Source organism: Caloenas nicobarica, chromosome 4 (assembly GCF_036013445.1).
Source record: "Caloenas nicobarica isolate bCalNic1 chromosome 4, bCalNic1.hap1, whole genome shotgun sequence".
Taxonomy (NCBI): Eukaryota; Metazoa; Chordata; class Aves; order Columbiformes; family Columbidae; genus Caloenas; species Caloenas nicobarica.
This window is the reverse complement of record NC_088248.1, coordinates 77,397,719-77,459,254: the sequence shown is the minus strand read 5'-3', so window position 1 is coordinate 77,459,254 and position 61,536 is coordinate 77,397,719. Positions and strand designations below refer to the sequence as shown.

Genomic DNA, 61,536 nt, shown 5'->3' with positions numbered 1-61,536 from the left:
GGAGAATGAGGTTTTGCTAAATGACATGAACCCACCTGAAAAATGCCGTATCTGAGGCTTAATGGTGGGACTTGAAGGGGAAGACTCGCTGCGTCCAGATGTTTGCAGCTGCCGGTCTCATCCCAGGGCCCTGGTAACAGGACCTGCCCATGCGTTTGGGTGCCAGGAGGGCTTGAGATTTGTCCTTTTGTGCTGGGAAACCCCAGAAAAGTCCCTTGTCCCCTCCTCTCACAGAATGTCACCTGGGGCGGGTGTCCCAGAGGTCCCCAGAGCCCTTCAGGTAGGGGTGTCTTGCAGCTGCCCCCATCTTTAAAATAATTCACAAAGCTTTAATTACTACTGTTAATCAATATTATTATTAGGACTTCAATAAATAGTGATGACCCAGGGAAAGGACCCAAAAGGGCTGAAGCAATGAAGGCGGGATGGGGGGGTGAGTGTGTGCGGGACGGAAAGTGAGCGGCACCTCATCCCACGCCCGCCGAGCTGGTTCCTTGGGGAAAAAAATCTTAATAATAATAAATAATAAAAAATTAAATAAGGATAAATAATAATCATAGAATCATTTTGGTTGGAAAAGACCCTCAAGATCATCGAGTCCAACTGTTCCCCCAGCCCTGGCACTGCCCCATGTCCCTGAGAACCTCATCTCCGTCTGCCCAACCCCTCCAGGGATGGTGACTCCAGCACTGCTAATAATAAATAATAATAATAATAATAAATAATAATAAAAATTGTGGAGTGTGGTGAGGGTTGCAGAAGCGTCTCTGTTCCATCTTGGCCTGGTTGGGGTGGGTGGGCTTATTTTTATTAATTTGATTAATTTGATTGGTTTGATTTTATTTTGTCTTAATTGTTCTTATTAACTATATTTATTTTATTAATGTTATTTTAATTAATTTTAATTTAATTGCTTTTATTAACATTATTGTTTTTATTGTGTTTATTGATTTTATTGATTGTATAAGTTCGATTATCTTTACTGTACTTATTTTCTATTTTATTTGTTTTATTAGTTTATTAACTTTCGCAATTTATTAATGTTATTAATGTATTAGGCGACATTACTTTATTAATATTTAATATTAAATAGTAATAATAATTATTATTTATTAAGAAAATTAATTAATGTATTGATTTTAAATTTTAATTTTATTCGTTTTAATCATTTTAATAATTTTATTAATTTTAGTTTTATTCATTGTATTAATTTTTAAAAAAATATTAATTGCCTTTCCTCCCCTTCGTGCTCGCAGCCTCTCGTTCCCTCCCCGCCCCGTCTTCTCGTCCCAGGGGAAGGGGCTGAAGCTGCGGTTCGGGGGGACCCCGGTTCGGGGGGACCCCGGTTCGGGGGGTGCGGCTGCCGGCCCGGCTGCAGCGGCTGGTCCCGGCGGGGGGAGCCTGGGAGCCGCCTTCTCCTCCGGTCTGGTTTTCATTAGAGCGAGCCGGCTGGGCCAAGAAACACAGCAATAAATAAAGGCGAACAATAACCCCCACCCTCCAGCCTCCCCCCGCCCGGCCCCGCATCCAGCCCGGGCGCCTGGGAACGAGGGGGATCGGGGGCGACCGGGACCGACCCCGGGGCGAGTGAATGGGGCTGGTGGGGGGAAGCCGGGCGGAGGGGAGGGGACCCGAGAGGATAAGAGGGGACGGCAGAGCCGGGACCGGCGAGCAGAGGCGGTGACAGCCCCGGGGAGCGGCCGGCATGGCCGGGGGGGCGCCCCGCAAACCCTGCGGCCCCCGGCGCTCGGCGGGTTTTGGGGGGACTCGCATCTTCGTCCTGGGGATGTTGTTGCTGCTGCCCGGGCGGGGAGATGCTTCTGGAGCACGAGGTAAGAGAAAAAGGGGGGGGAGGCGAACCCCAAGTTCACCCCGCGGGGAAGAGGGTGCGGGTACCCCGGGGTTTGCAAGAGCGGGGATGGATTTGGGTCCGGGGGGTGTCCCAGGGCTCGGGGCGGGAGGGCAGCGCTCCCTCCCGTCGGCCCCATCGCACCGCTGGGGATGGGCACCCCCCAAATCCCCCTGCTGCGTGAGCCCTCCCCACAAACCCCGTCCCAGCGCTGCCCGGGGTGGGGGGGGCTGGACTCTGCACTATGACTCTATATGGTCTGCTTGGGATGGGAGGGCTGGGACCGGTCCCCCCCGCCTTGAGAGGGGATGGATTCGGCTCCTCGCCCCCCCTGCACCCCCCAACCGCCACAGACCCCCCCTTGTCTCCCACCTCACACCTCCCCTGGGTCCCCACAACCCTCCCAGCTCCGGCCGGGGGCACCTCGGAAGGGAGACGGCGCTGCTGCTGCTGCTGCATGTTTTGGGGTGAAACTTGGCTTTTTCTGTTGCTGAGAAAACACATTATTTTCCTTAGAGGTTCCTATTGCTTTTCAAATAGGAGAAAGAGGGGTCGCCCAGTTGGGTTCAGCCTCCTCTGGTTTCTCTTCTTCATCCCTAATTCCTTCCGCAACCCCCCCGAGAAGTTTGGGGCTGCTGCTTCTCCGCGCAAAGCACCATTTTTGTTATTATGCTTTTACTTTCGAGCTTTGCTGGCTTCCCTGCGGCTGCCGAAAAGAACTTTTCCGACGACTCGGAGAGAGACGCGCAGATGGGAGAGGAACGGGGAGGGTGGTGGGAGCCAGAAAGCTCTGTTTGGATTAAATGGGAGAGGAAAAGCAGAGGGGGAAGCCGGAGGCTTCGTGTGGAATCTGGGTGCTGGGGGGCTCAGTTTTGGGGTTGAGCATCCCCGAAACACAGGGCTGCAATGGTGCCAACATCCCAAACGCCGAAACAACGCTGTTCCCGACCCAGCGTTCCCAGAAAGGGCTGGGAATGTGTGTTTTCCAGGAAAAAAAATTTAAAAAAAAAAAAAAGAGAAGGAGGGGGTGGGAAACCTCCTCTGCGCTGCATTTGGGTTTATTTGACTTAGATTTTTAAGGCTCTGTCTCATGGTCTGAGTCTCTCCCATTCCCAGCAAAAGCTAAAGTCAAAACAGCGAGAAGCTTTAATATAATAACCAAGGGGTTTTTACGACGTGGCCCGGAGCCCAAACCAGTAATCCCAGCAGAGCGGCCGCCCCCCGCGTCCCATCCCGCCCCCTCCCCAGGCAGCGTGGGAGAAAGACGGGCTCTGAGCACGGAGCGTCTCCCTGTCCTCCTTCTGCAGCAGCCAGCGGAGAAAAAAACGGGATTTTTTTCCTCCTTTTCTCTGTAATGGGAAGGCAGAACCAACCCCCCGCCCGGAGCTGCCTGCCCTTCGTGGGTCGATACAAGTCACGCAGCGGCCGTGCCTCAGTTTCCCCACCAGACAAGAGGGCTCATATACGGCTGGGGGGCTGGAGGGCCTGGCTGAGGCTTTGGGAGGAGGTGAGGAGAAGGAAATTGGGATGGTGCCACCACCTTATCTGCAGTTATTCCTGGAATCTGATTACACGCTATATATAATGAAAACTGATTAAATGCCACTGTGCGATAGTGCCGACCGGGGCCTGGTGGGACAGACGTGGCTGGGCTCGGTAACTTAATCTGCAACTCCCAAACCATAACTCTTTATTTTTTTTTAATTTTCTTTTTTATTTCCAATAACTTCGTCATTCCCCAAGCCAAATCCCCCCAGATCATGGCACGAGGAACCAAAACAAACATATAAAATTATAAAGCCCTGTTATTCCACTCCCTTAGTAAACAACTTTATCATTAGCTGGGTGAGGTTACTGGATCTGAGCTTTCTCTGACAACATTTGGCTTGGCAAAGTGGTCCAGCCCTCGACATTTTTGCTCATCCCCTCTCCGCAGCATCTTCAGATTGTATTTTTTTTTGTTAATCCGTTGTTGTCCAGGCTTAAATCATCACTGGCTGCTCGCGCTGCCACAATCAAATACAGCCGCATTGTTTAGGAAAAAAAAAATCTTAGAAAGTCTGCCTGTGTCTAATCGAGCCAAGGAATTGGTTGTGCTGCTCTGCCCGGGGGAGCTGGGGGTGCTCAGAGAAACCCGTAACGCGCTGTGGTTATTTGAGCTCCTCTGCTCCGGCTTGAGCCAAGTTCTGGCTGGAAAGATGATGGTTTGATTTCTGGGAGATCAAACTGCATCATTCACCCCATCCTGTAAATGATGACGATCGATGGTGTAAAAGTATAAAGCCAAAAAAAAAGGGAAAAAAGAAACCCTGGGGATGCTCGGTGGGGCTTTCCTTGGCTGGTTGGTGGCAGGGGTGGCCCTGGATGTTGGGCAGAGCCCCCAGCTCTGTCTCTTCCCCCACGTTCTCCCTTGATGTGGCTGCAGAGAAGCTGCTTCTCTCAGGGACTTGCATAGTCCATTTTTGTGCTCATCAGTTCTTCTCTTTTCCAGGTCCACTGTCCCATGGAGAACGTGTCACCCCTCACTGGCTCCTCGGGGGACGAACCAGACGAGCCGTCAGCCTGGATGAAAAGGTAAAGGCAGAGACAGTCCCCTTCTCCTGCACCGCGTGGCTGGGTCCTTCACCTGGAGGGCTTCGTGGTGGGACTCGGGTGGAGACGTTGAGTTTGCAGGTCCCATGAGGAGGACATTGAGTTTGCAGGTCCCATCATCTTCTTTAGCTGATGATCAGGGAAAGGAGAAGGTTCAACAGCGAGTTAATTTATGGCCTCAGGTTGTGCCAGGGATGGTTTAGATTGGATGTTGGGAAACTGTTCTTCCTGGTTGTCAGGTATTGGAATAGTCTGTCCAGGCAAGTGGTGGAGTCACCATCCCTGGAGAGGTTTAACAGATGCACAGATGGGGTTCTTAGAGACGTGTTTTAGTGACGGTGTTGGGTTTATGACTCGATGATCTTGGGGGTCTCTTCCAGCCAAAATGGTTCTATTTTTCTATGAATTAGGTGTGGTCCTATGTGTTGGGCAGTAGGTAGGATGGCCAGGAGCCACAGGATGAGCAGAAAGGAGCTGGGCAGTTTGGAGAGAGGAGATGCAGGTAATTCATCAGACTGATGGTTTTGCCGGAACAGACAGAACAACAGTATCTGTTAACGGGAAAACGCTGCAGAATTTAGGAGCGATGTCCTGGGGAAGACTGCAGAGCAGCTGGGATACGTGGCAGAGAGGACATCTCTTCCCAGGGCTGCTCTGCTGGCCTCTCGCACCCTCCTCGCCGCCCCCACTGTCTCCAAATCCACTTCAGGAGGTGCTTGTGGTGACCCTCCCCTGGCTTTGGCCCCTTGCCCAGCTCTGGGGTCAACTGGCTCCACAGCTGCCCATCAGCCGCAGCAGCTGGTCCTCGTACCCAACAGCTGGGAGGGTCTCCAGGGCTGTGGTCTCCTTCAGGGTGGATCAAATCGCTTCCCAGCGAACCAAGCACTGATATGGATGGTTGCAGGAAACCATCGCGCTTTGGGGCTGAGAAGAACTAAGTGCTGGGAAGTTGTCTTCTCTGGTGGCATCTCCTTGGAGCACGGGCTGAGGATGGAGCTCAGAAGAGGGGAGATTCAGGCTGGACATGAGGAAGGAATTGTTGGCCCTGAGGGTGGTGAGAGCCTGGCCCAGGTTGGCCAGAGAGGTGGTGGCTGAACCATCCCTGGAGACATCCCAGGCCAGGCTGGACGGGGCTCTGAGCAACCTGAGCTGGTGCAGATGTCCCTGCTCATGGCAGGGGGGCACTGGGGGAGCTGGGGAGGGCCCTCCAACCCAAACCATTCTGTGATTCTACAATTCAGTGAAGCTGCCTGAGATGCCTCCAAGTGAGGTGTCCTTGTTCCAGGCAAGAGATACCGAGCAGGGAATCAGCCCCGATTCCCAGCAGTGAAGCAGAGAGGAGCTTTGTGATTCCGTGTCTTCTCCGAGGGTCTGGATGATGCTTTTTCCTGGGGAAATCGGGAGCGCTGCTCCCATCCTCCAGCTGCTGGGAATCACGCACCTCCAGTAGCTGAAATAGCCCATGGTGCTGGGGACGCTGTGGTCACCCTGCAGAAAGGTCCCTTCCCTTCCTAGCAGCCCTGGGTTGGTCTAAATTTAGGCTGGAGGGCACTGGAGACGGGGAACACGTGGCAGCGGGAGGTTTATTTATACTCCTGCTTACATCCCCCTGCTCAGAATTCTTCTGGGTGAGCGCAGGGGGTTTGGGGAGTCACCGGGGACCCTGGGGCTGGGGTGGCCACCAGCGGGGACGGGGTGGCTGGGCTGGTCCTCGCCTGTTTCCTGGCATTTGCTTTGCCTCCTCCGGCTCCAGGCAGCCCGAAACAAGGAGGCTCCTGTTCCTGGGAGCGGGGGAAGGTGGGGAGAGGAAGGGGGGTCACGGTCGGGAGCGGGGAAGGTTTTGGGGAAGGACGGTGGCGACCAAAGGATGGAGTGGGGGCGAGTCGGCTCCCCTTTGCAGACAGAGCCCCAAACTGTCCCTGTTTGCCCTGGTATTGCTGAATGCGGGGTTTTTTTGGATAAATTTATCCCGTCCTGTCTCCTCATGCCCTCCAGCAAAGATCCTGGAAATAAATCTGCTCTGGTTGTCTGGGCACGGTTGGCTTTTGGGGAGGGAGGCTGCAAGGAGACAACATCCCAGTGGGTGAAATGATGATGGGTTCAAGCGTGGTGACCACCCGAGGCTCCTTCATCCCTTCCCCATGGGTAGGATGCTGTGGGGTGGCCCACACCACGGTCCCGGGGGACATCACCCTGTCTCCTGTCCCTCATCCCAGAGGAGCGAGGTCAGGCCGGTGGGAAGAGGAGGAGGTCGGTGGTGGCCCTGCGGTCCCATCGTGTGCGGGCTGGCATGGCGCTGGGGGGAGCTGGACCTTTCCTCCCCCCTCTACACCCTCCTCTCTCCTATTGTTTGAGGCTGAACTCCCCGCGGGCACAACGGCTCCCGGCACACATGGAAGCGATTTTGGAGGGGCCGGGGAGGAGGTCGTGGGGACCCGGCTTGCAAACAGCTCCCTGGTCGCTGCTGCCTTGGGGTGGGATCCTGCTGCTGCTGCCACCATCCTCCTCCTCCTCCCGCTCCGTCCCCCCGGCTCCGAGGCTGCCAGAGCTGACCATGGGCTTTTCCAGCCCTTTGGAACTGGAAATGGAGGTTGTCCCCAGCATCACGGCCCAGGTGTCCCACCAATGTCCAGCCCCAAGGCACAGAAGTCGCCTGTCCCCACCCTGGGGACCCAGCCAGCCTGTGGTGTTCCTGGCCTAATTTCTTTCCCTGCTTAATTGCTTTTTCCCGAGTGTGGTTTCTCACTGCAATGGTTTTTAACTACAAGAGGAGAGATTTAGATGAGATATAAGGAAGGAATTGTTGGCCCTGAGAGTGGTGAGAGCCTGGCCCAGGTTGGCCAGAGAGGTGGTGGCTGAACCATCCCTGGAGACATCCCAGGCCAGGCTGGACGGGGCTCTGAGCAACCTGAGCTGGTGCAGATGTCCCTGCTCATGGCAGGGGGGCACTGGGGGAGCTGGGGAGGGCCCTTCAACCCAAATTATCCTGTGAATCTCTGACCCTTCCTTGGGGAGCATCACACACATGTGGGGTCACAGCCTTGCTCTTGAGGAGGAAGGGAGGAGAAGAACCGCCCGTGGTCTGGGATGGGCTGCAGGTGCCGAGGACACGCGTTCCCGCAATCTGTTTCCTGCAAGGAAACCCTTGGCAACGTGTGGCAGGACAGAGCAAACCCTGACGTGATCCCTGAGCCAAGTTTGCTTCAAAACAACCAAAATCCTGGTCTGGATCGCCCTGGTTTCCCCCGATTCCTCTGGAGTTGCCTGCCCCCAGGATGCTTTTCCAGCAGGAGGCTTGTGCTTGAGGTCTCGGATCCCGATTCCGGTGTGCATTGTGAATCATACAATCACAGAATCATTTTGGTTGGAAGAGACCCTCAAGATCATTGAGTCCAACCACTTAGGATGAGGCGATGCATTCCCCAAGCTGTGCTCTTCAAATCCTGGCTCTGCTGCTGGGATCCAGCTGCCTGGGGAGGACCTGGCTCAACCACGATGCTCCAGCTGCAAAACCCATCACCGAATCCTCTACGGAGCATCTCCCGGTGACTCCGAGCCCCGTCTTCCTTGTCACATCCAGGCTCGCATGCATTTACTTAGGAAATCAGGGCTTGTGGGACCTGGCCAAGCAGGTGGCCGGGCTGTGTTTTGAACATGGCTTTTGGATTTTGGCTTAACTAGTGATTTCCCAAGGAGCTCGGTGCTCTCTGAGCCCACTCCTGGGCAAGATGATCTGGAGCTTTCCAGCAAGGATGGAGGAGGGACCCTGGGTGAGAAGGATGGTCGGGAGCTGTGGGGAAACAAAGATCATCTTTCCTCTAGAAGAGCGGCACAAGCCTCTTGGCCTCAGCTTCTCCGCAAACATCGCTGTGTTTTTTCTGATCAGCGGATTGAAAAAGGAAGATGGAGTTGAGCTTGGCCCAGTGGGTCTTCTGGGCTGCTCGTGGGCTGGGTCCCGGCCAGGGCAGATTCATCCCAGCTGCTCTTTGCCTCTCCCAGCTCAGCCTCTGGTGGGACTGACTTTGCTGGGATGTCCTGGAGAGAGGCCACCAGCTCCACATCCAGCCAGGCCTGAGGGAAGGTGGTTCCTGCAGCCTGTGGTGGAGACCGGAGCATCCTTTTGGTGTCTGCGGGAGAAAGGAGCGGGCGGTGTTTGGGTGGAGGAGGAAGAGGCTGGAGCCTGGGAAGATGCTGGAGCCCAAGAAGGTCCTGTAGCCCAGGAGGATGCTGGAGCCTTGGAAGATGCTGGAGTTTGGGATGCTGCTGGAGCCCAAGATGATGCTGGAGTTTGGGATGATGCTGGAGCCCAAGATGCTGCTGGAGCCTTGGGATGCTGCTGGAGCCTTGGGATGCTGCTGGAGTCCAAGAAGATGCTGGAGTTTGGGATGATACCAGAGCCCAGAATGATGCTGGAGTCCAAGCAGATGCTGGAGCTCAGGATGATGCTGGAGTTTGGGCTGCTGCTGAAGCCCAAGAAGATGCTGATCCCTGCTCTTTCCTACTGCACAACATCTTGGCTGGCATCTCCTGGGGAGCCAACTGCCTGCCACTTAGGCTCAAGGCAAAATAATCAGCGTTTAATTAACACAATAACTTTTCCTGGCCTTAGAGTTGGGTCATCTGGCTCCTGCCAGGCACGAGTGATGCTCGCACCCTTCTCTCTCTTTTTCACTGCTATTTATTTCTCCAGAGGCTGAGCTGGTTTCAGCCCATCCCAGCTGAAACTGGGATCAATCCCCTGCTCCCCGCCCCTTTGCCATGTGCTCTAAGGGGAAACTGAGGCACGGGGAAGGGGACAGCTTGCGTTGCATCACCTTGCAGGGGTCAGACACGGATCCCATTAGCAGCGGTTTGTTTTCCAGCCTGGGAGATGCAATGGTTTGTGCACGGGGAGCAGCAAATGCCGGGATTAGTCTGTGCACACACGTGTCCCTTTAAGACGGCAGCTGGGAAAGAGCATTTTGCCAGTAAAGGCCCCTAAGTCAAGGCGAGGAGTAATTGCTGGGGAATTCAAAACCGGGAAGGAGTCGCAGGGACTTGGAGGGGAGGAGGAGGAGGAGGAAGAGATGGGCTGTGGGGAGAGGGCATCAGGGAGATCAGAGACGGGGAGAAACAAGCTTGAAAAAAGGGGATGGTGGGGGGGGAAAAGAAGGGAAATGGCAAGAAAAACCTACAGCCCATGTTTGGCCAGGGAGTGATGTTTGTATAAGATCATGTTCTAAAAATACAGCCCGTTCCCACCAGCGCCGGAGGGGAGGCATCCCCCTCCCCGCATCGGCCCCTCGCCGGGACCGTGACCGTGACCAAGGGGCTCTCTGGGAAGCGGCAGAGCCCTGGGCTCAGCTTGCTTTGCTGTTATTTCATTTTATTTATTTTTTATTTTATTTTTTTTTAAACACTGTGTCTGCTCTCCTTTTTTGGAGCTGGGAAGATGGTGCTGGAGGAGGGAGCGGTGGGGGAGGGGGCGGCTCCGCCAGCCCGACTCCGTCACCACGTCCCCACGCTGCCACCCGCGGGAAACGGGACCAGGAGGGCTCGGACGCGCGGGTCTCCTCGGGGTCAGAAACATCCCTGCCACGGCCACTTCGAGCAGCTTGAGCGGGTGCCTCCATCCCTGGGGCTCAGTTTTGGGGTGGACCTGCAGGAACACCCGTCCTGGGAGCACAAACCCATCTCTTGGGTGCAGCAGCTGTCCTCCACCCCAAAATGCTTTGTCCCCTGATGCTGTCCCTTAGAAATATGATGGTCCCCAGGAGGATGGCCCTGGGGCTGTGAGGCTGGAGGTCCCCCAGTGTCCCCAGTGCCCAGGACATTGGGGTGGGACCGAGGAGCAAAGCCTCGCTGGCCATCTCTGTAAGGATGAGAGGGGACAGCAGGATTTAGGCTCTATTTTGGATATTAGGAACAATTTATTCCTGGAAAGGGCTGTGGGGCATTGGAACAGGCTGCCCAGGGCAGTGCTGGAGTCACCGTCCCTGGAGGGGTTGGACAGACGGAGATGAGGTTCTCAGGGACATGGGGCAGTGCCAGGGGTGGGTTTTGGTTGGACTCGATGATCTTGAGGGTCTTTTCCAATCAAAATGATTCTATGATTGTGTTTTAGCCCAAGCTGTGACTCACCCAACATCACCCCACTCCCCGCTGCATTCCTGGTGACCGGCTGCAAAACCCCGTGATGCTCAGAGCATCCAGAGCCTTGCGGGGATGGCTCCTTCCTCTCCCCTTTCCCTCCAGAGCTGGAAAAAACCCCACCAGGTCATGGCTAAGGTGGTGATCCCGCGGGCTGCCAACCTGCTGGGCTCCCGGCATCCGTCGGGGATGAGGAGGGACCAAGAGAGGGAGACGGAGCCAACCCCGCCGGCTGGGCCATAAACAGAGACAGGGTGATGCTTTTAGCATCCCCGGAGCTGCAGAAGGGATGTGGGGACATCGGAGGAGGGCAGGATTTTGGGCTCCAGCCCATCCTGTCACGTGCGGACGGGCTGTGCTGGTGTGGATCCTGCGGAGGGTTCCCATTGAACGCCCTCCAAAGTGAGGGAGTGAGTAAAACCACTGGCATCCTGGGGAAGCTGAGTCAATCGCTTCCTCTTGCTGTCTCATGGTATTTTTGATGGTGCAGTTATCCGGTGCCCGGGTGGTTGGTGTTTATTTCCGTACCCCGTGGGGGTGCACACAGGTGCTGACCCACCCCGGGACCAGCCTGTGCAGGATCCGGCTCAGGATCGGCCATGGGATGGAATCACAGAATCATTTTGGTTGGAAAAGACCCTCAAGATCATCAAGTCCAACTGTTTCTACACCCCTGGCACTGCCCCATGTCCCGAGAACCTCATGTCTGTCTGTCCAACCCCTCCAGGGATGGTGACTCCAGCACTGCCCTGGGCAGCCTGTTCCAATGCCCCACAGCCCTTTGGGGAAGAAATTGTTGCCCAGATCCAACCTCAACCTCCCCTGGCGCAACTTGAGGCCGTTTCCTCTGGTCCTGGCGCTTGTTCCTGGGGAGCAGAGCCCGACCCCCCCTGGCTCCAAGCTCCTTTCAGGCAGTTGCAGAGAGCGAGAGGAGATGGTGTCTGGTGGGGACAGCACGGGGTGCCCCGTGATCCTTTACCAGCTCGAATCAAGGGACTGAGTTTCTGGGAGGTGAGAGATGGTGTGGGTCGGTGTGGGGTGTCCCCTGCAGAGTGGCTGGGGGTGCTCAGGGACCTCCTGGCCCCTTGTCCACATTCAATCCTGTCCCTGTCCTGGAGCACATGTGCTGTCTCTGTTCCTGTGGCATTTTTGCAGTTGGAAAAGCAGCTCCCGCTTTCCCAAACAGGGATGATGAGGGTGGTGAGAGCCTGGCCCAGGTTGGCCAGAGAGGTGGTGGCTGAACCATCCCTGGAGACATCCCAGGCCAGGCTGGACGGGGCTCTGAGCAACCTGAGCTGGTGCAGATGTCCCTGCTCGTGGCAGGGGGGGCACTGGGGGACCTGGGGAGGGCCCTCCAACCCAAACTATTCTGTGATGCTCAAAATCCATTGCACCTGCTGCCCTTTGTGTTGCCAACAGAGCAGTAGGTCCTGCAATAACACAAGCAGGCAGCAGGATGGACAGACACCTCTCTGGGCATGTCATGTCTAACCCCATCCCTCCTTTGCTTCCTCCGCAGGTGCCGGCACCAGCCCGGGCAAAGGTGGCTGTGATGGCTGAGGGCAGAGAGCTCGTCCTGGTGCTGGAGAGGAATCAGTAAGTGTCGGGTTGGGGCAGTGGGTGTCCCTGGCGTGGTCCCACCTGGAGCAGGAGCATCCTGGCCACCCTGCCCTGGCTCTCCTGCCCGCAAGGGAAGGGACAGCCCACTGTGGCTTCCTGCTGGCAGTTTGGGCTAAAATGTTCCTTTTTCCACTGTCCACACCCTTGTTGTGCAAGATCCAGCCTTGGCTTGATTCCACAGTGCAGGACCCAGCATGGGGGAAGGTGGTGTGGGGTGTTACGGGGATGGAGATGTGCCAGGTCAGCGGGACCGGGGGCTCTTGGGCTGCCACCACACTGTAGGGCTCATCTTGCAAGGTCTTTATGGTGTCTTCTGGTGGGCAACGCTGGCTGCTGGCAGGGATTTGGAAACCTCAGCTGTTCTTCTGCTGGACTGGTCTTGGGGAGGTTTAGGTTGGATATTAGGAAGAGGCTCTTCACCCAGAGGGTGCTGGACACTGAACAGGCTCCCTAGGGAGGTGTCCCGGCCCCAACCTGACAGTGTTCAAGCAGAGACTGGACAACGTCCTCAGACACATGGTGTGACCTGTGGGGTGTCCTGTGCAGGGACAGCAGTTGGACTCCATGATCCTGGTGGGTCCTTCCAGCTCAGGACATTCTATGATTCTATGGGCACCTTTCCTGGGTGACCTTGCCGTGTAGCCTCGCTTGACCCTTTCTGGGCTTCTCCTTTGGTTTGGCTGGGATGTAGGTGCCAGCAGCATCTGACCCTAGTGACACTCACCCCGCCTGGCATCCTGTGGTGCTGGGGCTGGAGCAGGAACAAGAACCATCTCCATCTCCTGCCCTGCTCTCCGAGTCCCTCTCCCCAAGACCTTGTGGCATTTGTCCCTTTTTGGCTTCAGGTCCCTCCCGGTGCCCATGGCGGAGCAGGGCAGGGAGCTGATCTCTGCAGGACGGGCTTCTCCTACCACTTCTGCTTCTTACCAGCAGCTCTTTGGAGGCTTCTGCCAGGCAGAACCTTCTTCTTGCTGCTGTTGGGGTGCAAAAGCAGCCACCATGGTGTCCCTTGAACAGGCAGCAGGTCCCAGTGACCCGCAGAGCTGCTTTTGGTGTGTGGGAAGGAGAGCTGGGGGTTCTGTGCACGTTGTGTTTTATGACTGTGGGCAGTGGGGGTTGAAAGCTCAGGTGCAAAGCTTAGTCTTGTTTCTAACTGGTGCGCTAGGCCTGCTGGTGTTTACATGTCTTGTCACAGAATCATTTTGGTTGGAAAAGCTCCTCAAGATCATGGAGTCCAACCGTTCCCCCAGCCCTGGCACTGCCCCATGTCCTGAGAACCTCATGTCCGTCTGTCCAACCCCTCCAGGGATGGTGACTCCAGCACTGCCCTGGGCAGCCTGTTCCAATGCCCCACAGCCCTTTGGGGAAAAAATTGTTCCCCAGATCCAACCTCAACCTCCCCTGGCGCAACCTGTTTTCCAGCAAGGTCTTCTCTTGTGGAGGAAGAGAAGCCACATCTCCCTGTGTTCCCTTCCCTGGGGCTCCTGGTCCTTGGCCTGCCCTGGAGAGGACATCCTGGGGGTCTGAGCCATGCTGGGACCTGCTGTGCCCCCGGTTGGGAGACGGACTCAATCTTCCTTCTTGGGTGGTGAGAGCCTGGCCCAGGTTGGCCAGAGAGGTGGTGGCTGAACCATCCCTGGAGACATCCCAGGCCAGGCTGGACGGGGCTCTGAGCAACCTGAGCTGGTGCAGATGTCCCTGCCCATGGCAGGGGGAGCACTGGGGGAGCTGGGAACGTCCCTCCAACCCAAACTGTTCTGTGATTGTATCATTCTTAGTTCCCTCATTCCCAGCCATGGCATGGAGGCTTTTGCTTCTTTGCTGTTCTCAGCTGACCCATTCCTGTCCCCATCCTGTCACCCATCTGTCCCCACACTCGCCAGGTGCTCATCTCACCAGGCTGCCCATGGGTCCCTTTTCCAGGACCCAGACTGAGCTCCTGTCTCCTTTCTCCACTGCTACTGGAGTTACTGGTGCCAGGCACCCACTCACAAGCGGGCTGGGAAGCCGGGAATGTGCCCACAGCGACATTTTTGAGGCTGAACTGGTTGCAAAATAGAAACCAAGAGGCGGGAGGACTATTCTGGGACCTACTGCTTGGTTTATTTTCTGCTGCAAAATAAAACCCCTGGGCCCAGGCCAAACCCCACAAATCGAGGACCAAACTGTCTGCAGTGGTAAACCCAGCCCTGCTTTGTCCTTTTTTGGGTGACCGAGACCCCTGCGTGCGCACTGCCCGTTGGGGGACCTGCTGTCCCCACGTGTCTGGGAGCTCGTGGTGGGGCGCCCATTACCCTGGCATCTGGGCAGGATCATACGGCCTTTGGCAGCATGGAAAACCCCCATCCCCTTCTTTTTTCTCCTACCACCCATGGGGTTGTTTCAGTCTAAATCCCCCACGTCTGCTCCCCGGGACCCACAGCCCCAGGCATTTGATGGGGCTGCATCACAAGTGGCTCCAGAACTGGCCTTGGGGGGAGATAGTTGGCAGCTGGGGGGAAACTGAGGCACATTGGGTGAAGTCAGGGTGGGGGGAGAGGGGAGGTGCAGGCTTCGCTAAAAGCAGCCTGAGCTTTCCTATGATCAGCTCTGTTTTTTGGGGACCCCCTGCCCTGATGCTGGGTTCTTGGATTGGGAGCATCACGCTCGCTGTGACGTGGGTGAGGCAAAGTGACATGCCCAGGGCCAGACAGGGTGGCTGTGTCGGAGACTGCAAATTTCCCATGTTCCCAACTGGACCCCGAGCATGGGGTTGACCCCTTCTTGTCCCAGCAAGATGTTTCTCCCGAGGGACTTTGGTAGCCCCATGGCAGGGTTTGGTCCCTAGGGAGATGATGTCACCCTGCCTGGCTCCTTGTCCTCAGTGCTGACAAGAGCAGGGTCTGGGTGCTGCCCCTGTGCAGCTGCCCTGTCCCAGACCAGGAGGACCTTAGAATCACAGAATCGTTTTGGTTGGAAAAGCTCCTCAAGATCCTCAAGTCCAACCGTTCCCCCAGCCCTGGCACTGCCCCATGTCCTGAGAACCTCATGTCCGTCTGTCCAACCCCTCCAGGGATGGTGACTCCAGCACTGCCCTGGGCAGCCTGTTCCAATGCCCCACAGCCCTTTGGGGAAGAAATTGGTCCCCAGATCCAACCTCAACCTCCCCTGGCGCAACTTGAGGCCGTTTCCTCTGGTCCTGGTGCTTGTTCCTGGGGAGCAGAGCCCGACCCCCCCTGGCTCCAAGCTCCTTTCAGGCAGGTCAGAGATCAGAAGGTCTCCCCTCAGCTCCTGTTCTCCAGCTGAACCCCCAGCTCCCTCAGCCGCTCCCATCACCCTTGTGCTCCAGCCCCTCACCAGCTCCGTTCCCTTCTCTCAACTCGCTCCAGCACGTCAAGGCCTTTCTTGGCATGAGGGGCCCAAAACTGTCCCCAGGCTTTGAGGTTTGGCCTCCCCAGCGCTGTCCCTGTGCTGCGACACCCAGAACAGCTCAAGTGTCCTCACCCCTCTCCCCTCTTCTCTCCGCAGGCTTCTGGCCCCAGGTTACAGCGAGACGCACTACGCTGCGGATGGGCAGCCTGTGACGATGACCCCCAACCACACGGTGGGTGCTGGGGGTTTGCCGTAGCTTGTCTCCGTTTTTCGGGGCGCCCTGGTATTTGGGCTGAAGCCACATCCCCGGCGGGACGAGGCGCGGTGCTTTGGCTGGCGGCATCCCCGGCGCCTGTCGTGGCAGGAATGCAGCAGCACGTGGCTCCTGTATCTCTTGGCCGCGATACAGCACCTCGGGAGACAAACACAGGCAGCGCCGGGCTCCAGCAGCTCTCGCTCTCCCCGACGTCCCTCCACCGGTGATTTGTCACCCTTCCAAAGCACCGAGCTCGGCGTGGGGCTGTCTGTGTCCTGGGCTGAACCGCCGGAGCCGGCAGCCTCTCTGCTCCACCCCTCCTGTTCCTTGCTGCAGAGTAACGGCTGAGAAATGCAAAATGGGTTTTTTTGGGATGAGCATGTGGGGTTTGTTGCTGCCCAGCCCTCTGAGGTGGTTTCTAATGGAGATCTCCATCGCCTCTCTCCCAGGACCACTGTTACTACCATGGGCACGTCCAGGGCTACGGTGGCTCCTGGGTTGTCCTCAGCACCTGCTCAGGAATACGGTACGGAGAGATGTGGGGTGAGGGGGCTTGTGGGGTGGTGAAGGGGAGGTGGATCCGGCTGCCCCCTTCTTCTCTGCAGGGACCCCCCAGAGCAGCCGCGATGGTCCTGCAAGCCCAGCTCTGGGTGCTGCGTGGGGCTGATTTTCCATTGCTCCCCAATGGGGACGGACTTTTGAGCAGGGCCTGTTGCGATGGGACAAGGGGCAATGGTTTTAAACTAAAGGAGGGAGATTCAGGCTGGACATGAGGAAGGAATTGTTGGCCCTGAGGGTGGTGAGAGCCTGGCCCAGGTTGGCCAGAGAGGTGGTGGCTGAACCATCCCTGGAGACATCCCAGGCCAGGCTGGACGGGGCTCTGAGCAACCTGAGCTGGTGCAGATGTCCCTGCTCATGGCAGGGGGGGCACTGGGGGAGCTGGGAACGTCCCTTCAACCCAAACTGTTCTGTGACTCTATGATTCTCCCAGCCTTCCCCTGACCCTGAGGGTAGGCAGGGTGGGGAGAGGACATTTTCCTGGCAGCACAAGCTGCCTTCAAGGAAATTCGTCTCTGGGGAAAACAAGACCCTGCACCCCACAGCGGGTATCCCAGAAATGTGCTTTGTCCTGTCGCAACCACCAGCTGCTGTCCCACATTTGCAGCACAGAGGTTTTCATGCCAAGGATGTACTGACAGAGACACCCACCCCTTGTCTGTCCCGTCCCACCCCGAGTGTGGACCAAGCTGAGGTGCAGTGAGTTTGTGGGGCCTCAGCAGGGGCTGGGGGTGTGAAGTGAAAACGCCACAGGAGCCATCGGGGGCTGTTCTTCATTTCCAGGGGTCTGATAGTCCTGAGCAACAACTCCAGCTACTACCTGAAACCCCTGGGGACCCCTGAGCCGGGCCACCACCATGTCATCCACCGAGCAGAGCACTTGCCCATCCAAGGTGGGACCTGCGGCCACGGCGATGGTTTGGGCAGCACCATCGCCGACATTGCTCAGCTCTTCCAGCAGGTGCATCACCGGGTAAGTCCAGCCTGGGGTTCCTTCACTCACAGAGGGGCAGAGGGATTGTCTGTGTCCCTAATACATCCCTGCAGCGTGTGGTGGGGTGTGCATCATCCTGACGGGAGGCTGAGGTTGGATGTGGGGAACAATTTCTTCCCCAAAGGGCTGTGGGGCATTGGAACAGGCTGCCCAGGGCAGTGCTGGAGTCACCATCCCTGGAGGGGCTGGACAGACGGAGATGAGGTTCTCAGGGACAGGGGGCAGTGCCAGGGGTGGGGGAACAGTTTTATGATTCTGGTCAGGGTTGCACAAGCAGATGGGTTGTGAGGTGTCTGTGTGGGCAGCTGATCTGGTTTGAGTCTGGGCAGAAGACTTCGAAGGGAATATGTGCAGGTCGGGTACTGGTGCTGCATCACATGGTGTGGGACATGATGTGAGGTGACGTTGGGAATCACACTGTAGCCAGTCAAATTTTAATCAAAGCCAGGCTGGACGGGGCTCTGAGCAACCTGAGCTGGTGAAGATGTCCCTGCTCACGGCAGGGGGGCACTGGATGAGCTTTAAACGTCTCTTCCAACCCAAACTATTCTATGAGTCTATGAAACTTCCCTTGTTGCCCCATGCCTCAGTTTCCCCTCTCAGCTGTCCTTCCTGAGCAGCTCCGTGGTGTCTGGGAAGCCTCAGATTCCCAGAGCCATGGACTGCTTAATCCTTCGCTCCTCCAAACCTTGCTGTCTGTCTGTCTTGCAGGCGAAGAGAGATGCCTGGAGGACCATGAAGTACATGGAGCTCTTCATTGTTGCTGATCACACACTGGTGAGCGCTGGGGGTGGCAGAAATCTGGTCCTTTGCTGAAAAGCCAGGACTCCTCTGTGTCTCCCTCCCTGCTTTTCCTCCGGTGACTCTTCCCCATCCCCATCTCTCTGCAGTACAGGAACCAGAACCTCAACCTGGGCCACACCAAGCAGCGCATCGTGGAGATTGCAAACTACGTGGACAAGGTATTGGCTGGTGAGAGGGACCTGCAGGTCCCTTGTGACCATCTCCATGGTTCCCAGCGCCTGTGAAAGCACCTGAGCTCTGGGCCAGCCTGGTGGTGGCCCTCAAGGACTGTCCCCGTGTCACCAGGGCTAGGAGTTAGATGGTGGTGGGGATCATGCCGGCATCCTTTAAACAAAGAGGGACATGTTTAGGTGTTGTCAGCTGATGGATGGCATCGTGCCACCCTGACTGGCTCCTGTGCCCACACCTGTGCCTGTAGAGCTCATACTTGCCAATGGATTTGGGACAAGTGTGTCCCCGAGTCACCCAGCTGGAAGGAAAGCATGGAGACCCACCAGCTGCAATGCGGTGCCAGGGATGGAGGATGTACAGCGAATGCCACTCCTGTCCCCTCCATCCCTGTCCCCTCCCTGCAGTTTTACAGGTCGCTGAATATCAAGGTGGCCCTGATCGGCCTGGAGGTGTGGACGGAGCGGGACCAGTGTGCCGTCACCAGCGATGCCAACGCCACGCTCTGGTCCTTCCTGCAGTGGAAGAAGGCTCTGAGGTCACGCAAGAAGCACGACAACGCCCAGCTGCTGACGTGAGCCCCTCTATGCACATGGGGACATTGGGGTGGGGGGTCCCAGCTTGGACTGGGGTCTCCAAACCACCCCGAGGTGCTAATTGTCCCCTTGTTCTCCTTTCCGGGCAGAGGGAAGACGTTCAGGGGGACAACCATCGGCATGGCCCCGCTGGAAGGGATGTGCAGTGCGGATAACTCCGGAGGTGTCAGTGTGGTAAGAGGGACACAGCGGGGTCCCAGATGCTCCTCCCAGGCTGGGGCAACCCAACACCATCCTGTCTTGCTGGGGTTCTTCATGGGCTGGGAGGACCAGCCTGCTGGGGTTGATCCTGGGATGCAGACTGAATGGTGATGCTGGTAGCCCCTTACTCCTTTCAGATCATAGAATCATAGAACAGTTTGGGTTGAAGGGACGTTCCCAGCTCCTCCAGTGCCCCCCTGCCACGAGCAGGGACATCTGCACCAGCTCAGGTTGCTCAGAGCCCCGTCCAGCCTGGCCTGGGATGTCTCCAGGGATGGTTCAGCCACCACCTCTCTGGACAACCTGGGCCAGTGTTTTACCACCCTCATTGATGTTGACCAAGTACCAAGGAGAGTGAGAGTGAGAAAAGGCTGGTTTAAAAGTCTCCCACCCTGTGTACACCCCCAGCTTGCAGCAGCATTGGGATCTCCTACATTGCTTCTGCCTCTCATATTGAACAGCCCCTGCTTGTTCCCTGCTTGCACTCTCTGGAGTTGTAGGGTCACCTCCACATCAGATAACTCTTATTCTCCTCCTGATGGGGAAATGGTGGCCCTGGTAACCTGTGGTCCCTGGGCAGGATGGTGGTATGGGGTACAGAGGTTTCTGGTTTTTGGGATGCACCTTCCAAGGGTCCAGGTTTTCAGCAGTTGGCTCCAGCAAAAGAGCTTCCCAGCAGTCCCACATTGGACTTTTAGGAGACCAAACCCCACTTCTACCATGAATCCTCCTCCATCCCTTCCTCTGTCCCTCCCATGGGATCCAGTTGCAGTCCCAGTGGTGTTGTGGTCCCTCCATCACCCCAGCCCCATTCCCAGCTGCGGGATCACCCCTCTCCATCACTCCCAGCTGCTGTGCTGATGCATCCCCCATCCCTACGTAGGACCACTCGGAGCAGCCCATTGGAGCAGCTGCCACCATGGCCCACGAAATCGGCCACAATTTTGGCATGAGCCACGACAGCACTGGCTGCTGTGTGGAGGCCACCCCAGAACAAGGTGGTTGTGTCATGGCAGCGGCCACTGGGTAAGTGGTGATGGGGATGGGGTGGGATGGGATGGGATGTGGTGGGCTGGGTAGCAGAGAAGGGGTTCTGTCCTTCAGGTCTCCCGTGGGTGCAGTGTCCCATTGCAAAGGAGGACCTGACTGGTTGCCCTCCTGCCCTCTCGTCCTGCACATCCCAATTCCCTGGAGTGAGGAGATCCCAGGACCAGGCAGGGCTGGTGGTCTTCGAGAGGCAGCAAAGGGGTAAAGCTCCATCCCAAAAGAGCCAGGGATGGAAGTGAAAGGATCATAGAATCAGAGAATCATTTTGGTTGGAAAAGACCCTCAAGATCATCGAGTCCAACCATAAGCCACCCCTGGCACTACCCCATGTTCCTGAGAACCTCATCTCAGAGCCTGATCCCCCCTGGCTCCAACCTCCTTTCAGGCAGGTGCAGAGAGTGAGAAGGTCTCCCCTCAGCCTCCTTATCATGTTATCTGCTAGACACGTTGCAGGAATTCAAAATATTTTCCTGTGCTAACCCACACCTCAGTACAATGGAATTGTTCCTTATTGTAAGACCAGAGGGGCCAAGGGGTGCCCAGTCCCCAGCCGTGCTGGTGGGGACTCACAGCACTGGGGGGCTGCGGCGGGGTGAGCTCACCTCCCTCACCCCAACCCCACTAAATCTGGGTGCAGGATGCTCTAGAGAGGCAGTTATTGGCTTTCATGCCCTCTAACATCCCTCCGGGGTTTTTTTCCCTTTAATTCACCCCAGAGCCATATGAAATTCAGCTGGTTGGTGCCACTTTTCAAAGTTCCTTCTCCTGTGGGGTTTTCTAGCTCCTGAAAACACAGTCATCCCAAATTTCACTGCGCTGCAGAAAAGCGGCTGTTTATTCCCCTTATTTGAACCCACCAGCTCTTCCAATTAATAAATAACAGCCAAACCCCACGCTGTGGTTTTGGGGTGTCCCCAGGCTGTTCTTCCATGACCCCACAGGGTTTAGTCTCTGCCTAGCTGTATTGTGCTGGGGAAAAACATGAATTTTCCAGGACGAGACAGTTGTGCCCTTGTTTGTTTAGTTCTCCTACTAATTAATTATCCTGCCCTCCTACTAATTAATTATCCTGCCCCCACCCACCAGTGCAAAGCAATAGCAGATGCTGTAGCTCAGCTCTGCCCCTGCTCACCCCCACCCAGGCAGAGCTGACATCTCCCTGTGACATTTCTTCCTTCTTTTACTGAATTATTTTTTCCCCACGTGGGCAGAAAACACATTTTTGACGGTCTTCAGCCTGTCCCTCTTTGCACCTTCACGTACCAGCTTATATTTATTTGCTCACCCTGCCATAACTTACGTGGACTTAGAGCTTTCCCTGTAGCTCAAGATATTTCCCCCAAACTTCAAAATTACTTTTAAAAAAAGCCCTCTGTGTCATCTCGGAAATTGAGATGTCCTCATATGCAATGAAAATATATTTTTTCAGCAATAGGAGGAAATGAAACCAGCTCTGAAGCGGAGAGCACTGCACAGCTCGTATTCTCCACTTCCTCCTTCTTAATGCATTGCACACAAGAAAACCCACGAACTTGTGCAAAATTACAGAAGAGCCATGCTCAGAGCTCCTCTAGAAAATCACCGTTTCTCTCTGGCTCCTTAGGGGAAAGGCCAGTCAGGCTGTTAGAAAAATGAGATAAATGAGATAAAATGTATAAGGGTCTTTTTAATTATTTTTCTGCTACTCAGGCTTTGTGAATGATTTAATACAGGTTTTTTGTGTTTTTTCCCATTTTTATTTTTTAGAGGATTTTTCTCCATCTCTGTCTCAGAGTTATTTAAATAGCCCCAAACGGGTATTTCCCGTCAGCAGCTCAGTGAGAGCAGGCACATCTTGAGCACACATCCTGAGCAGATAGTCACTGCAGATGTGCAGACCTGCCCTGCGGTTAGGACAGGGGGGTCTGCGGTGTCCCAGGTGCAGGGGATGGAGGCACAGAGGTGACACCTACACCAGCCTCGAGCTGGCAGAGCCTGCAGACGTGGGTGGACTTTGAGGTTCATAGAATCGTTTTGGTTGGAAGAGACCCTCAAGTTCATAGACTCCAACCGTTAACCCAGCCCTGGCACTGCCCCCTGTCCTGAGAACCTCATGTCCGTCTGTCCAACCCCTCCAGGGATGGTGACTCCAGCACTGCCCTGGGCAGCCTGTTCCAATGCCCCACAGCCCTTTGGGGAAGAAATTGTTCCCCGGATCCAACCTCAACCTCCCCTGGCGCAACTTGAGGCTGTCTTATGTTAATGGTCTTAATGCATGATGGTGTCTTCTGCTCTTGGAAGGCTTTGTGCCTGTTTTCCCGTGTCCTTATTTTCTAGCTCTGACTGTGGTTTTCCACCTTCTCCTCGTCCTGATCACCTCGGTTCTCACCTCTCCCCATGTCTCCCCTGCGCAGACACCCCTTCCCTCGCGTGTTCAGCTCCTGCAGCAAGAGGCAGCTGGAGAACTACTTCCAGAAGGGAGGTGGCATGTGTCTCTTCAACCTGCCCGACACCAAGGACCTGGTGGTGGGACGGAAATGTGGCAACGGCTTTCTGGAGGAAGGAGAAGACTGTGACTGCGGGGAGGTGGAGGTACAGTGCTGGGTGCTGCATCACTTTCCTGCAGAGGCTTTTGCAGCTCAGCTCAGCTGATGGGTGGCAGGATGTAGACCACGTAGAGAGGGGTGTTTCCAAGGGAAAGGTGTTTGCTGGTCACCACAAGGTCTCCATCCCAAAGGCTTTTCCTGGTCACATCATCTTAAATCTATTTAACCTGGTCATAGAATCACAGAATGGTTTGGGTTCGAAGGGCCCTTCCCAGCTCCCGCAGTGCCCCCCCTGCCATGAGCAGGGACATCTGCACCAGCTCAGGTTGCTCAGAGCCCCGTCCAGCCTGGCCTGGGATGTCTCCAGGGATGGAGCATCTACCACCCCTGGAAAGCATCCTGGCTTTCTTCTTGACATTGCCCCAGAGTGCTCAGGTTATCCTCATCCCCCTCCTGCCTCAGCTTCCCCACCAGCAAAATGAGAAAAGCCATGCTGCGATGGGTGGAAAAGGGGCTGGGGGCAGCAAAGGGGAAGGGATGGACTCACTGATCATGATGGTGTCGTCTTCTTCTTCTCCCCACCCAGGAATGCACCAACCCATGCTGCAACGCGCACAACTGCACGCTGAAGGCAGGAGCCCAGTGTGCCCATGGCGATTGCTGCCAGAACTGCAAGGTAAGACCCCACCGTGCCCCCGTCATGCCCATAGGCTGAGCAGGGACATACATATGCCCAGCATTCCCTCAGGACTCGTGTGCTTCGTATTCATGTGGCCAAAGCCCCCGGTGCCAAATGGTTACTCATAAACTTGTGTCTGCAGGGGAGTCTCTACTGGCTGCTTTGTCGCTGAAGCCCAGCTTTATATATCTATATATCTACATATCTATCTATGTGGATTTATACGTTGGCAGCCCCATGTAGTCCCACAGGGGACATTATAGATGGTTTATGGCCCCAAGCTGTGCTGGGAGGCAGCGTCACTCCCGTCTTAGCCCCTTCGCTGCCCCTCGGTCCTGATGCTTCTCTCTCCTCCTGCGGCAGCTCAAGGTGGCTGGGACGATCTGCAGGGAAGCGGCGGGATCCTGCGACCTCCCCGAATACTGCACGGGTGCCTCACCCTACTGCCCGGCCAACGTCTACCTGCTGGATGGCTCCTCCTGCGCCTATGGCGAGGCTTATTGCAACAACGGCATGTGCATGACCCACCACCAGCAATGTGTCCAGCTCTGGGGACCTGGTGAGTCCCACCAGCCCCAGCCCTGCCTCCTTGTCACCTCTTTCCAGAGCAGGAGCCATGTTGGGTCTTTGCATCCCTGTGGTCCTTGCTGGCCCCATCCAGGGTTGGGGTTTGCATCCATGGGGCTGGTGTGGAGGCCTGGGGGTGCTTTGCACACACATCCATAGGTGCCTGGTCCTCTGCTCTGCACAGCCCATCTACCCTCTGCCTATGGACCCCACGCTGCATACAGCCCATCCATGCATTACATACAGGCCATACATTACATGATTCTGCTCTGCTCTGGTAAGACCCACCTGCAGTGCTGGTCCAGCTCTGGGTCCTCAGCACAGGACACACATGGTCCTGCTGGAGACGGGCCAGAGGAGCCCCAGAAATGATCCAAGGGCTGGAACATGATGAGAACAATCAGCCATTGGAATAATCTCCCCAGGGAAGTGGTGGATTCCCCAAGATTGGACATGTTTTAGATTCAGTTGGATGGGGTGCTGGGCCAGCTTATCTAGACCAGGCTTTTGCCAAGAAAGGTTGGACCAGATGATCCTCATTGTTCCTTCCAACTTGGTATTCTGTGATTCTATGATTTTGTGACTTCCCATCCCACACAGGACCTTTCCTCCCTCCCTGCAGGTGCCTGGCCAGCCCCAGATGCCTGTTTCCAGGATGTGAACATGGCTGGCAACACCTACGGCAACTGCGGCAAAGACAGCCAAGGGCGCTACGTGAAATGTGACAAGAGGTGGGTGTAGCGCTGGAACCCATGGGTGCCTCATTTCTTCCTCCTGCACCCACAGCCCTCTGCTGCCCCCCTTCCTGGCATCACCGCTTGGGACAGCTCCGTTTTGGACCTGAGGAAGCCACCAGGTCCTTCCTGGGCTAAGCCCTCATCAGTGCTGGGAGGTTGTCCCACCACGCACCACCTCCCAGCCCAGCCTGGAGGGAAAGTCAGAGATAGCATCAGCAGGAGATGCTATGTAGGGAGAGTGTGCTCTCCAGTGTTCCCAGTTAAACTAGGGATGTTGGAGAGACCACCCCGCCTGTTCCCTCCAGCATTTCTTTGTGCTGTCCATGATTTATCTAAGGCCCTTTCTGACCAGGGCATGAGAGGAAATGGCCTCAAGTTGCACCAGGGGAGGTTCAGATTGGATATTAGGAAAAAATTCTTCTTGGAAAGGGCTGTCGGGCATTAGAACAGGCTGCCCAGGGCAGTGGTGGAGTCACCATCCCTGGAGGGGTTGAACAGATGCAGAGATGAGGTTCTCAGGGACACGGGGTAGTGCTAGGGTTAGGTTATGTTTGGACACGATGATCCTGAGGGTCTCTTCCAACCGAAATGATTCTATGACCCTGCTGGGCCTCTCCAATCACAACCTCCTGCGGCCATAAATTCAGAGGGAGGTGAGCTAGCAGGCAGCGGGCAGGGGGTGAAGGGGCAGGGAGGGTGAAGTGTCCCGTACCCACATCTCCTGCCCTCACCTCGCCTGCGTCCCGCTCCCAGGGATGCGATGTGTGGGAAGATCCAGTGCCAGAGCTCAGCTAAGAAGCCCCAGGGGACCAACACCGTCTCCATCGACACCACCATCCGTTTCAACGGGCGGGAGGTGAAGTGCCGGGGCACCTACATGTACACAGCGAAGGATGATGAAGAAGACCTGTCTGACCCTGGGCTGGTGATGACTGGGACGAAATGTGGAGATGGGATGGTGAGTATATCTTCCTAGAGCTTCCTATCTTCAGGAGCATTGGAACAGGCTGCCCAGGGCAGTGGTGGAGTCACCATCCCTGGAGGGGTTGGACAGACGGAGATGAGGTTCTCAGGGACATGGGTTAGTGTCAGGGTTGGGTTAACGGTTGGACTCGATGATCTTGAGGGTCTTTTCCAACCAAAATGATTCTATGTTTCTTTGATTCTATGATTCTTATCCCAGCACCAACGTGATCATCGACTCTTCTCTGCGTCACAGCTGGGCCGTGGGATGTGGTTTCCCCCACGCTTGTAGACATTGCCCTGGTGACATCTTAGCTGAGGCATTTCTAGACATCACCAGACACTTGTGTATAGGCCACCAAATTCTTCTCTCTGGCCTCCACACTTTACTGATTGAACACATATTGGAGAAACCCCAACAAGAATTTCATGCCCCTGTACTTGATGGATGAGGCTTCCTCCTACAAGTAAACTTTCCCAGGGGAAAGCCGTGGTAGGAATCAAGATGACAAATCCAAACTGAAGATGCTAACTAAGCATTAGTCTCTTTTACATCCCCTGCATCTCCAAGTACTTTACAGAGGGTCAGTTTAGCTGAGAAAAGGCAGAAGCCTGGTAGACAACACGGTAGCAGGGATGCACGCCAGACAGAGCTTGCGGTGGAGATATAGCCTTTGCTGGTTTAATTGTGAAATTTTCATCCCAGTTTGGGATGGAAGGCCAAAATGTTGACATTTTAATGAGAAAGGATGGCTTGTTTTGCAATACCGTATCTTTTTTTTTTGGCTGGTGACTGCATTTTTGGGCCAGATGGGAAATGCCTTCTCCAGGAGCTGCCAGGTGGCTTGTCAGGGGAGGAGGGCGGCTGGTTTCCGCTGAGCCATCCTGGATGGGGGGATGGCAGAAGTTTCCTGGGCTGTGCCGAAAATTGGAGTGAAATGCATTGACCTGCAACAATACGATTTAACCAACCTGCGTTTTCCAAAGGACAATGTCCTTCCAGAGGACTCCCATCTGTGAGGCCAGAAGATTGCCGTCCCACCTCTCTTGGGTCTTTCTCTGACCTCAGCTTCTTGGCTCTCTCCCAGGTTTGCAAAGATCGCCGGTGCCAGAATGCCTCCCTTTTTGAGCTGGAAAAGTGTGTTTCCCGGTGCAATGGCCATGGGGTGAGTTACTGCCCGAGACCTACGGCAAACTCCTGGGATGAGAGCAGATTTTTAAGCGTCTCCCACAGGGATGAGCCTTGTAGTGTGGTGGGCATTTGGTTTTCATAACTCTCACATGCATCAGCTATGGGTGAGACTGAGCTGAGGTCTTTCCTTACCCATGTCCAAGTTAGAGGAAGAAGATTGTTCGTGATGTAAGAACCACCTGCAAAATTTGGATTAGGGTCCAGTTTGAAATGGAGAAGTGTTTAGAGCTCAAGGCAGGTGGCTGTTCCTTCTGAGAGCAAAGCAAGAGTCAGAAACACAGCTGGGATTGCAAAAAGGCAGGGAAATGGTCCAACAAATAGGAGCTGCTATTGTCCAAAGCTTAAAGGCTACGAAGATTTGACCTCTGCAGAATGCAGGACTTAGATAAAGCAACAACAAAATCACTGCTGGATTATGTAGAGAAATGTGATATGTAGAACACCCAAATTTACCCTTCCATTACACTCAGTGTCATTAAGGCTCTTGGTTTGGGTTCTCCACCTCGGAAACGCTGTGGTTTAATGGGAAAGACCCTGAGAGGAAGATGTTTAACAAACTTCTGGCCTAATGCAGAGTATTAAGGGCATCAAGCTTCTCTAGTTGAGCGGTGTGAAAACTGGGAATATTAGATAGCTGTTCAAGGTTTCTGCAAAAAGCAGGGAAATGGAAGTGTCATTAAGAAAACACCTGTGTTGCAATCACGCATTCGAGGGCCACACAGTCACAATCTGAGTGATGTTCAAGGGGTGAATATTGGGAGGGATTAAGCTCCTTCAACCCAGACTCCTATCATTGGCCACCTGCTCTCATCCCCACCGTATGGACCATCGTTTCCGTATGTCCCTTGTGGTCTCCAACCCTCCTTCTCATCCTGCAGGTCTGCAACAGCAACAAGAACTGTCACTGTGATGCCGGCTGGGCTCCCCCCTACTGCGAGAAGCCAGGCTTGGGTGGCAGCGTGGACAGTGGCCCCGTGCAGCGCGACAGTGAGTCGTGACTCCTGGTCCAGTGCCTTGTGACACTGGTGGGGCTGGAGCGATGCCACCAGAGGGGCATATGGGGCCATAAAGCTGCTGACAGCTCTGCTCCCAAATGTGATGGGTTGGGTGCATTCAGGTTGACTCACAGCCTGTGCCCAGCTCTTGTTTCTTGGTGGCAACCTGGAGAAGAGAAACTGAGAGGGGACCTTATTTATGCTGATCAATATCTGCAGGGTGGGTGTCAAGAGGATGGACCAGACTCTGTTCAGTGGTGCCCAACGACAGGGTGAGGGGCAACAGGCACAGACTGAAACACAGGAGGGTCCGTCTGAATACGAGGAGGAACTTCTTTATTTTGAGGTGCCAGAGCCTGGACCAGGCTGCCCAGAGAGGTTGTGGAGTCTCCTTCTCTGAGACATTCAAACCCATCTGGACATGACCCTGTGTGATCTGCTCTGGTGACCCTGCGTTAGCAGGGGGGTTGGACTGGATGATCTCCAGAGGTCCCTTCCAACCCCAGCCAGTCTGTGACTCTGTGATTCTGTGGCCACCCATTTTAATCAGAGGCCACCAGATGGTACCGCTCCGTTTTTGGAGGTGTGATAAGCAATGATATTTCCAGCCTGGGTGGCTGGGAGTGGGCATACAGGACTGATGTTTGCACTGAGTGAAGCTGGAGGCTGCTGGGTCTCCCAGCCCCACGCTCACCTTTGTGCTTTCCCCGCCAGATCACGAAGCCATCTTCATAACCCTTCTGCTCATCTTCCTGCTCTTCCTCCCGGCCCTGATGATCATCACCTACTTCTGGTACCGGCGGGAGAACTCGCTCCTGAACAAATGGATAAAGGAGATGAGGAGGAGGAGCCAAGAGACATATAGGTGGGTGATGTGTCCTAACCCCCTTCTATCTTGAAGACCCAGTGTGACCCTGAAACTTTTTCTTGCCACCGGCAGCATCCAGCCTGGTAGGAATGGTTTGTGGGGGAGCTGATGGTGCACAGGGCCCGTTCCAAACTGGTAGGAGATCTGGTTGAGATATGAAGAAGTCTCTCCTGGGACAATCTGAGGAGGACAGGAATGGTCTCTTGGACAGGACAACCCCCGAGAGTGATGATGAAGGTGGCCTGGTACTGAGGAGATTTCTCACCATGTGCTCCTTGCAGGCTGCAAGAGTCAGAAGGGCTCTGAAGTAGAACTGAATTTAGATATTACTTCCCCTCCCAGTACAAGACGCACACACACAAACATCAAAGCCCCTGCAATAATTTGAGAAAAAACCACCAGAACCAAACAACCTACTTCATTATCCTCATTATCTCAAGACAGACTCGTCATCCCTGCTCACCCAGCACTGCAAGACTGTCTGTTAACGATCTGTCAATGGTGACAGGATCTCGCTGATGTGCAGCATTTCGGGAAGCAGCTGTTGCAAAAGTTGTTGCTTTATTTTGCCAACCGTGATTTATGTTTTTGATCCCGGGCAGGAACAAAACCATCAGTCGGAAGTCAACCGGTGGCCATCCCAAAGCTGCTTTTACCTTGCGGAACATTTCCACCTCCAGCCACACTAATAAGGTAAGTAATAACTCACCTTCCACATTTGCTTTCCCTCTCTGAGACTTGATACTCATGGATGATCACATCTCCCTCTACCAAATGGACAAGCAACTGGTACTACGTGCTGGTTTTGCATCGTTTCTACACCTTGAGCCCTTTGTCCCTCCTAAAAGTGACTGTGCTGAGCTCTGCCTGCTCAAAAAGCCCCCAGAGATCTCGAGGAAATAGTCCATCTACATGTCAAAGCTTTAGCAAGGACTCTGCCATCCCCCTGATGACTTTGTGCTGGGTTTCCAGGGAGGCAGCTGCTTCTGCTGCTGGTTGTGTGAGCTCTGCTGACCTTGGGATGGTTAAACCCGGAGCTGAATTTAGGAAGAACTTTGTTTTTTTTCTTGAGCATGGCCACAATGGCTGAGAGCAAGTCAGAATGGATGATGCCTCTTGTCTGGTGGAGATCTAGTATAGATTCACCAGAGCTGACCCTGCTCCAGATCTCCTGAGCCCAGCACCTTTCTCATCCCTGTGTGCTCTCATATGGTTAGCAAGGAGCAAAAAAATTCAGCTTTTGGGCAGAATGGTGAAAGTGGTGGTCCCAGAAAATGGAATAAATACCCAGTAGTCCTCCTGCAACTCCCTAGCACCCAGACCTTGAGGTGACATCTGCGTTTCAGCACCCAGGAAACCACACCTAAGGATTTTCTCCATAATTCTCCTTTTCTCATCCCTGCAGGCACCACGGGCCACGTTCCCCCCCAAACCCAGCGCTCACCAGCCCAGCTCCCAGCCTGTCAACATTGTCCATCCTCTTCGCCCGGCTCCCCACTCCATCCCTCCACGCCCGCGAGACCCCAAGCCTGCCAGGCCACCTCCACCAGCCAGCAGATCACCCATGGTCCCCACCAAAACAGTTGTCTCCCAGGTCAAGTTGCCACCTCCAAAGAAACCTCTTCCCTGCAGCCCCGTGCGGACCCCACTGGTGAGCTTTGCTGGTTGGCTGTGCTTTCCTTCCAGAGAAATCCCCTGGTTTTTGGCTGCCTGTGGCTCTTTTGGGTCGCCAGCAGTGTGCCCAGGTGGCCAAGAGGCCACCAGCATCCTGGCTGGTACCAGCACTGGTGTGGCCAGCAGGCCCGGGGCAGTGACCGTCCTGTGCTGGGCACTGGGGAGGCCCAACCTCCAATCCTGGGGCAGTTCTGGGGCCCTCATGTCAGGAAAGGCCTTGAGGTGCTGGAGCGAGTTGAGAGAAGGGAACGGAGCTGGTGAGGGGCTGGAGCACAAGGGTGATGGGAGCGGCTGAGGGAGCTGGGGGTTCAGCTGGAGAACAGGAGCTGAGGGGAGACCTTCTGATCTCTGACCTGCCTGAAAGGAGCTTGGAGCCAGGGGGGTCGGGCTCTGCTCCCCAGGAACAAGCGCCAGGAGCAGAGGAAACGGCCTCAAGTTGCGCCAGGGGAGGTTGAGGTTGGATCTGGGGAACAATTTCTTCCCCAAAAGGCTGTGGGGCATTGGAACAGGCTGCCCAGGGCAGTGCTGGAGTCACCATCCCTGGAGGGGTTGGACAGACGGACATGAGGTTCTCAGGGACACGGGTTAGTGGTGGACTTGGCAGTACTGGATAGATGGCTGGACTCGATGATCTTGAGGGTGTTTTAGAGCCAAAATAATTCTATGGGTTGGGTACTATTAAGGAGCTGTCATTCCACCCTAAGAGGTGAATCTGTTGCAATGGTGAGGAAAGCTCATTAGGTAATGAGAATATATTAAGGTAGTTTGGGTGGTGTTCCTACGTGCTTTGAAGCACCCTAGTTCTGCAGCAGGGGGTAGGTGTTTGTAACAGGTCACTGGATATTTTCTAAGGATGTTTTCTCTCCCCATACACTTTGTGATCCCAGGTCGTCCCAAAGCACCAGCCTCCCCGTCGGCCTCTGCCTGGAAGTCCTCTTCTGGCCAAAGAGCTGCCTCCTGCACACGGACAGACCCTGCTGGTCATGGTCCCTCCTACCAACTTCAAGGCGTCGGGTATAAGTGCCATGAGCCAACCCACGAGGCCATTAAAGTAAGTGGAGAGAGGAGCAGAGCTACCTCCCACCACTGCTGGGGTCCTGCAGGTGGATGCAGTGAGGGGTCTTGTGGGTCATATCTGGGTGGGATGTCCCAAATGTCACTGTGGTGTGCTCTGATCTGGCCCTCATGGTGTCTTTAGGATGACTGGGGTTTCTCCTGCTCCTCCCCGATATGGTTGGTGTGTACAGGTCAGGCTGCTGAGGAGCGGGAGAAATGCTCTGGGTTGTGCAGGTCTGTACCTGCTGGTGTAGCTACAGAGGCATTTGAAGCCCACCAGCTTTGAGGCAACTGGCCTGTAGGCTGTTTGGGATCTTGTATGGAGCATCTCGGGGCAGCAGCAACAGATAAAAAGGAAATCAGATGTCCCAGTGTACCCTATGTACACAAACAACCCCATGCTCATGCCTCCTGACCACCAGCACAAGGTAGCTGTGGGTGTCTGGGGTCTGCAGCCGTGCCTCTACCTGATAGGAGTCTACAGGTTTTGGCCAAAGTTGGCCAGTGGTGACCCAGTTTGGAACGTCGGGTCTTATAGGGTCCTGATAGGTTAAGGGACATGAACGAATGCATATGGCCCTCAGTCTCGGAGCACGGAGAGGGCTGCTGGTGAGCTGCTGGGAGAGAGTGGAGTGAAGGGGTGGACACTGATGCTCTGTTTCATCTTTCCTTCCTACAGACCGATGCCACCTCAAAGGTGAGTCACAGACACCATGCAGGACCATGGGGGGATGGTCTTTGCTGCTTGTGGGGGGTGGCCTTTGGTTAAGCACTGGGCTGGGACCCAAGAGACTGCAGATTAATGTCCCTCTTCCCAGGGGCTCTTAGATGAGCAGGACATTGCCTCTCTTAGTATTCAATAGCAGGGCTTGGGCAGCTGTGTCCAAGAGAATGGAGGACATGGACTTCCCAGTTTGGAACTGGGAGATTCAGTCCAAGTCCTTTACAATATCACTAATGCTTTCAACTCTTGCTGTATTGCTAAATCCTCTGGAAACGGGTCAGTGGAACCTCATGGGACTGCACTTCCATATCCTCCTGTAGACCAGGGAGAGAAGGCACCACTCTGGACTGAAGTTGACCCTCATCTCCAGACAGTCTGCTTTGCTAATTACTGCTTTGACCATCTTGGACCATTTTAGATTCTAATGCCTTTGTAGTTATCACCACAAGGAGGCTGAATATGCCCCGAAATTTCTCAGTGTAACTCAATCACTATAGCTCGTCTCTTCTAGTAGATACGACAGGCCTTTCTGTGGTCCCAAAAGGGAAAGATCTGGCACATCCCAGCAGCCAAACTTGGCTCCCTCCCCAGACAGTGTGGTTTTGTCCTTGCTCCAGGAGCAGTCCCTGGCCATCTTCTCTTGAAACGGTGCCCAGGTCAGAAAGGGTTGAGTGGCAGGCCCAGACTTGTGCCAGGGAGCAGGACATGCCTGTGGTCTTGGTCTGGATTCATGACTTGACACTATCAATGTGCTAGGAGAGGGCCAGGGAACTGCTGTCTTTCCTGGATGGATGAGGTGAAAGATTTCATGGATTCCCAGATGGACTATAGGGTCCATATCGGGTTGTCTGATTTGGTGATGTCTCTTGGTAGTGCATGAACCACTTTGGCTGTTCTTGGGAAGCCACGAGCAGTAATCCTTTGGGGACCATCACTCCCGTGGCTGGTGAGCTCCCAGTTGGTTACTGCTGGTTACTGCCTGGTGCCACCACATGCTTTGGTGGACTCTGCATCCTATCAGGGTTTTGGAAAGGAACACACCTCAAAGAGATACAATTTGGTGCTTTATTTTTGAGAGAGGACATAGGTGAGCATGACTGTCCCAGGTCCCCTCAGGTCTCAGGGACAGCAGCTGGTCTGTCTTCCCTGAGCTGTGGAAAGATGGTTGTAGTGGAAGTGGAGGATGCTTGGTCTTTGCACTGAAATAAGTTGTTTCCTTTCTTCTTGCTCTAGGCCAGTCCCAGCCATCAAAGTCCAATCAACCTCCTTCCCCTTGAAGAAGTGACAGACCAAGGACACCTTAAGCCCATCCTTCCTGAGCTGGCTCTCCTGATTTGCACTGATGCTGGCGACAGGGGTCTTTTATTCCTCTCTTATTTGTCTTTTGATACCAGAGGACTATTTTTATATGACAATATGTATTCAGCACAAAAACTGTAGTGGTGGGGGAGGAGAGGGGAAATCGGTACCATGACATAACTAAGGGTTCGGGTGGGCTGGTGGTGGGGATACCACGATGGAGACTCCACCACAGCTCCTGGCATCGCTTCCTGGCCAATCTGCCCCCCAGCTTTAATTTCTTATTGACATTGCACATGGGCTGGGATGGGGTGACTTGGGGTCACGGGAACATCCAACACTGATGAAAGATGCTGATGACAGTGGCAGCGAAAGCCATGTAATATCCTTCTAGCTACCTCCACCTTCTCCTCCATGCCTGGTGAGACCCCCCACCCCCCACCCATTGCCACCAGAGCTCAATGCTGGGCATTGTCTCCGGGGAGACATTTGTCATGAGAAAAACGTGGTTCCCAGTTTGGACTGTGCCATACAGTGCTTGGACGTTTCCATCAAGGATCCAAGTTCTAAGGCTCTTCCTGGCTGATTGCACAAGAAAAAACAGTGACAATCCTGGGGTTCTACCTGGAAGGAGAAGCTGTCTGGGAAGTGGTTTAATGTCTGGAGTACTGGTGGCAACTGGTTACCAGGGTGCTTTCAAGGGGCTCAGGAGCCCCCCATCAACATTGCATGTTCCCCGCTCGTGGGACAAGCCCAGCAGTGGCTCTGTGAGCTGCTAACACTCTGCTGTCCAAAGGGGGAAGGAGCCACAAGCCGGGAACACGAGCAGGAAGACCTCCTGCCTGAGTCATTGGCTTGCGCGAAGGTTTTGGCCAAGCCATTGCATTTTGCTGTGCCTCAGTTCCCCCCCGTCTGTAAAATGGGGGGGTAATACCTACCTCACAGGGGTGTTGTGAGGTTTAACAAACTGATATCTTGAAAGGGCTTTACAATCCTCAGATGAAAGGTGCTGTTGACCTGCACAGTACTATATGGTGCCACTTTCCTATGACTTGACATGCGGCTCTGTCAGGGTCTGAAATGCGAACAAAGGCTTTGTACAGTCCCTTGGCTCCTCTGGCTCTTTCATCACTCAGAAGTTGCTTTAGGCACCAAGAGTTCTGTGTCTCCCACCACACCAGTGCAAACAGATATCCCTGGAGCCCCTTCTGTTAGCCCTTAAACCTGGGATCATTTGGTCCAACATATCAACTACCCTGGGTAGATCCCATCTGACCTAGGGCAGATCTTTTTTTGAGCAATGTCCAACCAATATAAAGGTTCTTCATGCTGTAGGCTGAGGGACAACCCTCAGGAAACTGTTCTGGTGTTTCTTTATCCCCAATGTTAGAAAATGGGCTGCTAATCACAGGTTGTGGTTAAGGCCACCTTAATCTAAGCTGTCATTTTACGATCAGGCTTTGTTTCGTGGTCTTTAGTCATGCCCATGGGTCTTCCCTGAAGCATCTCTGGTACTTCCATATTTTTCTTGGTCAGTGGATATCCAGGCAGGATGTAGGATCCAGCAGCTTGTCTTAATCTGATGACAAGTCACTAAATCACAGAGTCATTTAGGTTGAAAGGGACCTCCAGAGGACAGGATAAATGAACGGCCCTCTAAATGTTTCCGAGGTCTCATTTTTTCCCAGTGATCTCCCAAGGACTTCTGGCATGGTCAGACTTGAGGAAGAACCTACGAAGCTCCTGGAGAGGGGAAACCCTGCTCCCTGCCTGGGAATGCCCTCCTTCTATGGGCTGAACAGTTGGAGAGGGTTTGGACAAGTCACTGCAATGAGGAAGGGGTTGGAAAAACTTTTCTCAGTGGGTCAGACTATTTAGCTTAATGACAAAGCAAGGGACGACTGCTGCAGTCAAAAAAAACCCAACTTAATCTGAGGGTCAGCAATTAAATGATCATGTCGAACTGATGCAACGTCCCTGGCCTTGGATTCTTGCCCATTAATGTCACCTACCTGGCCATCACACTTCCCTTTGTCCCTCCTGTTGGCAGTGGGGAGAGATGGGGAGTTCACCCTCTACAGCCACCCAAACTTCACTGACAGTGCTGAAGACAGGACACGCACATTCAGGGGCTAAATTTGAGATATTCAGGCTAGAAAGGAATTAATAGAAACCCCCATTTTTTGATCACAGGGATGCTGCAAAGATATACTGGTCCAGGGCTCTGCTCAGCAGCACAGTAAATGCTCAAAGGTATTTTCGCCCTTCTCAAAGACCCTTTCTCTTGCCTGGGAGATGTCCTTGTGTGCACCAGTGGATTTTTCTTGAGGCAGATTGGCTGTGCCATGGTGCAGAACGACCCATCGCATCCCCAGGCAAGAGAAGCAGAGCTGGGAATAACCCTCCCAGTCCTCATGCCCAGACCAACCGTGCTCCTCTGCCCTTGAGCTGCACGCTGGGTCCCCTCTGGGAGCAGCGGTATAAGGAGGGGTTATCATTTAACGATGGTGCACATTGGTCTGTTCGCTGGTTCTGTCTAACTTGAGGTGGCCACAGGGGGTGCAGATGGATGAAATACATCCTGATGCACCCACAAATATTAAGATGTAGCCTGTGGTCCATGGGATGGGCAGAACTTGAGGCCTGGTGAGAGAAATTCATGAATGCAGAGACGGCTCTTGGGTGTTCAGATGACACTAGATGGCAGCAGATGACCAGCGAATCCCCTGCTCAACCTTCCCTCTGAGTTGTTGCTGGGATTTCCAGGGACCAGATCCACAAGTGCAGCTTTTCTCCTTGTACTTTCTCCCCTGCTCCATCATCTGCAAATCCATTAAAAGCGTGAGCTGGACACGAAAGCTACCAAGTTCCTCTGATGAGCTGTTGAGCTTGAATTCTGTCCAACCAGAGCTTTCTCCTTTCTAAATGGGTCTGTCGTGAGCTTGGGTACCTTTGGAAAATGACCACAGCCCTTCACTGAACTGTGTCTTCAAGCATCAAAGGCACCTTCTTGGCCAACTGAGCCTTGCTCAGACAGCATGTGCTTGGTGAAGAAGAAAGGAGAAGACTTCCACGGTGGCTGTCCCATCTCAGTTATTTCACTGAAACTTGGGGACACTGAGACATCTGTTGCTTGGAGGGGGTGAATGTGGGGTAAGAAGATCAGACCACTTTTACCTTGGCATTTTTGGGTGCTCATGTCATCTTTGCTGCTGTAGAGGCCAACTCATATATCATGCCTGTCCCTGTAGGCACTTTGACGTGGAGACCAGGACCAGGGTGAGTACACTGAGTGCTGTGACCTGCTTTAGCCCACCTGCATTTTTTGGCACTGGTCTTGTTGCCTTTCGAGGTTAAAGTGTCCACAAAATGCCACATCTGCTGGGACGCTGGACCTCGCTGTTTCCCCTCCAGTCAGATAAGAGAGAACGTGGGACTGTGGTTGTGGAGATGTCCTGAAACTCTCCATGTCAAGTGAGGTCTTGAGCAAGGGCTGAGGCTGAGAGGCTCAGGCTAATGCTTTGCTGGTTGTTCGAGTAGTCTCGTTGCATATTAATTTCTCATTTATCCAGCAGTACTTGTACTTACTATGTGGCAGAGCTTGTGAGATCAAAATAGGGACGACAAAAACCTCCTCTCTAGCTCAGGAGAAAGCTCCTATATCAAATTCTATGGCTCTAGCTTGTACATGCAACCATGCTTTTGATTCCCAGTAACATCTTGGAAGACAAGATGGGCCCATCCCCTTGGTTCAGCTAGTCTGAAATCCAGTTTTGAACTGCAGCAAGATCTAGATATTTCAGAAGACAGGTGGAGCAAAGCCCAGCTCCTTTCAGATTTTAACCTGACTGATGGAGCCTAGTGCCAGCCATTTGTCCTGGTATAATTGCCCTTATGTTCTTCAACCTTTCAGCGATGGAAAGCCCACACTGCTCCAGGGAGCATCTTCCTGTGCCTTCCTCCCCATGGTACAAATATTTTCTCCAACTTTGATCTGATTTTACAGTCTCCATCATCCTCCTGCACTGAGATGCTGAGTCCCCAGTGACTCAGTGGCTTCCAATGAGCTTCCAAAATCATGGAGCTTTTCTGGAGCACACTGAGGAAGTCATCTTGGGACATGAAGTGTCCTCCTTGGCTCTCTGCAGCCTGAGTTTCAAGGTTCCTTGAGTTTGCACCCAGTTCATTGTGGGTGTCCTGGCACCAGGCAGGCTCTGTCCCTTGGGATGCGGCTTGAGGTGACATTGTAAAACAACCTTTCACTTTTCTCATTTTAATGCTGCATCCTGGGGTGGGAGAGATGAGGGGGACAGACACCTGAACTGGGACCAGCTGCAGGGAGACAACACGCTTGTGGGCATGCAGAGCTGCAGGCAGAGAGGCAAAAGGAAAAAAGAATTGAAAAAAGGGAAGAAAAAAGGCAGTGAGGCAGCTAATGACGAGGCTCCTGCAGCTGAGGAAGTTGAAGCATTCATCATCTTCCAGTGCCTTTTCTTTCCTTATACTTTGTCGTTGGCAGAAGACGATTGCTCTCTCCACCCGTTTGGGGGCTGATAGCTCTCTCCTTGGAGCCAAGAATGGTCCCATTAAAAATGAAAGTATAAAGCACAGCTTGATTTTAACTCACTGTGTCAACATTTCTATATATAAGGAGGGAAGGAGAGAAATAAATTTATAATATTATGCACACACATACACACATGCTAAAAAGACTGGGGTCCTGTTGAGTTCTGTCACTGAAGTGTTGCCTAAAGCTGATGTCTTATCTCTCTAATTTCCAAGTACATCTTAAAAAACTGAGTGTCTTTCATGTCCCAGTGCTGTGAAGTACAAAGTGAGCTTGGAGATGGAGCACTTTTGTGTCAGCAGTGTCAAAGCAGCTCTCCCTCTCCAGCTTTCCTTTCTGTTTTCAAACCTTCCATGGAGAAATAAGTTTAGGAAATCAGAGCAAGTCTGGACAACGTTTGGAGCTGAGGAGAAGCCCTGCCTGGTGGCTTCATGATGATGTGGCATCTGGATGCAAAGACACTGCTTCTGCTGTCCACCATGGTTTGAAGAGCATCTGTGAGAGGAGATAGGGCTGTACCTGGATTTCAGAGAGCATGTGTAATGTTCCTGTTTTGGTCCCAAATGATCGGCTGAGAAAATCAAACCAAACCGTTCCAAAGAAGTAAAATTAGGAAGCTGGAGAATGTAGAAATGGGGGTGGAAACACCACAGTGTGGCTTCAAACGTGCTGTATGAGATCCAGGTGTCCAGCTCTTGTCAACAAGTGAGATACATAAACAAAGGAGGAGCTAAACTGGCCTAATTAGCAAAGATGCATAGAATTACTGCCTTGAGGAACACATCTCAAAGTGCTTTCCTGGCCTCTTTTACACAGTGGTCACTGATAATTTGCTATGAGATGCTTGCAGAGGGCAGTCATGACTAACCAGGGACTGAACGGGGCTGAGAGTGCCCAGGAGAATGGTTGAGTTTGCAATCACCCCCCAACGCACGCCTCCACCGTGCTTGCCTGCAGAAGAGCACTGAAGGTTGGGATGTTGCTCACCAGCCTTCCTACTTGGACAAGGAAAGCTGGTGGGACACTCACCCAGGGACAGATGGCTATTGATTGCTATTACTGTCACTATGGTACCCAAAGGTGCTTTAAATAAACAGGTATAGGATTAATTTGTTGTCGTAAAGAGATAACTTTGTCTTTATTGGGTTTGCATAAAGAAAAGCAGCTGTTTCAGTCCAAAGCAGCCTCTGTGACTTGAGGGACTTCATCCACTTTGTCATCCCTAGGCTTGCGGGGCAAGGAGTTTTGGTCATTGCTGTGCTCGCAGATTAAATGTGCTTGGGAACGTTTCGGGGGTCCTGAGGCCAATGGCACAGAGCAGTCTTCATCTGTGTTATTAAATTCTCCTGCCTTCAAAGCAAAGTGGCCTTCAGCAAACTGTCTGCTGGGATGATTCATGGGGCATTTAAGTGGCTGACCCATGCAAGAGTCATACAGTGCTTTGTGCTAAGGCCAAACGTGTGCCAGGAAGGACCAACAATTCAGCAGCTTGAGTTCAGTCCACTGTTCAGCTCACGAGTACAGACGCAGCTTTTGGGACTAGGCTGAGAATGAAAATATTTCACCTCTGTGGCTCTCCTCAATCAAGGATGGTCCATTTTTGGCCCTCCTGCTTCTGGCTGTGGTTGGTAGAGAATGGATGAAGACAAAAGAAGAGAGTCCTTAAGTCATCTTAGACAACATTTGTGCAAAAGGACTGATCTAAGAGGTACCTCTAGATGTCTAGATGAGGAGTCCCTGGTGCCAACATCCACTTTCATAGTGAGAAGCCAGTTATTCCCATGCTCAGTGGTGTATATGAGGAACAAGAAAGTGCTAACACTCTTGCAAGGTCCCTTTCGTTTATGAAGAGTCACCTTACTATTCCCATCTGGATCAACTCGGTATAGTTCTTGGACTAATTTTCTAGCAAGGTGTGAATTTACCCTTTTGGACCTAATAGTCTTTGAGACGACCAAAGGCTGGAGTTCAACCTGCCAAGTTGTTCTGCTGGCTTTGCTTAGTGAATCCAAAATGAGCCACAGTTTGCACAAAGAGCCTAATTTTCTCCTGGGCATAAAAATAACAGGTGTTTTTTTCAAATATTTTTTTTTTTCTTCTGCTTCATTTTGTTGGGTTTTCTCCCCCTGCCTGCCCTTTCCAGAAAGAAAAGCCATGACTTCAAGATGAAGTTTAGTCATTCTTTGAGTTTCAAATCATTCCTGGCATGATTTTTTTCATCGCACTGTCTCCTCAACAGCGTCTTTCGCAGGAGGGTTTTGTGCGTGTGAAGCTTTTGTATTGCAAGTATCTCAGGACTGAGTCAAGGTATTATCGTCCGTTCTTGTGCCTTGTCTCTGCAGGGCTCCATTCCCGGGCACTTTATTAGCATCAGTCGTGCAGTTTGGTCTTTGCATGTTTTTAGTTTTTATACCAGCAGTGAAAATAGCTCAGTTCCCTTTGATGTTCCCCTGGATGGAGATCTTTTGTTTTTCTTCCTCTTTTTGAGCAGAAGCAGAAGAAAAAACAATTTAAACAAGATGTAGAAAGGTTTCAAAACACAGTCTTAATCACATCAGCTTTGCCTCCGATCTTCCTCCGGCTCAGCTCTGAACCACCCCTCAAACCTGGCAGTTAATGACAAAAGAAAATCACTGGTGACATGCTTTGAAACCCTTGGCACCGAGTGACACGCACGAAACCTTTTAAAAAAACCCACCAGACAACTGGCTGGAGAACTTTATCCATTAAACTTCGAAAAACACGTTGTTTTCTGGGATGGGAAATGGCTGCTCTTCTTTTCTGCTCCATCTTGCTGGAGAACAGGCCCTTGAGTATCGCTGAATGGAGCTCTGCTGCATTTTCAGCAGGAGGTCGGGATCTTCTCCAGGGCTTGCAGAGCAGTGACTGGGCCACCCTAAACATGATGCTGTTCCTTTCGGTTGTTCGGCAGCACAGTGGGAATGTCTTGTGTCCAGGCTTAAGGATGGAGGAGCAGGTAGAAGCAACACGACTGCCCTTTTGGATGCCCATCAGCTACGTGCTGGATCTCCAACACTGTTCAGACAAAAGCTTGGTGTAAAACCAGCTTTAAGAGCTGCTGGCCATTTTCTCTGTGAAATAGTCTTGGTAGCATCATATCTGGCCTGGACTCTGCTACCTGGACATAACTTACAGAGAGCAGAGGTCCTCGGAGGTCTCTCAAGTAGAGCTTGCAATGTTGGTCACTCCTTGAGGGCTTGGGAATGACCATGGGGTTGCTGGCAACTACCCCGGGGCAAACTTTGTCTCTGATGGAGATCTTCTGGTGCTACAAAGCTTTGTGACCCTCAGCATGGGACAAGCCCCTCTCTTCATTTGCAGAATGTGTTTTCCATGCATTCTGAAGAATTCCAGAGGTGCCGGTTGGAAAGGACCTCCATTGGCTGTCTGGAGTGTCTGCTCAGAGCCATTCGTCTTTTTCCTTCCATGAAAAACCTGGTGCTGATGGTACTTAGCGTCTGGTCAATTCTAGCATCCCTACCAGCTTCAACAAGGGAGTCTTATAAAGCCTGAGCTGTGCTGGAAGGACAAGTCCCATGCTGAGCAAGAGCATTGTAAGACCCCTCAGGGCCCCTTTCAGCCCGTGTCCCCTGAGTGATAGCTCTATGTGCACACGTATGGGTTACACCACCTGCTAGGATCAGGCTGTTGCAGTCCCGATGGTGGTGATCTGCTTTTATACCATCACAAGTCTCAAAATGACACAAAGGCTTTGCCAGACACTAACCCAGCCCCAAGGCCTTGAAGATCTAGAGCATTGCTAGCTTTGCCACCATCCACCTCCAAAACAACATCATACTTGTAGTCGTCATGACTCCAAGGCTGATTAAGCCTCTGTCCCAGTTATTTCCTCTCCTTACAGGGGCAAAACAGGAGTTATTGCATTTATGACCCTGCTTGCTTGCTCTGCCGATGAAGCAGGGCTGGGCAGACTTTGTGCAAGAACTGATGCGAGGTGGACTCTGTCCTTTCTCCTTGATTCCTAACGACCAGCGAAACTCAGCCTGGAGTGAAAGCAGGAGATGGATGATTTGCAGCAGAATACCAATTTTGATGATTATATGCTGCACCGACACACCATCAGAACAACGAGGGCAGCTGATGGATTTGGTAGCGCTGGGCGCTTAATGTTCTGCCTTGTTTTGCCTCCTGTCATCTCGTGGTGCTAATGGCTTCTCAGTGATTTGTTAGATGACATGACCTCAGGGACATCCAGCTCCCTCTTTCTTTTCTCTTCCCTCCATCTCTTCCCGCACGTGCAGACGTGCACCTTCGTTTTAATAGAATCTAAATGACATGTCTCTCCACTTCGGACAGAGTTCAGGAAAGCCATTGCAAGGACAGTGAAACCACAAGCACCCTATGAATTATTTCAGCTCTCCCTTGATAAGCGGGTGACCTGTTCCAACGATGAAGCTGAGGGGCTATTGATTCAGCTCAGGGCAATTGTGGAGGTTTTCGCTGAATTGGCTTGGCGCGTTGACTGGAGATTACACCAATTTTCATGACAAGAATGAAGAGCTGCTGAGCTGTTCTGTCTGCCTGCTGCCCAGCGGGACTGGGAATGGAGGAACTGCTCCTGGAAGAGCCAGGGTGTCAGAGAACTGTGTCCAGCACAGGACACACATGGAGCTGCTGGAGAGGGGCCAGAGGAGCCCCAGAAATGATGCGAGGCTGGAACAGCTCTGCTGGGAGGACAGGCTGGGAGAGTTGGGGGGTTCAGCTGGAGAAGAGAAGCTCTGGGGAGACCTTAGTGCGGCCTTTCCGGACTTAAAAGGGGCCGATAAGAAAGATGGGGACAGACTTTTGAGCAGGGCCTGTTGTGATAGGACAAGGGGTGATGGTTTTAAACTAAAGGAGAAGAGATCCAGGCTGGACATGAGGAAGAAATTGTTGCCCTGAGGGTGGTGAGAGCCGGGCCCAGGTTGGCCAGAGAGGTGGTGGCTGAACCATCCCTGGAGACATCCCAGGCCAGGCTGGACGGGGCTCTGAGCAACCTGAGCTGGTGCAGATGTCCCTGCTCGTGGCAGGGGGGCACTGGGGGAGCTGGGAAGGGCCCTTCCAACCCAAACTATTCTATGATTCTAAATACTTGATGCATTTTCAGTCAGAGACCTTACTTCACCATCACCAGCTCATGGGACCAGAGATGGTGCCTGGGATGGGGAAGCCAAGGTCTTCCTAGTTCCCAGAACCAGAAGTATGTCCTAGCTGAATCCTATTGTCCCTGTAGGAACAAGAGCTGGGTGTGCATTGTGCCACCTCACAGCCCTGCCTTGCTTTCCAAACAGAGAAAAGCCAGCATGGAAGCAGCAGGGGGAGCAGACGGAGAGCCCAAAACTGGGCTTCATCTTGTCCAGGGTGGACAATGCCCATGTTCAAGGGGCTGGCTGGGAATTGCAGCTGCAGCAAACAGAAGCGGTCCCACACTGCAGAGGGGGTCCATGCAGAAAGCTGTGGGCCAAACTAGCCCCTGGCTTTCCCCTCTTCCCTGCAAAATACAAGAGTAATTTGGGTTAGAAGGGATCTTCAGACCCCCCCGGTGCCCCCCCTGCCATGAGCAGGGACATCTGCACCAGCTCAGGTTGCTCAGAGCCCCGTCCAGCCTGGCCTGGGATGTCTCCAGGGATGGTTCAGCCACCACCTCTCTGGCCAACCTGGGCCAGGCTCTCACCACCCTCAAATAATACCTTTGCCTTTGTAGTAGGACTCAGTTTGCTCCCACTCACATTTTACTCCTCGCTTTGCTCCCGCTCTCACAAGAGGCATCATTGAGTGGCAAATATTGGCAGGTTGCTCTTCTCTGGCTTTGGCAGCTCAGTTAATAACAACAGCCCCCGGTGTTGTTCCTTCTACCATGCAGGGCTTTTTCCTTTCTCTTTTTTCTTCAAATTCCAGATCCCTCTTAAGCTTCGAAACTGAAAGATCCCTGTTCTCTGTCCTTATCTGCAAGGTGAAAGGAGGGAGAAATTGTCTTCTGCCTTTGGGAAGATAAGTCACTTTGGAGTCTTCCTCTTTAGAAAACTCTCTAATGCCATTTATCAATTAATTACTGGGTTGCATTTATGCCCATTAATTCCCTCTTGCTGTCTTTCATTCTTGGAAAGGTCTGTGTTGCTCAGGATCTAGTTGTCCTGGTCTTACACTGCTTTATTTCTCATTTTCGAGTTAAGTGGATGCCACAGCCTTCTAAGGCTGCTCTTTTATTTCCCCTGCAGATTTCTCTGCCCCCCCTTTCTCCTCCACCCTGGTTGTGTTCAAAGCAGATTTGGCTGGGTTTGAGGAGGGGGGGAGTGAATTAAACTGTGTGGCCCAAGCTTTAAATCCTCATTCTGCTCATGAATCAATCACTGCTGAAGCCAAGAAAACATTTTCACCTGGAACTTTTTACACTGAAAGATACACTTGCAAGTCACCTGCAACATGCTGGGGTTTTATATCAATCTTGGTTTGTTGTTTGGGTTGAAATAACCAAAATAGACAATTTCGAAGAAGAAAAGCTTCAATTTACCTTTCCCCCCCACCATAAACAGTTTGATGTCTCTGTTTGAAACAATATTTCACTTGCTTCACTTTGGCTTAAAACACGGAACTATTTATTTTAAATGGAAAGAAGTTCGCAGGTAAACAAAATGGGCTTATTTTCTTCAAATGATTTGCCAGTGAAAAATTGAAAAGTATACCTTTCTGATGGGTCCAAAAGAATGCTTTTCTTCAGCTCAATCACTTAATCATAGAACTTCTCTCACCACCCTCCTACCCCACAATCACCATCCCTGATGTCACTGAGAAGTGCAGAAATGCTGCCATTTAAACCCTGTTTCAGCAGGGAAGGACTTTCTAATCCTTTTGGTATTAACTAAGCCAGACTTTTAGAGACATGAGCAGCATTAGTCCCCTAGGAAATGTGCTTGATACTCAAATTCAGCAAGAACTCAGCATTTTAGAATCCTTTTCCAAAGGCGCCCCATGGATTTTGGCGGACATCATCTTGAAAGCCAATTAGAAGGCATTTTTTTGTAAAACCTCCAGAAAGAAAAGGGATGTAATTTTGCTAATGCAATTAAATCCCATTGGTTCCTACTGAGATACAGATGTGCTGGTGGGGTTAAAGCTGTGTGAATTCTCCTATTGCCATGTCTCTCTGGAGACCAGGAGGAGATGAACCATAACACAAGGAGAAGGCTTTTTTCCAGGATGTCTTCACCCAAGACTATGGGTTGGATGTTGCTTTTGCTGTCTCCAGCAGGTCATGGTCCCATTTATCTTAAGTGAGGGGTAACAGACACACCTGTGTTTACTTTCCTTCATTTAAGCCCACCAAATCATGAGCCAAACCATGCTGAGTGCTCTCCAGTAAAGACTCACAGAGGCCAGAAAGCTCAGCAGAGATCTTGGTACACCAGATACAGGTTGTCCTGGCTGTCAGGTAGGTGCAGCAGTGACTGTGTGAAACCAGTAGCCTAAAATATAGCACATTTCAGGGCTGTAACCCCCCCGGCAGGTGGGCAGACATCCATGTTGTGTCCCATAGGAGCTGTCACAACAGCCGAGGTTACTGGTTTGGAGGTGGCTGGGGTCTGGCCATGCTGGATTGCAGGGACCACAGGGCAGACATCCTTGGTCTCCTTGCTGTTGTTTCTACTCATAAGAAATGCTGCTTCTCACAAGGAACAAGCGTCAGGATGAAACAGCCTCAAAGTATGCCAGAAGTTTAGAATGGATATTAGGAAAAATTTCTTCTCGGAAAGGGCTGTCAGGCATTGGAACAGGCTGCCCAGGGCAGTGGTGGAGTCACCATCCCTGGAGGGGTTGGGCAGATGCAGAGATGAGGTTCTCAGGGACATGTGATAGTGCCAGGGGTGGGGGAACGGTTGGACTCAGTCTTGAAGGTCTCTTCCAACCAAAATGATTCTGTGGTTCTATGAAAATGGAGAAGATCCAAACTCACAAGGTGTGACTCCAAATGCATGTCTCAAACCAAGCATCTGGAGCTGGGAAAACATTATAAACCCTCTTCTTAGAGATAGAAAAGCATGCCTGACCCAATCCCAGCTTTGGTCTCCTGCCGGGATTGCTCTCTGAGGAAAACAGAGCTGGAGAAACACGTGGGCATCGCACTGGTGTTGTGCCGAGGAGCGACAGATGAGAAGATGGGGTAAGAGGTCTCCCCATGCCAATGGGGAATGGGTGGGACTCCTCTCCAGAAGGCTCAGAGCAGGGAAAGAATAAACAGAGGTGCTGAAAACCTGGTGAAGTCTGAAAACTAAGTATTAGTAGGATTAAGACTTACAAGCACAAAAACTCCCACTCCAGAGAAAGAAAGTTAATGCCTGGGTTTTGCACAGTGAAAAATATTTGTGAGCGGCAGAATGTGATTGTCCCTCAGGTTGAATGGGACAGATATTTAAAATTTCACTGTTGGATGGATTGCAATGGCTGGGCAGAGGTGAAAGGTCCCGAGATGGAAAGTGGTGGGTAAAATGGGAGGTAAGAGATGGAAATCCGCACCAGCCAGGGGCTGGTACATTCATTATGTCCTCAAATTCAGGTTGAAATTGTGCACAGCTCTTACACTGGGAGTGAACTTCACCTAAGGAGAGCAACAAAAGCACCCTAGAAAAGCAGGATTGTGGATGGGGCTTTAAGTTAACTGTCTAATTAGTAACTCTCATTCCCCATTTTCCACTGAGCTTGGGTAGCACTTGAAAGCAGCTGCCGTCAACGGTGGCTTTGTGCCTGTTGCCTCCATGTGCAGGATTCAAGCAGTGGCAACCCAGGGGGAGAAGCAACTAACCTTTCTTTCCTGGTGGCTAATGACAAAAATGGGCTGCTTGAAAGCCTTCCTAGATCCTGGGAGGAGGAGGAGGTGGGGGGAGCAGAAAATGCAGCACTTGTTGCCTTGGGCTGATCTCCTGTCCACATGAGACAGGGGTTGGTCATTCTTCAGGGACCGAACTGGGGGGGAAAAAGCTTCCAAGCACCATTAACCCCAGAGATGCTGCACCCCATGGCCAAAACCAGCAATCCAGGGCCATCTCCACAGTGATTTCCATTTGGTCCCTGCTCAAAAAAAAAAAAAAAAGGCATTTCTTACCATCTGTATGTTCTTAAAATTCTTCCATCCTGCAGGGTGGGTTATTACAGACCAGTGGATCCATCTCCCAGATTCACTGCTTTGCTGTGGGTGGATTTATCAGCTTTCATCCCAGCTGGGCTGCATCAGGTGATCATCACTGCAACTCCATGTTCCTCCCCAGCCTCATGTTTGGTGCTGGGTTCTTCCCTTATGTAGGAACATGTTTCTCAATGAATGGAGATCCTTGGAGGACTCAAAGCCACCCCATAAACATCACCCTACTATTATTTTTTTTATCATGAAAAAGCTGGTATGGTGGGGAACTAAAGCTGATTCTTGCCTCTGTGCCTCCTTGCTGAGTGATGGTCAGCTTCTTGTTGCACTTTCAAACATCTTTCTGTTGCATTTGTGGAAAATTAGATAATTTTGCTAAGCTGTGGATGGGGCTGCAATTAGGGTTTAGCAGACTCTCTTCATTCGAACAAGAAAACCAAACCCAAGAGTATCTATTCCTGCTCTTACTGAAATTGGGGGAAGTGTGAGAAAAGGAGTTTTAATTGATGACAGCTCAGTTACTCCAGGGTGAAGGGTGAAAAATGAAGGAGCCTTGGCAGCACGTGGCCTTTAATTACCCTTAATTGTATTTGGCTTCTCAAGTCAGGGTGGAGCAAAGAGTGGACACAGCAGATCAAGCCAGCTCTCCCCCTGGGAAAACTGAGTTTCTTGTTGTTTTGCAGGATGTTTGAAAAATGGTGGGATGCAACTCAGGTAGGACCAAGTTCTGGAGGAAGTAACGTGGGAAATTTATATGAATTTCCTTTTATTTCCTACTTCCTTGGGGTACCACAGGGGCAGAAGAAGGGAGAGATGCCAAGCTGATACCTGAGGGATGAAGACAAATGGATGCAGCTGGACCCTGCGGTGGGTTTAGGAACCTTCACTGAAAACCTGGACTTCTGAGGTATGTGAAACAAGACAAGAAGGAATCATCTACACCTGCAGTTTTCCGCCTTTTTCTTTGTGAATCCTCAATATGTTACGATAAAAAAGGCAAACCCATAAGGCTCTCCTAGTTCAACCTACTTTTCTTGGTCATCTTGATCTAGAAAATCTAGAGAAAAAGTCTAGATAACCACAGGTCCCTGGGGAATCTGCAGGTTAAAAACCTCTGGAGGACACAGAGAAGAGGGATGGACAGAAACTTGTGGGGCAAATTGTGGAAGGAGAAAATTAGATATGGAAAAAGGAGCAGCTGTTGCCATGCATTAAGCCTTAGCAAAGCCTCTTCCCTAGTGGGGTGACAGGAGCTGAAATAAATCACCTGGAAGGCAGGAAAGAAGTGGGACTGTGCTCTTCCTTGCTCAGGGTGAGAGAGATTCATGAGGCATGGGCAGGCAAATGCTATTTACACAGCGATTTGAGTAATCTCCATCCATTGAAGCTGCGGAGCTGCAGGTGGTGGAGGGGAAGCTTGTGGGGAGTTGTGGGAAAGGTCCCTTGGGGAGGGCATCAGCAGAGAGATGGAGGAGCAGGTTAGTGAGGGAGGTCCTCCTGCAAAGGTGGGATCAGGAGTCACCATCCCAGCTTGCACCATCCAGCCCTTGGTGTTTTCTGTGTGCGTGTGGAATCATGACCTGCTTGTGCACAAATGCCGAATCTGGAGGGTCAGAGAAAGGTGGAGAGGTACCACAAAGGGTGGTTATTAGTTTTTTGAGCCCAGGATGGTCCTGCTAAGTCCATCATAGAATCATTTAGGTTGGAAAAGACCCTCAAGATCGAGTCCAACCATAACCCAACTCTGCCACTAACCTATGTCCCTGAGAACCTCGTCTAAACACCTTTTAAACCCCTCCAGGGATGGTGACTCCACCACTGCCCTGGGCAGCTTGTTCCAATGCCCCACAGCCCTTTCAGGGAAGAATTTTTTCCTAATATCCAGTCTAAACCATCTAACCCGCTCGATAGTAACCCCAGCTTTAGGCTGCATGTAGGTGCCAACTTCACTGCCCAGCACCCCAAAAACTAGATTTAAGGGTGGCAAAGCATGGTTATTTTTCTTAGTAAGCCAGGGAAGACCAGGTACCACCTTTGCCTGGTTAATGCAGGCTGCCTTCAGTCAGCCTCACCACCTGGACTTTAATTTTCATTCTAGACCTTCAACCCACGGTTCCTTCTTCCCTCCAGGTGGGAAGGCCAGAGAGCAAAATCCATCCTTTGTGCTGGCCCTTTGCCATTTGCATTTTGCAGCAGCAGCTGTTGCCCACTTAACTGCACAAAGCTTTGCTCGCTTTCCTCTTCTCTCCCTTCACTCTCCTCCTCCCTCGTCCCCGTGACCTTCCTCCTCCTCCTCCTCCGGACATTTGCTGATGCCAAGCCAGAAGCCTGACAGCCAAAGTGACATCGTAATTTTCTGCTTGGCAAGGGAACAGCAGCAGTCTGGGTTGTCTGAGGATACACACAGCAAAAAAGTGGGGGGGGAGGAAGGGTGGGACTTGCTTTGTAAAGCTCTCTGCAGTTTTGGAAAGATGGGTTTGATCTGCTGGGGGAGTGTGCTGGATTGGGGTTCCCTCTGCACTGGAAGGTAGGGGATTTGGTGATGGATGCTCGCCTCTGGGCGATCAGTACTGCACCTGTTTTTGCCATGTCCTCCCTGGAGATGCTGCAGATGCAGAAATACTGCAGCCCCATGCATGATCTCCATGGGGAGGTGACACATGGAGTGCTGAGGGCCCTGCTTGGATGTTCCTACAGCTTGGGGACCAGACGCTGTCCTCTCTCCTCCAACAGAGCAAAAGGGGATGCGATGAGGCACACAAGCTCCCTTTACCAGACTGACCACAGGCTGGGTGTGTTAACGCTGGCACCTGAACGTGTTTGGGGCTGGGACCAGGACCATGGGGCCTCCTGGGACGGCATGAACCTCCTGTGCACCACCACCCTCAGCACATCTAGACAAAATCATTATAAGCCTCCTTGGCGGGTGGTGTTCCCCTCCATTTCGTGCGGATGATACTCACTCTCTGTCAATGCCCGCCTTAAATAAATTGCAGGGTGGTTCTGCAATTTCGGCAAAGGCGGAATCTGTATGTGTGAACGGGGGGAGATGGAGCGAATGTGTAATTGGGCTTAATCTTTCCACACTCAAGGAAGCAACAAAACATCTCTCTCCGTCTATTTAGTCAAAACACGGAAACATCATTGCTCTACTGCTCAGGAACAATAAAGATGCAAATAATGTCAACATCTCCCAGGCTTTTGGCAGGACTGTTACTGGGGAGAATATTATTGCATTCTGATTACTTTTTATGAAATCCACTATCGGTGTCTCTGCGTGGCTTTGCTTCTTGAGGATGCTGAACTGAACTGAATGAAAATAAGAACCACCATCTCTGCTGCTTGGTTTCCTTGCTCTGACTGATGTTTTAGCTCTGGGGGCAGAGAGCAGGGTCCATACGTGGTTTGTGTTGTGTGGCTTGTGCGTGTGTGTCCGGGGGTGGAAGGATGTCTGGTGCATGTGGTGGTGTATGGATGTGTGGTGCAGACTGAAGGAAATGCAGTTAATGCATTTCCAGTCTCCTTGGCTGCATCGTGACTAAGTTTAACATGTACTGTTTGTAGGGTGACCCAGGAATGTCACTTCATCCCTTTCACCTCAGTTTCCTGGGGATGGGGAGTCTGTCATGCTTTGAGATCAAAAGTAGATGGAGCCTCTCCACCTCTTTACCATGACCTGGGGACATATTTAAGCCAGGTCTATGGTGCAAATGGGAGGAGGATATGGGTAAGAATCATAGAATAGTTTGGGTTGAAGGGCCCTTCCCAGGTCGCCCAGTGCCCCCCTGCCATGAGCAGGGACATCTGCACCAGCTCAGGTTGCTCAGAGCCCCGTCCAGCCTGGCCTGGGATGTCTCCAGGGATGGTTCAGCCACCTCCTCTCTGGCCAACCTGGGCCAGGCTCTCACCACCCTCAGGGGCAAAAAATTTAATGTAAGGATAAGGTCTATCCATTCCTGAGGGCTGGAGGAGCTTAGCTGCAGCAGGAGGGAGAGAGGATGGGATCTTCACCTGAGAAACACTGACAGAACAAGTTATGAGCATTTCTGAGCTCATCCAGGTTTTCTTTTCACTGGGAAGGGGGTTGTTGTAATTTTTGGGGCCTCGTTTTCGTTTTGGCAATCCCTGGATGTGGTATTTTGGGGGTTTGTAGGAAAGCAGTGGGCTGAGCTGTGAGGCAATGGCTAGGTGTCACAACCACCTTCTCCCTTAATATGTAAGGCAATTAAGCTTAGTTATATCTGTACACTAGATATATTTATGGACAGACAAATATTTATATCTGAGCAATACAGAGCCAGAGTCATGGGATGAGCAACCTGGGCAGGAGGAGGTGGGTTGGATGAAGATGCACAAGGTGGCTGATGTGAGAGGTCAGTGAGATGGAGATGGAAGGTCAGAGGACCTTTGAAGAAGAAAAAAACAGAACTTTTCTAGACCTAGTGTTGAGAGAAGGAGGTTGAGGCTAGGGAAAGACCATCCTAAGGGTGAGCATGACCTTAGTAAGCCAGGTTTTGTTGCCAGCTGCAGCATTGATGTCTCCTGATGAAGAAAATAAGCTGCTGCATCCCAGGAACACCATGATGGTGGGTCCCTGTGGCCTCTTCATCCTGGGAGAACCCAGGAGCTGGTGGTGGTTTATATCAGCAAAGTGACTGTCAGCTCCTTCCCCAAAAGAATTTGCTACCCATCAACAACAGCTATGAAACGCTCATCACCTGTGACGCTGAGAGCTGCATCATCTGACTTTAATTACTGCTGATGGGAGGCAGTGACAGATATTTATCCAAAAAAAGAATCCATTGCTCCCAAATGAAATATTTACCTGAAAAGTGAATGGCATCTCTGATAGAGGGATTGAAAAAAATTCAAGAAAAGAGGTAGAAGATGCATGGTAACCAGATATTTGGTACACGCGTGAGGTTCATATTCTAATATCTAATGTAGGAGGTTTTCTCAGTGTCAACGTGCTGCTTCAGCTGCGCAGAAGGAATAATTTCCCAGTAGCACAGGCTGGTTGACAAAACTCTGGTTTCCAAACACTCTCTCTCCCAGAACAGTACTGATATGAATGTAGAATAAAACTTTAAATGGGAAGACTTGATTTGTTGCTAAGAAATTTAGAAACAAAATAAGATGTGCTTTTTAGTTTGGGTTGAATCGAATTCTTCTCATTTTTAATTGTTGAAAAGTCGGGGTCTTTTGAAAGTGAAAGGCATAAGACTCATATTGTAAATGCAAGAATTTTCCTGGATATTTCATTAATTCCTTTCATGAGAATAGGAAAAGATGAAATAGGAGCCCTAGAAAACAAAATTAAAGTGAGATGTTCATTTGCAAACACCAGTTTGGATCTGAAATGCTGTTTTGCTCTACCAAACAGACAGATCCTGTGCCTGCTCCTTTCCCCCTTGATTCGGACCATGTTTCTCTCTTCTTCTTTTGCGGGGGAGAATTGTATGATAAAAATTTTACTCGGTTATATCCCAAACCAATGAATTTCAAAGGGACTGTTCAGGTTTGGTTTTTTTTCCCTTCAGCACTACCCAAGCTAAAGGTTGCGCTATGACATGTCCTTGCACTGGTGAAAGCCAGAGAAAAAGGTCTTTAAAATCTGAGGGGAAAAAAACATTATAGGTGCCTATGTCTATTTTGAGAAGAGATTTAGGCTCTTTAGGTCCTTTCTGTGCCTTGGAAGTGCTTTGCCCACTCTTTTCCTTTGCATTCTTTTGCTGCCTTCTCATTATAGATCACAACTGCCCCGATGGCCTTGTTGATGTAGCCTGTCCCATGTTTTCTTTCCGAGCTCAGGTGGTTCCTACCTCTGGCATTGTTTTTTTGCCCATTTTCTAACTGGTTCGTGCTCCCGACTGTTTTTTTCCATCCTTCCTCTCACTCCCCAACCCTTCGCTTCAACCATTTATCTCACAGATGAAACCTTCTGAGATGCCCTTTGAAAAAAAAAAAGCACAGGCTGAGAGAGTAATTTTCTTCCAATCCTGCAGTAGTGATGTCTTCAAAGATGTTTGACAAATCACCTAAATGAGACCTCTTGTCCCTGCACTGCTGTCTTTAGTCAGGGCAGGGTTTTACCTGGCTTTTCCAGGGTTTTCATGGCTTTCAGTGGTGCTTAACTCGCTGAACACAACTGAGAGGTGTGAAACGAAAAGTGGGGGACATGGCTAATTTATTTTTCTCCAAGACTGATGCTCACCCTGAAGAGGACAGCAGCTCTGGGAGGAGCATAGAAAGGGTTTGACCTTTTCTACTGGCTCCAGAGTTACCAAGTTCTCCAAGGACCAGAGATTTGTCCACCCTTTCCCCCATCCCTTACCTCCCTGTCACCCCTGAGCCCCACAACACCTCTTCAGCCATCAATGCCTGCCACTTCCCTCACTGTTCTCAGGTGCAACCCATGTACCGCCAACCCTGCCTGATTTTTTATTGCATCTCCTCTTCCTCCTCCATGCCTCCCACCACTCCTGTCGCCCACATTTCCCATCATGTGGGACAGCCTGGACCAATGGGCCAAAGCCAATTGTATGAAGTTCAGCAAGGCCAAGTGCTGGGATGTGCACTTGGGTCACAACGACCCCATGAACGCTACAGGCTCGGGGCAGAGCGTCTGGAAAGTGCCCGGCGGAAGAGGACCTGGGGGTGTTGGTCTTTCAGATCCACTCTTTTGTATGCAGAGAACATAGAATCATAGAATAGTTTGGGTGGAAAGGGACCTTCAAAGCCCATCCAGTGCCCCCCCTGCCATGAGCAGGGACATCTGCACCAGCTCAGGTTGCTCAGAGCCCCGTCCAGCCTGGCCTGGGATGTCTCCAGGGATGGTTCAGCCACCACCTCTCTGGCCAACCTGGGACAGGCTCTCACCACCCTCAGGGCCAATAATCTCTTCCTCATGTCCAGCCTGAATCTCCCTCCTTTAGTTTAAAACCATCACCCCTTGTCCTATCACAACAGGCCCTGCTCAAAAGTCTGTCCCCATCTTTCTTATCAGCCCCTTTTAAGTCCGGAAAGGCCGCACTAAGGTCTCCCCGGAGCTTCTCTTCTCCAGCTGAACCCCCCAGCTCTCCCATCCTGTCCTCCCAGCAGAGCTGTTCCAGCCTCGCATCATTGCTGGGGCTCCTCTGGCCCCTCTCCAGCAGCTCCATGTGTGTCCTGTGCTGAGGACCCAGCGCTGGCCCAGCGCTGCAGGGGGGTCTCAAATATACATTTCATCTTATTCAAAGTGTTATTGAATAGGAATGCTTTTCTTAAATACTTTGCCACACACACTTTTCCAATCTCTTTGTGTTCACCCCCATCCAGCTGTTCCCTCTCATGGCAGATCCTTCTCTCCTTGCACAGGCAGTGCCAGCAGCACTGGGGTGGCTCCTTGCCCTCCAGCAACACTTGAGCAGAACATCCCAAAATGGATGTTCTTATCTGGCGTCTATTGTGTGCAGAAGGGAATGGATTCCTTACCGCTAATTGCCAGTGCTCTCTGCAATTTGTTGCACATTATTTCTTTTTCCTCCTCTAATTAATGATTGCTTTGTGTTCTCTCTGCCTGTTTTGTGGCTCTTCCCCAGCTCAGTCTCTTCACTGTATTTTTTTCTCTGATGCTGTTTCCTCCCCTTTCCTCCTGCTCAACATCATCTGTTTGCTCTCTTGGGGGGGGTCTCTTTCCAGCTAAAGCGCTGCTGTTTCCAGCACACCGAGTTTTTTTCACATCCACTTCTTTGTTGTTGTTGTTATTGTTGTCATCTTCTTGATTGCTTTCTTCCAACTGTTTCTTAAACCCTCCTTGCATTTCTGCTTCCAGAGTCTGCAGAAATTGTCCAATCCACTCCAATTTGGACTTGGGTTTGCATTTCTAGAAATTGCCCTGGGTTTTCTGGGTTGTTTTATTTTTTTACAGACACTTTCTAGCTGATGATGTTTCAGATCAGGGATGGGGCTGGCAAGTCTTGAGGGACTTTGGACATGTGACAAGAGAGTATCCAGAGAGGTGAATGTGCCATCCTTCTCCAAAACTGTTGACATAACTGGTTGAACGTGGAATCCTTCATTCAAAAAGCACATTGACCATTTGGAAAGCACTCAAAAAAGCGCCACCAGAAAGATCCAAGTTGTGGAAAACTTGCTGTCCAGGGAAAGACATGGGTTACTTGTCAGCATGGATTTCACTCTGCTCATTGTTGGAGCTGATTGCAAGACAGCTCTGAGGCAGAAATGAAGATCTGGCAAGCACAAGGGCTTTTTCGGGTTATTAAAACTCAGCAGTGCTCAAACCGAGCTACGATTTGGGTCAGACCTTGCTTGGGCAGCTGTGCTGAATATGGACACAATGAGCTCAGCTGTGCCTCAAGGAAAAAAAAAACCTGCAGGTCTGCCAGTGGTGGCAGAGAGCCCTGGGGAGAGGACTTCCACCTCCTGACCTGGTTGTCCTACCGAGGCTGTGGCTCTGCTGGGACCTGCAGATCCCTCTCCGTCTCCTGGGGCTGGGTGTTGACAGCTTGCTGCTGGCTGAAGGAAATTTCTCACATTTTCTTCCTTGCCTTCTTCCATCTCCTTCCCCAGGGACATTGTCTCCTACCGCCTGCTTGAGAAATGTGGGTTCTCCTCGTTTGCTTGGCCACGCACAGCTTGGAAAGGCAGTAATGCTCATTTCTGGAGTCCGCGCTGTCACCTCGGCTTGAACAAAAGCTGCAAACACCATATGGGGCAGGAGTCACATTGCTGTAGTCCTCTACTTGAGCTGCACAGGGAGGATTCGCTTATGAAAGGTTCAGTCAATGCCAAGTGGGATGTTTCTGAAGATGTCTTCTCCCTGGAGACATCCCAGGCCAGGCTGGACGGGGCTCTGAGCAATCTGAGCTGGTGCAGATGTCCCTGCTCGTGGCAGGGGGGGCACTGGATGGGCTTTGAAGGTCCCTTCCAACCCAAACTATTCCATGATTCTATGTAGCCGGCCAAGCAGTCCACGGTGTGGATGGGAAGGAGAGGTACCACCACGGGTCATGCTTTGACCCCTTAACCTTCTTGTCTTCACAGCATCACTATAGACCTGATCTTCTACTCCAGCATCTCCAGGCCTGCTGTGTCTGGGGAGGAGTAAAGCTATTTTTTGCAAAGGAACATGACCACCCAGAAATGGACTTTCACCTGTGGCTTCTGCTAATGGAGGCCATTAGGTACCCCGCCGTGCCGCGGCAGTAATGGACTCTGGCAATCTAGGCATTTCCCAGGGTAAATGTTTAGCATTCCCATCTGCTCGTTTAAAATAATGCAATTTAGCCTAATTTTTGGCGTCAAGCCATTTGGTTAGGGAAATTATATTCTGACACCAAGGTGTCAGGCTTGTCTGGATTTTAATAAAATTGTGACACCCCGTGCAAGATGGCAAATGAGTAGTTCCCGTGTTCAAGCCCTGCCTCCAACCAACGATTTTTTTTCCTGCGGTCCCGGAGTAAACACTAGATGACAGTCCTGCAGGAGCAAAGCAAATTTGTTGTGACTAAGAATCACCTGCCACGCGGCTGGGAACAGTGGGATATAAATATGTTCCGGCATTGGCAGCAGGTCCCACTTGAACGGGTTTCTGGGAGTAAGTGGCTGGGCTACTCAAAGGTGATTTATTCTTAACCCTTGAAAGGGAAGAGGAAAAAAAATGTAAGGGTTATATGAGCTAGAAGTGGTGAAAGAAAAAACAGTGGGAGAGCTGGTTGAGAGGGAAGATGGGGAAGGGGTAAAATCGAGTTGTTTTCCCAGCTCTCCAGTGTGAGGCAGAGTAGGAACTTGGGAGACCTTTAAATGGCTAAAATCTTGGTTTCTAGTGGCCAAAAGGGTAGAAAGAAATGCCTTGGGAAACATAAGTGGGGCATTTAAGTAAGAAGTCTTCTTTGGGCTTTAAAATCCAGGTTAAAAATAGGAGGCTGGAAATCAGTCCCTCTCTGCTGTAAGGACACAATGTGAATTTCAGGCTTGTCCTGTGCAGGGACAGGAGTTGGACTCAATGATCCTTGTGCGTCCCTTCCAGCTCAGGACATTCCATGATGCTGTGACATCTTGAACTCGTGGAGATGCAACACATGGGTTTTCCATCTCTGGCTTTCAGCCATGGGAAGGAGAACTCCTGCGTAGCCCTGGTCAAACGGGGGGAGAATAATACCTTTTTTTTTTTGTGAAAAGGGAAGAAATTTACTGCACTAACACTGGCAGTGGAAATCACACCTGATTCATATTTTGACTGGCAACTCAATCCCAAACCTGGATGAGAAAGCAAGCCCTGTCTGCAAAATATGGAGCTTTATTCAGCCCAGGGACATAACCAGTCTCGTCCCCTTCAGCACGGGGGTCAGAGCCATTGCTGAGCATGCTGTTTACAGACATCTGCTGCTCCCGCCGATGCTCCTAACGCAAATCCTCTTCCACATAAAACAAACCCTGTCAATGAGGAACATCTGTTAAATGAAATCCCGTCACCCAAATGGAGATTTAATGCATGTTCGGATACAGGGCCAGCTCCCTGCTGGGTGTAAATTGGAACTGTCCCATCGGCTTTCTGCTGCTGGGTGTCGGTGGAGCCACAATGCTTTACACCAGAGAAGGACCTGGCCCTCAATTACACTTCGCCTTGGAGGTGATGGGTTTTGTATCGCAGAGCTGATGGACTGTCTTTCATAGAATCATAGAATTATTAATGTTGGAAAAGACCTTTAAGATCATCGAGCCCAACTGCAACTTTTCCCCACTGAGGTGCATCTTGGGATGGTGTTGGCTCCATGGTAGGGTGGCCAAACAGGTTGGTTACGCTGGAGAGGGATTTTCTGGGTTACCTCACTTCAGGTCTGAGCCCTTATCTTGCCGTGCATCCACCCTATTGCACTTTTACTCCTTAACCTGGCCCAGAACATACAGATTCCTGGGAAAGGCTGAAATTTCCATCCCAGAATGGCCATTCCCTGGTGTTTGCCTCTGAAGAGAGGTCCTATTTCCAATCGCTTCTGTTCCTCCCATCTCCTGCAAGCCCTTTTCCCCTCAAAACTATCACTCATGGAGGCATCACTGCTTCTGGGGGATCCTGAGATAACGCCCAAAATGCAGATATGAATAAGCTGTTTCAAAGACCACCGAGAAATTACCCTGCAAGCTAGAGAAAGTGTCTTCCTTTTTTTTTTTAAAAAAAAATTTTCTTTTGGTCTTTTCTTTTCCTTATGACTATTCTAATATGGACCCCTTGAGGAAAAATGGAATAAAGCATATGTACATTACAGGGGTTTGTTGCATTGCCAGTGCTTATCTCGCTCAATTAACTGGAAAATTCAGAATTCACATGCAATTGCACCATTGAGGGGGAAAAAAATCTCTGCCAAGAGAGCAATGCTGGTTAATATTAGTTCTAAAATAAGGCTGGTAAACAAATAGGGAGTGCATCCGCAAGGTGCAGGGGGGCACTTCCTAGAGAGGGGAAATCTCCCTTTACAAATGTTTCAGTTTCCAGAAAGGAAAGGCATCCAGATTCAGAAGGACTTAAACTGAACTTGCATATGTACAAATCTCAACACTGAGACAAGATCTTTTTTGAAGTTTTGTAACTAACACCTGATTTTCAGTATCCCAAGTCCAGACATCTTGAATATTGGCTGAGCTAAGTCCAGCCCATCTTGTTACAGCTTCTAAGTTGGAAATGCCAACCTCCTGAATTCAGAAGGTGAAGGATTTGTTTTATGGCCACTGGGGAATCACAGGATTCATGAGCCCTAATAAATTCTCATGTTAGATGCTTCGCTTTTATCCCCAGCTCCAAAAGAGGACAGTGTGAGATCCCACATGTCCATGAGTCATTGAACTCCCCTAAATAACTATTTTAACAAAACGCTTCAGTAACTACTTTGAATCAGGATTTATTTATTTATCTATTTATTAATTTCTCTATCTCTATCTCTGTATCTCTCTCTCTATATCTATCTATCTAACTATATGTCTCTGTTTACTTACATATTTTTGTGAGGTCAATGACCCTGCAGTCCTGTCGAGTCACAGAGCTCATTGGACACCTCTGGACATCACAGCGGATAAATGTGAAATCACAGCCGCTGACATCAACGGAGTGATGTGATGGGTAGGGAGATCAGATCTACACTTTCTGGGGGCTTTCCCTCTGCACAGTACCACCCCAGTTTCCCAAAGCATTACAGAACAGGCTGTTTCTGTTGGTATATCATAAAATAAGTATGTTTTAAAGCCAATGATCTTATATATGTATATATGCATTTACTTTTTAATGCCAAAACCAGCTCCAGAATCACACCCTGGCTTTAGCTGTGTACTTGCAGGTGTCTCCTAGGAGCAAGGCGTGGGAGCTCATGTTGTAATTTGGTGAAAATAGTAAGGATAGTCCAAGAAGTCTGGGGAGCAGTTCTGCTCCGTCTGGAGCAGACAGAGGCTCAGCTGAATTGCTCTCCAATCTCAAGTGTGTATTTATTAGGGACTTGACTCGGTTTCTTGAAGACAGCAGTCTAGTGGCATTTGGGATGTGGCAGATGCACTCCTCCCCACCAGGAAAGCACCAGAACCTTCTAGGCTGATGGACCACTATGGTCATGGATGTGCCCCCTTGGTTGATAGACAGGTCCTTTGACCAATGAAATGCCTTGGTTGAGAGAAGTTTCTGGATCACTACCATAAATGGCCACAGCTCAGATTCACCTAGGGTTTAAATAGAGCTGCTGGAGATGCCCATGGGTTTGGTCTTTCTGGGAGCGGTGGGTCTGCAGTTGAAGAGACCGGCCATCTAAGGAACATTCCTTGGGGACTAAGAGACCTCGTTGACCTGGTAAGTGATCTGGGTACCCTTGAGAGTCCTCACTTTGTAAGAGGTGGGAAGATATGCATTTTGAATCATCATTCTAGACTTTTGGGATCTGATCCTCTCGAGTCTGAGTTGGTTGTGTAGTGACTGAACTTCTAACTGGTGCCAGAACCTGTGTTGTGTAATGTCGGAGTGCTGAATAATTTTAGATAAACCCTGTTTGTAGTTGGTTTTCTGCTAAACAGCTCTAGTTAGAATAAAGTCTGTTTGGAGTTTGTTGCCTGCTTAAGTTGATTTTCGGGGTGCCTCCAAGACAGAGATGTCCAGAGGTGTCTGAGATGCAGGGGGTCTGCATGGAGTGGGTCCAGGGGGGTTTGTGTGAGGATTGTAGGTCACAGAAGACTTGCGCCTTTCTAGCATGGTGACCCCATGGGTAACCTGCAGCATCTTTTGTGACATATGTCACATTTAGGCAACTGAATCAAGCACCCAGCTCGAAACGAAATGCCAATGTTTAGGTGTCTGGATTTGTGTGCAGAGCATCCCTCTCCAACACGTTGTGTCGTGTTAGCAAGCGCGGCGGTGCTGAGATCACAGAGCGACGAGAGGACTCGGCAGGGAAATCTCGCTGCGCTCTGGCATTTCCACCCAGCGCTTTTATTCAGATGAATGGGGGAAGACACCAAAGGACTGCAGGGCTCCGATGTGTAAAAACCATAAGGGACCTTTTTGCATCAAGGAGCAGCTGTGCGCAGCAGCTGTGTGGTGACAAAAGGCCATTTGAGTTCATAACTGTTCCCATCTAAATGCAAATGCTGTCATGTTCTTGGGCTGACGAGGAGAGGATGAATCCTCCCTGGCTCAGTGCTTGGAGCATCCTGAATCCCTGGTCCTTCCACACAGCCAGACCAGGTAGATCCAGAATGTGATTATACAGCTATTCACTACATTGTATTCTCCATCATTTATCTTCTCATTTGTCCTGCTGTTCGGGGAGCCTTCTCTAACTCCAGAGCTGAGAGACTGAGCTGGGGGAAAAAAACAAGGGGGAATTTTGGCCCTTATTCACATGCGAGGTCATAGGTGATTTGAGTCGTTGATTCTGGCCCCATCACCATCCCATGTAACCACTTGGCTGGGAGTAGGACCAGGTGGTCACACATGGCACAGCCCATTCAAGCATTGCAACATCAATAACAGAACTGAGATTGAGAGGGATACAGCCTGAAAAGATTTCAACATGCTTTGGGAAGATGAGAGAAGTGACTGAATGGCTTTGGCATTGGTTTAAGACCTTACAAAGACTGTGAATTTGTTAAGTGGGGAAAAAACCACCTGTAAAATATAATTTCAGTAACTCACCCACAACATCCATTAAACAGTTCCAGTATGGTGAGCTCAGAGCCAGACATGGCTCAGAAAAGGGGTATTTCCAGTGGAAAGTGTTTGAATTTCCCTTGGCTTGCCCATCCCTGGAGGTGGAGCGGGGGTTGCTCAGTCCTGGGACAGAAACTCCATTTGAAGCCTGGATGGAAGTAGGAACTTGGCAGCTATGGGCTTTGCCCT

At 51.6% G+C, this 61,536-nt stretch overlaps 1 protein-coding gene across 1 annotated transcript; it reads left to right on the top strand.

Annotated features, from left to right (window-relative positions):
* Positions 1-1,456: 1,456 nt before the first annotated feature.
* ADAM33 (ADAM metallopeptidase domain 33) lies at positions 1,457-34,549 on the top strand. The gene is made up of 24 exons (XM_065633426.1): positions 1,457-1,832; positions 4,341-4,423; positions 12,090-12,166; positions 15,698-15,773; positions 16,247-16,323; positions 17,139-17,328; positions 18,061-18,126; positions 18,240-18,311; positions 18,729-18,895; positions 19,007-19,091; positions 20,002-20,144; positions 22,559-22,736; positions 23,277-23,366; positions 23,733-23,928; positions 24,559-24,667; positions 25,427-25,631; positions 26,725-26,802; positions 27,707-27,815; positions 28,538-28,688; positions 29,294-29,384; positions 30,097-30,342; positions 31,253-31,416; positions 32,101-32,118; positions 33,379-34,549. Exons 1-24 carry the CDS (start codon positions 1,706-1,708, stop codon positions 33,428-33,430), a joined length of 2,850 nt encoding a protein of 949 aa, XP_065489498.1. The 5' UTR covers positions 1,457-1,705; the 3' UTR covers positions 33,431-34,549.
* The last annotated feature ends 26,987 nt before the right edge of the window (positions 34,550-61,536 follow it).

What these genes read in the sequence shown, in the direction of transcription:
- ADAM33 (XM_065633426.1), top strand. Translation starts at nt 1,706, where the DNA reads ATGGCCGGGGGGGCGCCCCGCAAACCCTGCGGCCCCCGGCGCTCGGCG. An exon ending in AGATGCTTCTGGAGCACGAG is followed by an intron (nt 1,833 to 4,340) that starts GTAAGAGAAAAA and finishes TCTCTTTTCCAG; the next exon opens with GTCCACTGTCCCATGGAGAA. An exon ending in TACGTGAAATGTGACAAGAG is followed by an intron (nt 24,668 to 25,426) that starts GTGGGTGTAGCG and finishes TCCCGCTCCCAG; the next exon opens with GGATGCGATGTGTGGGAAGA.